This window comes from Agelaius phoeniceus, chromosome 35 (assembly GCF_051311805.1).
Source record: "Agelaius phoeniceus isolate bAgePho1 chromosome 35, bAgePho1.hap1, whole genome shotgun sequence".
In the NCBI taxonomy this organism is placed as follows: domain Eukaryota; kingdom Metazoa; phylum Chordata; class Aves; order Passeriformes; family Icteridae; genus Agelaius; species Agelaius phoeniceus.
Genome location: NC_135299.1, coordinates 2,950,601 through 3,021,331, shown reverse-complemented (window position 1 = coordinate 3,021,331; position 70,731 = coordinate 2,950,601). Strand labels below are relative to the sequence as shown.

The 70,731-nt window shown below is 51.8% G+C and overlaps 2 protein-coding genes across 4 annotated transcripts; both read right to left on the bottom strand.

The window, feature by feature from the left end:
- Positions 1 to 10,472: 10,472 nt before the first annotated feature.
- On the bottom strand, positions 10,473 to 15,345 carry BCDIN3D (BCDIN3 domain containing RNA methyltransferase). Its single transcript, XM_054649123.2, has 2 exons — positions 15,112 to 15,345; positions 10,473 to 12,416 (listed from the first exon to the last, which is right to left on the bottom strand). The coding sequence occupies exons 1-2, from the start codon at positions 15,295 to 15,297 to the stop codon at positions 11,820 to 11,822; spliced, it is 783 nt and encodes a 260-aa protein (XP_054505098.2). The 5' UTR covers positions 15,298 to 15,345; the 3' UTR covers positions 10,473 to 11,819.
- An 8,526-nt stretch (positions 15,346 to 23,871) lies between these two features.
- FAIM2 (Fas apoptotic inhibitory molecule 2) lies at positions 23,872 to 57,748 on the bottom strand. 3 transcript variants are annotated; one of them, XR_013185919.1, is made up of 13 exons: positions 57,404 to 57,748; positions 54,898 to 55,078; positions 50,418 to 50,521; positions 50,239 to 50,303; positions 49,570 to 49,623; positions 44,984 to 45,034; positions 43,503 to 43,542; positions 41,825 to 41,862; positions 40,354 to 40,441; positions 32,014 to 32,109; positions 29,296 to 29,349; positions 24,978 to 27,183; positions 23,872 to 24,901 (listed from the first exon to the last, which is right to left on the bottom strand). XR_013185919.1 is itself a non-coding variant. In XM_077192778.1 (12 exons), exons 1-12 carry the CDS (start codon positions 57,416 to 57,418, stop codon positions 27,034 to 27,036), a joined length of 936 nt encoding a protein of 311 aa, XP_077048893.1. In that variant the 5' UTR covers positions 57,419 to 57,748; the 3' UTR covers positions 23,872 to 27,033. The 3 variants fall into 3 exon arrangements, 1 of the variants encoding a protein (XP_077048893.1); XR_013185920.1 differs by having other exon boundaries at positions 23,872 to 24,883; XM_077192778.1 differs by having other exon boundaries at positions 23,872 to 27,183.
- Positions 57,749 to 70,731: the final 12,983 nt, after the last annotated feature.

The window sequence follows — 70,731 nt, the reverse complement described above, 5'->3', positions numbered from 1 at the left end:
TTTTTGATTCTAAGCCTTCTGATATTTATATTCTTGTAACGAACTTTCTCACACACTTTCTGTAAATAACTCATTGTTTTGCATTCTTTTATAGAAGAAATTTGATAGACTGTTGGTTTGTCTAGTGTCATTGGAAAGGTGGCTCTTTCACCCTCCAATCCACTGTCACTTTTGGAAAACTATAAACGTTGGAGTCAGAAAATAAACTTCCCTTTTTTCACCTTGAGAGCAGCGGTGTGTGCGCTCGTGTTGTTTCATGCCCTATAGTGACAACGGCTCCTCTGGGCTTCCCAAAGCCTTGCAGAGCCTTGGGATGCTCCTGCACAAGGTGTTCCCTCAGGGATCAGTGGATTCAGGCCTCGCAGAGCCTTGGGATGCTCCTGCACAAGGTGTTCCCTCAGGGATCAGTGGATTCAGGCCTTGCAGAGCCTTGGGATGCTCCTGCACAAGGTGTTCCCTCAGGGATCAATGGATTCAGGCCTTGCAGAGCCTTGGGATGCTCCTGCACAAGGTGTTCCCTCAGGGATCCGTGGATTCAGGCCTTGCAGAGCCTTGGGATGCTCCTGCACAAGGTGTTCCCTCAGGGATCAGTGGATTCAGGCCTTGCAAAGCCTTGGGATGCTCCTGCACAAGGTGTTCCCTCAGGGATCAGTGGATTCAGGCCTTGCAAAGCCTTGGGATGCTCCTGCACAAGGTGTTCCCTCAGGGATCAGTGGATTCAGGCCTTGCAGAGCCTTGGGATGCTCCTGCACAAGGTGTTCCCTCAGGGATCAGTGGATTCAGGCCCACCCTGCACCCGAAATCAGAGTCCAAAGGAACCAAGTTCTGCATCAACCAACTGTGGCCATCCTGGGGGTATTTCACAGGGAGCAGGGGGAGAAGCATGGAGTGCCAGCAGGAGTTGGATTGGGAGGGACCTGGAAGCTTCCAGGGCCCTCTGGAACCTCCAGGTGCTCTGTCCCATTCTCTGCTCCTGAGTCCACACTCCCAGCCTGATCTGAGGCTTTATGGGCATTTCCACTCTCACTAAAACATTCCTTCACCTTCCAACTCTCTAAATCCTTAAAAATCCTTACAACTCTTCCTTTGGAGCCCAAAGGGGAACCAGCCCAGCTCCACCATGGAGCCCAGATCCTCCAACTCCTTACAAAGCCTTTCCTGGCTGAGCCTGCCCTGTGTGAGTCAGCTCTGCACAACGCCCGAGTCAGCACTTCCCACAAAGCAGCTGGAGCTGGGCCTGGAAAAACGGAGCCACATCCCCAGGAGGGACCGGCCGGGACCTGCCGGGCTGGCACGGGGCACGGGGAATGTGCTGGTGACAGCAGCCGCCAGAAACGCCCAGCAGGACAGAACAGGGAGCAGCTCTGCCTCGCCCCCAGGCACAGCGCCCTGCCTGGGACATGGCAGAGCCTCCTGGGAAACCTGGAGCCAGCCCAGCCTTCCCCAAGCTCCCTTGGGATCCCCCAGGTCAGGTCTGCACTGGGGTTACCTGGCAGAACCCAGGACATCCCTCTGGCTGCCCTGGAGGGCTCCAGCCCCTGCCAGGGGGCTCAGAGACCCTGGCACAGAGCCCAGGACCCCTGTCTTGGGTGGGAAGGGACATGAAAACTCACCCAGTGCCACCCCTGCCATAGCAGGGGGACACCTTCCACTGTCCCAGGCTCTGCCAGGGATCCAGGGGCAGCCACAGCTGCTCTGGGAAATCCATCCCAGGGCCTCCCCACCCTCACAGGGAGGAATTCCCCCTCATCCTGGCACTCCAGGTCATTGTCCCCAGTCCCTCTCCAGCTCTCCTGGAACCCCTTCAGGCCCTGGAAGGGGCTCCAGGCTTTGATTTTGACCCATGAAAAAAATGACCAACCCTACATGAGGATTTACAAGCCACGAGAGTTTAAGTAGAATGATAGTTAGTTTGTCACAGGGTGAAAAGTAGAATTTTGGGGTTTTTAGAATGGGGTTCAGAAGCTGAGATGGAGGAATTTGGGTGTGCCTTGTCCTTCTTTCTCCTTCTTCCCAGCCTCCATCTTCTGGGTGATGCTGGCACTTTTGGATTGGTTTAGGGTAGAGACAGACTGTCTAACACAGGTGATAGGTATTGGAAAATAACTGTAAATAAAGTGCATGCAGTTTTTAGTATAAAAAGACAACACCGCCCTGAGGATGGACAGAGTGCCTCTGACTGAGCTGCTGGATGGACCTCAGCAGGTCAGAGAAAGAATGAAATAGATAAGAGAAAATAAACAACCCTGAAAAGCAGAGCAGAAGAATCCTGACTCCTTCTTTGGTTGCTGGGCTGGGAAAAAGAGACTGACACATCTTGGGATCATCCTGACCACAGAGACCCCTGAGAATCATCCAAGCCAGGTGAGATCCCAGCCCCAGCACCCACAGCAGGACCCTCAGAGAAGGAGCTCAGGAGGGCACAGCCAGAAGGAACCCCAAGAACTCCTGGTTCCATTCCCAAGCCTCATCCAGGCTGGCCAAGCTCAGGTGAGATTCCCACGTCCAGCCTCAATCTTCAGGAGAATGGAGCTCGTGAACACAAGGCCCAGGAGGCACTGCAGGAATACCTGATTCCCAAACCTCATCCATGTTCAAAGCTCAGGAGATACTCCAGGAATGTCTAATTTGATTCTCAATTCTCATCCAGTCACCCTCCTTTCCTCCCTCCCTCCTCTCCCAAGCAGCTCCCAGGCTCACAAATCCCATGGGATCCCTGTTCCCTCTCCCTAACCACCTTTTCCACTCAGACCTTCCCTGCACGCTCCTGTGCTCTCTCCTGGCTTTTCCATGGAAACCTGGACACCTTTCCCACCTGCCCTGAGCACTGAACAAGCTGTCCTGGGAGAAGCCAAACCAGGTGGGATGAGGCTGAGTGGAAATGGGGCCTTTCCAGGTCCCCATGGTTGCTGGATCCAAGGACAAGGCTGTCAAGAGCTGGGGGCCACAATGGGATTGGGGCAAGCCAAAGGCAGCTCTCAGGGGTTCATCCTGTGGGAATTCTGAGGAAAGGACCGAGCCCCACCTGTGTCAGCAATGGGGCAGGGGTGGAGGTAAAGCCCCACCTGAGGAATGGGCTGCAGGTCCTGCTTCAGGAAATCCTTTGGGATCTGCCCCCGTTATCCCCCAGGAGCTGGCACTGGTCAGGCTGGCAATGTCCAGCCAGACAAAACAGCAGTCACTGCCTCAGATCATTCCCAGGAGATCCCCAAGCCCTGCAGAGAAGCCACCACACACTCCAGAGGAGCCTTCACAACTTCCACATTCCCCTGTGTCCATGCACTGGCCACCCCTGGGGACACCTGCAGAGGATGTTCCTCCCTGAGGGGATGGATCTTCTCCAGGTGGACACGGAGCCAGAGCAGCTCCCAGGGCTTTGGAGGAGATATTCCTTATTTGCACACATTTATTAGAGATTTGGGGAAAATCCTTCATAGAAGGGTTGTCCAGCCCTAAAAGGCTGCCCCAGGGCAGGGGCAGAGTCCCCACCCCAGAAAGTGTCCCAGAAATGTGTGGATGTGGTACGGGCAGGGGTGACCTTGCTGGCACTAGGTTGGACTTGATCTCTGAGGGCTTTTCCTGAACAATTCCATCATTCCTGGATCAGGCTGTGTCATCTGCTCTGAGGGACACCGAGACTGGCTGAATTAGAGTTTTTCCCATAAAACCTTCACCCTCCTGCCTGTTTTCCTCACACAGGGAACGGGAATTCTGCCCAAAATGCCAGCAAGGATCCAGGGGCTTTTCCCAGCACCATCTCACACAGATCCATGGAATGGTTTGGGTGGGAAGGGACATTAAAGCCCATCAAGGGACACCTCCCACTGTCCCAGGCTGCTCCAAGCCCTGTCCAGCCTGGCCCTGGGCTCTGCCAGGGATCCAGGGGCAGCCACAGCTGCTCTGGGAAATCCATCCCAGGGCCTCACCACCCTCACAGGGAGGAATTCCCCCTTGTCCTGTCCCTCCATCCCTTGTCCCCAGTCCCTCTCCAGTTCTACTTGAGCCCCTTTGGGCCCTGGAAGGGGCTCCAAGCTCTCCCTGGAGTGAGGTGAGCACCCCCAGCTCTCCCAGCCTGGCTCCAGAGGGGCTCCAGCCTTTGAATCCCAGCTGGGAGTGCCTGGAGCAGGGGTGTCCAGCAGGGATGTTCCCAGAGTTAATGGAGATGCAGAGCCAGAGCTGAGCCATCGCAGGGCTGGCAGGTTTGGGAGCCTCCCTGTTCCCTCCCTGTTGCCTCTGTTTGATCCATGGAGGATCCCAGGAGCTGCTTTGATGCGTCAGCCTGGCAGCAGGGCCTGTTCCAGCACGACTGCTCCCGGATTCCTGCGGGAACAAAGCTGCACCTCAGCAGCTTCCAGAGGCTGGGACTGGCCCTGGGGCAGAGCAGAGATGCCAAGTGACACAGAGAGACCCCCTCAGCATCAGCTCCCCTGTCCTTCCCAGCAGTTCCAACCCAACAGTCCAGCAGAATGGGTTATTCTGGGATGCTGGTGCCACCTCACAGGGCTGGGTCTGATCCCTGACCCACACATGAAGGGGGTTTGATCAATGATCCCGTGTGTGTCCTGCCATGGAGACGTGGACCAGATCCCTCCTGAGCTCCCCTGTTCCACAGCAGGGTCCCCACACGAGTTTAGGCAGCTCTGGCCTCAGAGCTCTCTCACTCCCAATAAAACTGGCTTGAGGAGGATCCAAGGACGGAGCAGCTTTGTTAAACATCAGGATGAAATTCCAGGGGCCTGATAAGAAGCATTTTATGATCTTGATTGAACTGGGATTGTGAGGTCAGAAGAGATAAGATCTGAGAGCATTTTATACTCCCCGGAAGCTGATCCCCACCCTGCATCACGACTCCAGCCCCTTCCAGTGGTCCCAGCTCCAGAAGAACCAGGATGCTCCAAATTAACTCATTCCAAGGAACTTGAGCCTGACCTAAGGAATGGAGGCAAAGATTATGTCCATAATGATCCAAGGGACTTCTGTGCCAAGGGGAAAACAAACCTGCCTCAGTTTGTTCCATAAGTGAATAAAATGGGAAACCTGAGGTGTTGACACAAAATCCCAGAGAGGGATGAAGGAGCTCAGTGAGAAGCTTCCACATTGGGCCAGCTTCTCCACCAGGCCCAGTGGGGATAAAGCCCTGGGGACCCCAAGGAACCCTTCCCACCTGGAATTTAAACCTGAGGGTCCATGGCCAAGGCCCTTCCATTTCCAGCACTGACAGCCTGAGGAAGGGAACAGCCAAACTCTCCCTGTGTGTAATCCAACGGAGCAGGACCTGCCTGCAGCACATCAGGGAATCCTGGAATGGTTTGGGTGAGAAGGGACCTTAAAATCCATCCCATCCCACCCCTGCCATGGGCAGGGACACCTCCCACTACCCCTGGCTGCTTCCAGCCCCATGGGGCAGCCACAGCTGCTCTGGACAAATGCCCAGAGTGACCCCAGCCTCACCCTTGGATTTGTGGTTGGTTTTCCCACCAGGGCTCTGCTCCCCTCCCAGTTCACCCCCCAGTCCAACCTTTGCCCCACAAGTGGCGACACTGGGAGGGAAAAGCCAAACTCCCAGAGTGTGTTTGGGTTGGGACTGCTCTTTTCCCAGCTCCCCACAATCAGATTCCCAGATACCCACAGGTTGCCACCTCTCCCTTTTCTGCTGTAATTCCAAAGTGACAGGAGGAGCAAGAAGGAACCTGCCCTGAGCTGAGCCAAGGGAGTCCAAACCTCTGCCCTGGGACCTGCAGGGACAAGTTCCTGGGCCCAGGAAGCTGCTGCCAACTCCCAGCTCCTGAGGTGGGTCCCTGCACTCCTGGGCTGCTTGGATTAAACTGGAAATTGAATTCATCCATTTTTTGCCATGTCCCCAGTGAGAAATCATGGGATGGCCTGGGTGGGAAGGGGCATTAAACCCACCCAGTCCCAGGTGGGCTTTAATGTCCCACCATCCCAAGGTGCTCCAAGCCCTGTCCAGCTGGGCCTTGAACACCTCCCAGGATGGGGCAGCCATGATTTAACCTTGACAGAATTATCCTCCATTTTCCCAGCCAGGAATTGCCAGGGGTGGGAGTTGTCCATCCCTCAGCACCAAAGCCAAACACAGCTGAACAAACTCTGAGAAAGCCTTTTTGGATATGTTCCAGCTCTGGTTTGGAGAGTCCCTTTGAGGAAATGCAACTCCATTTGCTGAAGTCCAACCCAATTCTAGGAAGGGGGAGCTCACAGAAACTTCTAAATATGGTAAATTGGGGAAGTAGAGAATGAAAACCTGGATGAGCTCAGGAAAGGGGCTGCTGGGGGAGCTGGTCCCTTCCAGGGCCAGGGCTGGGGCAATGGGAAGGAATCCCAGCTGAGCTGAGGAGTCTGAAGAATTCCTTCTGCTCCAAGGGCTCAGGAAAAGCAGCCGTGGAAATGGAACAATGACACAGAATCATGGAATGGCTTGGCTTGGAAAAGCCCTCTGAGCCCATGGAGCCCAAGCACGCCCCAGCACAGCCAAGGCCACCCCTGGCCACGTCCCCAAGTGCCACATCCACACAGCTGTGAATTCCCTCCAGGGCTGGGGACTCCCTCTCCAGCTGTGTCAGGAAAAGGGAGCAGCTCCAGGATATTTGGTGCTCTCAGGTTGTTTCCTCTGGCCGCTCTCCTGTTCCTGCCTGGGCCCAGAGTTCCACACTCCATCTTTCCCTGGGAATGTGTCCTTTGTGCTCACTCAGCACGGGAATCTGGGAGACAGCAAAGTGTCCCTTAGAGGAAGTGACATTGAGTGCCACAAGAGTGACGGTAAAGAGAAACCCAAAACAAAAATAAAAAAGGGGATCTCATCAACTCCAACCCGATTCCACTTCCCCCAAGGGCTGGAAGCACCTGCAGAACCACCTGGAAAGTGGGAGCTCCAACATCTGAATTTTGATGCTTCAGCTCCCCTGCCTCGATTCTTCCATGCCAGGAAGGGGAGAGTGAGCTCCCCACAGCAGGGGGAGCCTTCATGAGTCCCAGCACTTGGCAGGGCACTGATTAATCCCTGCAGGGGTTATTGGGAACAGGGCACAGCTCTGAGCCCAGGCTCAGTTCTCCACCCCAAAAGCGCTGTGCAATCACACAGGCAAGATTCCCCATCAGGGCATCAAACCCATTCTGGGGATGGAAAAACAGAGGCAAACTGGGCTGGAGGCTGGGAACAATCCCAGAGCTCAGAGCTCAGGAACAATCCCAAAGCTTGGGAACAATCCCAAAGCTCAGGAACAATCCCAGAGCTTGGGAACAATCCCAGAGCTCAGGAACAATCCCAGAGCTCAGGAACAATCCCAGAGCTCAGAGCTCAGGAACAATCCCAAAGCTTGGGGACAATCCCAAAGGTCAGAGCTCAGGAACAATCCCAGAGCTCAGGAACAATCCCAAAGCTTGGGAACAATCCCAAAGCTCAGAGCTCAGGAACAATCCCAAAGCTCAGGAACAATCCCAGAGCTCAGGAACAATCCCAAAGGTCAGAGCTCAGGAACAATCCTAAAGCTTGGGGACAATCCCAAAGCTCAGAGCTCAGGAACAATCCCAAAGCTCAGGAACAATGCCAGAGCTCAGAGCTCAGGAACAATCCCAAAGCTCAGGAACAATCCCAAAGCTTGGGAACAATCCCAGAGCTCAGGAACAATCCCAAAGCTTGGGAACAATCCCAAAGCTCAGAGCCCAGGAACAATCCCAAAGCTTGGGGACAATCCCAAAGCTCAGGAACAATCCCAGAGCTCGGAGCTCAGGAGCTTCCCAAGGCCCAGCCAGCTGCTCCAGGGGAGCTCTGCACTCCCAGGGAAGCTCCTGCTCCCTCAGCAGCAGCAGCCAGCCCTGGCAGGCCCATCCTGGGGTCAGGGACACCCCTCTCTGCCCTGCTCCAGGTGTCCTGGATCCTGGAGGCCCAAGGAAACCGAGTCAGGGTGCCCAGAGCAGCTGGGGCTGCCCCTGGATCCATGGACGTGTCCAGGCCAGGCTGGAGGGGGCTGGGAGCAGCTGGGACAGGGGGAGGTGTTCCTGCCATGGCAGGGGTGGGATGGGGATATTTGCAGTCCCTTCCCAGCCAAAGCCTTCCCCGAGTCCAGGACCTCCATCTCCCCTCTCCTTGTCCAGGAGGAACCAGCACAGAGCTTTGCTGCTGGCCAAGGAGCAGGTGTGGGTTTGACCCCCAGCTGGAGCTCCCCTCTGTCCCACCCTCAGGAAAACTGGGAACACATGTTAGAGATATGGGAAATGCAGAGTGTTAAACACAGAATTCTCCAGATCCTTACTGCAGCTGGGATCCCTGGGATCTCCTCCAGGCTCTGCCATGGCTGCATCCCAGAGCTGTTCCCATCTCTCCAGGGCCAACACCTTCCTGGACAGCAGGAGCTGAAAGGAAAATCAAAGTGATCTTTCCTCCTCTTTGCTGAAGGACTGACTCCATGCTGAGCTCTGCAGGCTCCTGGGATCACAGAACCCTGGAATTGCTCAGTTGGAAAAGCCCTCAGAGATGACTGAGCCCAACCATCAACACAGCACCACCCTGCTCATCCCTGACCATGTCCCAGGTGCCACATCCACACTTTTCTTGGACATTCCCAGGGATGGGGACTCCCCACTGCCCTGAGCAGCCCCTTCCAGTGCTTTACAACCCTTTCCAGGAAGGAATTCTCTCAATATCCATCCCAAACTTCCCCTGCTGCAACTCGAGGCCGTTTTTCCCTTGTTCCCTGGTAGCAGATCCCAAATCCCCCCTGGCTCCACCAGGGCTCTGTCAGGGAATTGAGGAGAGGGAGAGGGTCCCCCCTAAGCCTCCTTTTCTCCAGGCTGAGCACAGGGACTCGTTTTGATTATTCTGAGCTGTATTTGTGGCAAACTCAAAGGATTTGGCTGTGCCAAAGCCAAGCAGAGGCAATTCTGGAGCTGGGCCACTCCTGAGCCTTATCAGCAATTCCAAAGTCCAGGAATGAGAGATAAGGAACCACTGTGCAGTTACAGACACACCACGCATGGACAGCATGGAAAAGCTGGAAAAAGAGGAAGTATAAACTCCAGAGAAATAAAATAGGAACTATCAACTCCATAAAAATGAAATAGGAATTATCAACTCCACAAAAATAAAATAGGAATTATCAACTCCAACCCACACTCAAAGAGCAGCCCAGGAGGATTCCCCAGGCACATCCTGGGGGGATTCCCAGTAAATAAGGAAATAAGGAACATGAACCAGGGTCTCTGGAAAGGAGAGGATCCTTCCAGCCAGGTGCAGGGACAACAATTTGGGAGGCACCTTCCTAACAACTCTTCCTAGAATTTTTCACAGGGAAGCACGAAAATCCCCAAAGGAAAAAGAAAGGCAGAAATTCTTCCCCCTTTATCTGGGAGCAGAGACAGAGCTGGCCTTAGTTCAGAAACGTTTCAAAGGTGAAAGAAAACAGCACCAAATATTGACACAAGGGAAGGAAAACATTCCAGGGGGGGAAGGGTGTGGGATGCATGATCCTCCAGTGCCCCCAGCTGGGAAAGAGCAGCTGAGCAGGAGCAAAGGGAGGAAAACAGGCTAGGAGTGACAGCCCAGAGTCAGCAGAGCTGCCCCAGAGCTCCTGGAATGCCAGGGAGCTGCTCAGCTCCCAAAGGGATTCACGTGCTGGAGGAGCTGCAGGATCCCTGGGAAGTTGCATTTATGGGAAGGGCCTCAAAGTTTTCCTGCAACCCTGCTCAGCATCCCAAAACCCCTGGGATCATGGAATGGTTTGGGTGGGAAGGGAACTTAAAATCCATCCCATCCCATCCCATGGGCAGGGACACCTTCCACTCTCCCAGGCTGCTCCAAGCCCTGTCCAGCCTGGCCTTGGACACTTCCAGATCCAGGGGCAGCCCCAGCTGCTCTGGGAAATCCATTCCAGCCCTCACCACCCTCACAGGGGGGAATTCCTGCCAATATCCCATCCATCCCTGCCCTCTGGAAGCCATTCCCTGTGTTCCTGTCCCTCCATCCCTTGTTCCCAGTCCTTCTCCAGCTCTCCTGGAGCCCCTTTAGGCACCAGAAGGGGCTCCAAGGTTTCCCTTCCCTTCCCTTCCCTTCCCTTCCCTTCCCTTCCCTTCCCTTCCCTTCCCTTCCCTTCCCTTCCCTTCCCTTCCCTTCCCTTCCCTTCCCTTCCCTTCCCTTCCCTTCCCTTCCCTTCCCTCACTCTCCCCACAGAAGGAAACAAGGAATTCCCAGGAAGGACAAGGACAAATCCACCCGGGTGTTCCCCTGCTCACCTGGGCAGCAGCAGTGACACTCGAGCACCACCTCCTGGAGGTGCCACCTCCTTCCCTCTGGAATGGAGCTCACCTGGAACAAGGCTGGGACACCCCTGGCCTTCCCTCGCTCCCACTGCAGCAAGGAAAGGTGGAAGTACAATAGAATTACCAGCTCAGGTCCCTGGCACCCCTCAGGTGCTGAAAGGGATGGCAATAAACACGGGATTAAAAACCCCAACACGGAATTTGGGATAAAATTCAGTGATTTTTATTCCAAGGATTTCATTCCCAAGATCACTCACCGTTAGGGATGAACCCCTGTCTGGGAGAGCTCAGCCTGGGCTGCTGGGGCCAGGGAGGGAATTGTCCTGCAGGTGCCTCAGCCCAGCCCTGGGGGAGTTTTGGGTGCACTTTGGGAAAAGGTTCCTCATCCAGAGGGGAACAGCTCCCCAGGGAATGGTGACAGCGCCAGCTGGGATTTTGGGATCAGTGGGATTATTGGGGTGTCCCGGGCCAAGAGTTGGAGCTGGTCCCTTCCAACTCAGGGTACTCACAAGGGATCCTTGTGGGTCCCTTTCAACTCTGATTATTCCATAATTCTGGAGGTCAGGGAGAGCTTGGACAACACTCTCAGGCACTGGCTGGGATTTTGGGATGTCCTGTGTGGGGCCAGGACTTGGACTTGATGATCCAGGTGGGTTCCTTCCAACTCTGGATGTTCCATGACTCTGTGATCCTCACAGGTCCCTTTTAGCTCTGGATATTCCATGATTCTGGAGGTCTAGGAATGTCTGGACAACTTGGGCATCAGGATTTTGGGATTAGTGGGATTTTTTGGGATGTCTTGTGCAGGCCCAGGAGCTAGACTGGAGGATCTTTGTGAGGCTGTTCCAATCAGGACATTCCACATTTCCTAGGGCATGTTCCCTGGTATTCCAGGAACAGCAGCACTGTCCTGGCAGGGTGGGTTTCAGGTGGGATCAATAATTCACCTTTGCTGGGCCAGGTGAGGCCACACCTGGATCCAGGGCAGGCCTCTGAGGGACTGGAATGCCAGGGAATATTCTTGATACACGTGGAAAGCACATGTAGGAACTTGGATTCCAAGAGCACTTCCTTCAACAACCTCCCACCCCACAAAATTGGTGCTCCCTGAGCACCTGGAGTGGATCCCCCGTGGGGCAGCAGCTCTGTGGCCACAGAGAGAGGCACAACCTTCCCAGGCATGGTTCTGGGGAAGGCTGTGAGAAGATCAGAGAAAAGAATGAAAAACAATTCTTATCTCCACTTGCTGCACCTGGTGTCGTGAACATCTGGAATGGTTTGGGTGGGAAGGGACCTTAAAATCCATCCCATCCTATCCAATCCCATCCCCAGGGACACTTCCACTCTCCCAGGCTGCTCCATGTGGAATGTGTTGTGGAGATTAGTTTATCAAAGGGCGCTTTCTTCATTAACTGTCCCAACAAATCAGTCCCAGCCATTCCATGCCCTGGACTCGCACGGGAAGCCAAGGCCTGCTCCCAGCAGGGGTTCAGGAATTGCCAGCTCTGCCTCGTGCCCGTGGGCCCAGGGCTGCGTGAGGCCGCTGCTCAGTCAGAGCCCTGGGGACGGGCAGTGGTGGATCTGAAGAGCAGCAGGCTCCTGTCCCAGGAGGTGCTCCCGAAGGAGCAGACGAGCTCCATGGCGCACTCCTGGGTCAGGATGCGGGTGATGCTCTCGGCCATGTCCCCGTTGATCCGCAGCGATCGGAAATGCTCGAAGTCGTCGCGGCCCAGCCTGCGCAGCCGGCGCGCGGCCGCCCGGTAGCACCGCCAGGGCTGGGGCTCCACCAGCAGGAAGGTGCAGAGCGAGGCCAGCAGGGCCAGGAACTCCAGCAGGCCCCTGTCGCCGTGGTTCAGGTGGATCCACATGGTCACGGACATGCAGAAGCCGATGTCGAAGGAGGAGCGGCCGAAGCGCTGCAGGAAGGAGCTCAGGAAGGGCTCCCTGGCCCCCGAGTCCATGATGTCCAGGCTGGCAAAGGAGATGGAGGCAGGGAAGGGGCTGCTCTGCTGGGCCCTCCGGATCAGCTCGGGGTCGATGTCACAGCACAGCAGCTTCAGCTCCTTGTCGGCTCCTGGTGGCTCTGGGCTGGAACTGCTGTCCTGGAGGCCCAGCAGGTGCTGGTACAGAGCCACGCTGAGCTCCTGCAGGAGGAAAACAGCGATTCAGGGAGCTCCCCAGAGCTGCCTCTCGTGAGTGTCCAAAGGAAAATCTGACCAAGGTCTGTCCTGGGAGAGCCCTGAGCACCTGGAGTGGATCCCCCATGGGGCAGCAGCTCTGTGGCCACAGAGAGAGGCACAACCTTCCCAGGCATGGGAGAGGCTGTGAGAAGCTCAGAGAACAGAATAAGAAACAATTCTTATCTTCACTCGCTGTACCTGGTGGTGTGAACATGTGCAATATGTTGTGGAGATTTGTTTCCCAAAGGGTGGTTTCTTAATTAACCAATGGTGATGGTGTTTTAATTAGAGGACCAGTTAGGTCCACCTGTAGTGAAGTAGGGTATAAAAAAGCAATAGGCTTCTTAATAAAGAAATAAATGAAACTATAAAGAAATGAAAATAGAAATAAATGAATATATAAAGAAATGGATCTCTAACCTTCTGTGAATGCATGGAGTCTGTGTAACTTATTACAGTTATTATCACAGGGGACCCCACCTGTGCTGACACCCCCACAGCACAGAGGGCCTGCTCCAGAAACCAGGGAATCCTGGAATGCTCTGGGCTGGAGGAACCCAGCTCACCCCCTCCAGCCCTGCCATGGAACACCTTCCACAACAGCAGGTGGCTCCAAGCCCCTGGAATGTCCAGGTCCCCCAGCCTGGAATCTCTTTCCACACTGCACACTGATGGAAAGTGAATTAATCCTTAATTAAAGGAGATCCCATGGAGCTCCTGGAGCTGCAGGCACAGGACAGGCTGGGAATGTCCTCTGGTGGTGACAGGTGCTTCTCACTGACCTGCTCCACCAGCTCACCCGGAATGGGACCTGGAATTGTCCCTTTGGTAATGCCTCAGGGGAATTCCAACCCCCAGGAGCAGCAGCACTGCCCCAGCAGGGTGGGATCAATAATTCACCTTGGCTGGGCCAGGTGAGGCCACACCTGGATCCAGGGCAGGACTGGAATGTGTGTGGAGCTGGGAATGGAGCTGGGAAAGGGCTGGAGCAGCAGCCAGAGCTGGAAACCCCTGAGGGAGCTGGGCTCTCATGTGGGACCTCCTCACTCTCCAACCCAGACAGGAGGTGCTGCAGGAGGGGTGGGATCTGTTCCCAGGAGCAGAATGAGAGGAAGCAGATCCAGGGGAGGTTTAGGTTCCATTTTAGGGAAAATTCCTCATGGAAAGGGCTGGGCAGGGGAGGAATCCCCATTCCCAGAGGGAATTACAGACCTAGGACAAGGTTTCTTCCCAGTCTGCCCCACTCCTCCCAGCATCCCATGGAGGTGACTGTCCCAGTGTTCCCAGTTCTCCCACACGCTGGGCACTGCCTGCCCCAGTGCTCCCCATCTGTCCCAGTGCTCCCAGCACTCCCCACCAATGCCCCCCATCCCTCCCAGTGCTCCCAGCACTCCCCACCAGTGCTCCCCATCCCTCCCAGTGCTCCCAGCACTCCCCACCAATGCCCCCCCACCTCTCCCAGTACTCCCCACCAGTGCCCCCCCACTGCTCCCAGCACTCCCCATCAGTGCTCCCCACCCCTCCCAGTGCTCCCAGTACTCCCCACCAGTGCCCCCCATCTCTCCCAGTGCTCCCAGCACTCCCCACCAGTGCTCCCCATCCCTCCCAGTGTTCCCAGTACTCCCCACCAGTGCCCCCCCACCTCTCCCAGTACTCCCCACCAGTGCTCCCCATCCCTCCCAGTGCTCCCAGCACTCCCCATCTGTGTTCCCAGCACTCCCCACCAGTGCCCCCCACCTCTCCCAGTACTCCCCACCAGTGCCCCCCATCTCTCCCAGTGCTCCCAGCATTCCCCACCAGTGCCCCTCACCTCTCCCAGTGCTCCCAGTACTTCCCCACCAGTGCCCCCCATCCCTCCCAGTGCTCCCAGTACTTCCCCACCAGTGCCCCCCATCCCTCCCAGTGCTCCCAGTACTCCCCACCAGTGCCCCCCCACCCCTCCCAGTGCTCCCAGCACTCCCAGCATTCCCCACCAGTGCTCCCCATCCCTCCCAATGCTCCCAGTGCTCCCAGCACTCCCCACCAGTGCTCCCAGCACCCCCCACCAGTGCCTCCCCCACCATTCCCATCTGCCTCCCTGGGCTCCTCCACCTCTCCCAGCCCCTGCCTTTCCCTGCGCTCCCAGTTTGTCCCATTGCCCTCCCTCGTTCCCCACCAGTGTTCCCAGTCTGCCCCACCCCAGAGCAGTGCCTCATCCCCAGCCTTCTCCACGGTTACACTGGGGGTGCCCAGGACCCCACAGGCTGCAGCTGAGAGAGATTTTAAAGCAGAAGAAAATGAAAGTTCCCAGTTAAAGGGGAGTTTAAGAGGAGGAGAAGTTCAGGTTAAGGGCTCTGGTGCAGGTTTAGGGTTGACACAGCAACTGGATTGTCCCCCAGTGCCCCCCAGTCTGTCCCAGTGCCAACTCGTGCCCCCCAGCAGTGCCGTCCCAGTGCCCCCAGTACCAGGGGACTGCCAGTCTGCCCCAGTGTCCCCAGTGCCCCCACCAGTGCCTCCCAGTATGCCCCAGTACCCTACACCAGTCTGTACCAGCGCCCCCCAGGACCTCACGCCAGGACTTCCCAGTCTGTCCAAGTGTCCCCAACACCCCAAACTGGGGTGTCGCCCGCACCCCGTCCCCCCGAGGTGCCCCAAACCCGCCTGCGTGTGGCCCCCTCACCCCGGAGTTGCAGCCCACATCGAGCCCCAGGAGCGGGCGGGTGGCCGCGGGGAAGAGGCTGCGCAGGAGCCCTTGGGGCAGGAGGTTGATGCGGCCCTCGGGCGGGTGGAACCGGGAATAATTCGGAAAGTTCCCGTAGGGAGCCGCGCCGGGCTCGGAGCCGCTGCGGCTGATGGGCGCCGCCATCTTGGCACTGCTCCCCGAGCCGGGCGGGAACCGCAACCGGAGAGAAACGTTCCGGGGCAGAAACGTTCCGGGGCAGAAACGTTCCGGGGCGGGACAAGGACGGGGACAGGGAAAAAGGGACAGGGGACAAGGGACAGGGACAGGGGACAGGGACAAAGGGACAAGAGACAGGGACAGGGGACAGGGACAAAGGGACAAGGGACAGGGGACAGGGACAGAGGACAAGGGACAGGGACAGGGGACAGGGACAGGGGACAGGGACAAGGGACAGGGACAGGGAAAAGGACAGGGACAAGGGACAGGGGACAGGGACAGGGAAAAGGACAGGGACAAGGGACAGGGACAGGGGACAGGGGACAGGGACAGGGAAAAGGACAGGGACAAGGGACAGGGACAGGGGACAGGGGACAGGGACAGGGAAAAGGACGGGGATAGGGACAGGTACAGGGGACAGGGACAGGGGACAGGGACAGCGCCACTAGGGCAGCCACAGCCCCTTGGAGGGGAAGAGACTTTACACATCTTTAGACATTTTGTGTAAAGAACCCTGTGAAAAGCGCCCATCACTTGTTTTTAAAATTTTAAAAGTTTAATAGTTATTAAATGGTTATAAAAATAGTAAGACAATTAGAGTAATAATAATTTGAACAATTTGGATTTGGACAATTTGAGACAATAAAAACAAAGAGTTACGGATGTCCTGGTACCTTTTCTGGGCAACATGAGCCCCCAAAAGGCCCCATGTTAACAGAGGATTAACCCTTAAAAGCAATAGCATGCTGCATATTCATACACCTCATCCATGATGCATAAATTCCATTCAAACCCAGGATTCTGGCTGGGCAGTGTCAGCTTCTTCCTCTGAATCCTGACGGCGTCATCCTGCCCGAACGAGGCAGGAAGTTCATTTCTCCTGATAATGGAGCAATAAATTCTCTTTCTCTGAAAGATTCAGGTGTCCTGTGGCTGCTATCTCGGTGCGAGTCCTTTCTTTAGGAAAAAAGTATCCCACATACATAGTTTCTATTTTAACATTTTGTTATAACCTAAAACTATATTTAACACCGTACTTAAGAGAATTAATACAGCATCACTTTCTAACACAACACATACAATATTCATTTCAATATTTGCAAAAAGCCAATCATAAAAAACACATTTTTCACAATCCTGTGAGAAATGACCAGATAATATTGGCTTTTGCATTTAGGTATTAGCCTATGCTTACTGTTAGTGATTATAACTATTTAGAAATAGAATCAATTATCACTCCTTTTAGTGCCTGTTGGTGTAATATAATCTATCAGTTTAAGTATGCTCTGTATTGCACCTGTGTGTAATGAATATAACGTCTGTGTATCATTATGGAAATAACAGTGTGATGAATGTGCTGTGTTATAGGCCTTAGCAAAACATAAGATGCTGTGAAAAATGTGTATTTTGATTGGCTTTTCACAAATATTGAAATGAATATTGTATGTGTTGTGTTAGAAAGTGATGCTGTATTAATTCTCTTAAGTACTGTGTTAAATATAGTTTTAGGTTATAACAAAATGTTAAAATAGAAACTCTGCTATGTAGGATACTTTTCTCCTAAAGAAAGGACTCGCATTGAGATAGCAGCCACAGGACACCTGAATCTTTCAGAGAAAGAGAATTTATTGCTCCATTATCAGGAGAAATGAACTTCTTCCTGCCTCATTCAGACAGGATGATGCCGTCAGGATTCAGAGGAAGAAGCTGACACTGCCCAGCCAGAATCCTGTGTTTGAATGGAATTTATGCATCATGGATGAGGTGTATGAATATGCAACAGGCTGTTGCTTTTAAGGGTTAATCCTCTGTTAATGTGGATCCTTTTTTGGGCTTATGTTGCCCAGAAAGAGGCACCCGGACTGTCTGTAACTCTTTGTTTTTATTGTCTCAAATTGTCCAAATCCAAATTGTCCAAATTATTATTACTCTAATTGTCTTACTATTTTTATAACCATTTAATAACTATTAAACTTTTACAATTTTAAAAACAAGTGATTGGCGCTTTTCACAATAACCGTGACACCAACCAGAGCACTGGAGGACAATTAGAGAATAGCACGCTAAAATTAAGGAGGGCATACGAAATCCTTATCAGAGAATGTAAAACAGCAGGATGGAGGCACAAGAAGAAATAAAATATATTGACCTGACACCCAGGATGTCATGCAGGTAAACCAGAGTGTGAAGTAGTCAAACAAAGGAGTTCCCAAAACATCAGAAAGTTCAAAAGAACCTTTTAATAATGCATGAAACACATGAATGTGCATTTACCTCAGCAATGTAACAGTATAAAGATAACACTGTCTGTGTACACCGGGGTGTTCTTTGGCTGTTGGGCAGGAGCACCCCAGCGCTGGAAATTTTGTCCTTGTTATTGTTATTGTTATTTACTTTTATTATTTTATTTTATTTTATTTTATTTTATTTTATTTTATTTTATTTTATTTTATTTTATTTTGTTTTAATGTTTAAACTTTTAAAAACCCTAAGCAGTGAATTCTGTTTCTCACAGCCCTGTCTGGCCCTGCCAGGCTGCAGAGGGATGGTGACAGCCACCCTGTGTCCCCTTTGAATGCTCACCCTGCATTGCCATGGCAATGGTCTCAGGCCTTGGCAGGGTTCAGGCGTTTAAATGACACATACATGTTAAATAATTAATATAAAAATCACATTTTATCACATAAAACATATTAATTTTGTTCAAATAAATAGTGTGTAAATGCTACTTATGTCAGCGTTATTGAAAGAATATTGGAATAATACTAACTGATGTTATAAAATACTGTATAAATATACGATATATAATAATATTATATAATATAATAATATATAGTACAATATAGTAATATAATAATAAATTAAATAATAATAAATTAACTATTTATAAATAAAAATAAAAATAAAGTAATAAAAATTAAAATAAAGTAATAAAAATAAATAGAAATAGAATTAATAAAATAATGAAATAAAAATATAAAATATAAAATAATATATAAATTAAAAAATAAATAAAAATAATTATAAATAAAAACAAAATTTTATAAATATAAAATAATAAAATAATAAAGTAATATAATAATATACTATATACACATCAATAACAAATAAAAGTTATTTAAATCACAATTAAACACGTGGTTACATTGGGGATGCCCAGGACCCCACAGGCTGCAGCTGAGAGAGGTTTTACAGCAGAAGAAAATGAAAGTTCCCAGTTAAAGGGGGGTTTAAGAGGAGGGGAGGTTCAGGTAAAGGGCCCTGGCAAAGGTTTTGGGTTAATGTGAAAAATGTGTATTTTATGATTGGCTTTTTGCAAATATTAAAATGAATATTAATGTGCTGTGTTAGAAAGTGATGCTCTATTAATTCTCTTAAGTAGTGTGTTAAATATAGTTTTAGGTTATAACAAAATGTTAAAATAGAAACGATGCTATGTGGGATACTTTTTTCCTAAAGAAAGGACTCGCACTGAGATAGCAGCCACAGGACACCTGAATCTTTCAGAGAAAGAGAATTTATTGCTCCATTATCAGGAGAAATGAACTTCTTCCCAACTGAAGGCACCGTCAGGATTCAGAGGAAGAAGCTGACACTGCCCAGCCAGAATCCCGTGTTTGAATGGAATTTATGCATCATGCATGAGGTGTATGAATATGCAACAGGCTGTTGCTTTTAAGGGTTAATCCTCTGTTAACCTGGGTCCTTTTTCGGGCTTATGTTGCCCAGAAAGAGGCACCCGGACTGTCTGTAACTCTTTGTTTTTATTGTCTCAAATTGTCCTAATCCAAATTGTCCAAATTATTATTACTCTAATTGTCTTACTATTTTTATAACCATTTAATAACTATTAAACTTTTAAAATTTTAAAAACAAGTGATTGGCGTTTTTCACAATAACTGTGACACCAACCAGAGCACTGGAGGACAATTAGAGAATAGCACACTAAAATTAAGGAGGGCATACGAAATCCTTATCAGAGAATGTAAAACAGCAGGATGGAGACACAAGACGAAATAAAATATATTGACCTGACACCCAGGATGTCATGCAGGTAAACCAGAGTGTGAAGTAGTCAAACAAAGGAGTTCCCAAAACATCAGAAAGTTCAAAAGAACCTTTTAATAATGCATGAAACACATGAATGTGCATTTACCTCAGCAATGTAACAGTATAAAGATAACACTGTCTGTGTACACCGGGGTGTTCTTTGGCTGTTGGGCAGGAGCACCCCAGCGCTGGAAATTTTGTCCTTGTTATTGTTATTGTTATTTACTTTTATTATTTTATTTTATTTTATTTTATTTTATTTTATTTTATTTTATTTTAATGTTTAAACTTTTAAAAACCCTAAGCAGTGAATTCTGTTTCTCACAGCCCTGTCTGGCCCTGCCAGGCTGCAGAGGGATGGTGACAGCCACCCTGTGTCCCCTTTGAATGCTCACCCTGCATTGCCATGGCAATGGTCTCAGGCCTTGGCAGGGTTCAGGCGTTTAAATCGTTTAAATGACACATACATGTTAAATAATTAATATAAAAATCACATTTTATCACATAAAACATATTAATTTTGTTCAAATAAATAGTGTGTAAATGCTACTTATGTCAGCGTTATTGAAAGAATATTGGAATAATACTAACCGATGTTATAAAATACTGTATAAACATACGATATATAATAATATTATATAATATAATAATATATAGTACAATATAGTAATATAATAATAAATTAAATAATAATAAATTAACTATTTATAAATAAAAATAAAAATAAAGTAATAAAAATTAAAATAAAGTAATAAAAATAAATAGAAATAGAATTAATAAAATAATGAAATAAAAATATAAAATATAAAATAATATATAAATTAAAAAATAAATAAAAATAATTATAAATAAAAACAAAATTTTATAAATATAAAATAATAAAATAATAAAGTAATATAATAATATACTATATACACATCAATAACAAATAAAAGTTATTTAAATCACAATTAAACACGTGGTTACATTGGGGATGCCCAGGACCCCACAGGCTGCAGCTGAGAGAGGTTTTACAGCAGAAGAAAATGCAAGTTCCCAGTTAAAGGGGGGTTTAAGAGGAGAGGAGGTTCAGGTAAAGGGCCCTGGCAAAGGTTTTGGGTTAATGTGAAAAATGTGTATTTTATGATTGGCTTTTTGCAAATATTAAAATGAATATTAATGTGCTGTGTTAGAAAGTGATGCTGTATTAATTCTCTTAAGTACTGTGTTAAATATAGTTTTAGGTTATAACAAAATGTTAAAATAGAAACTATGCTAGGCAAGATACTTTTTTCCTAAAGAAAGGACTCGCAATGAGATAGCAGCCACAGGACACCTGAATCTTTCAGAGAAAGAGAATTTATTGCTCCCTTATCAGGAGAAATGAACTTCTTCCCAACTGAAGGCACTGTCAGGATTCAGAGGAAGAAGCTGACACTGCCCAGCCAGAATCCTGTGTTTGAATGGAATTTATGCATCATGGATGAGGTGTATGAATATGCAACAGGCTGTTGCTTTTAAGGGTTAATCCTCTGTTAACGTGGGTCCTTCTTCGGGCTTATGTTGCCCAGAAAGAGGCACCTGGACTGTCTGTAACTCTTTGTTTTTATTGTCTCATATTGTCCTAACCCTAATTGTCCAAATTATTATTACTCTAATTATATTACTATTTTTATAACCATTTAATAACTATTAAACTTTTAAAATTTTAAAAACAAGTGATTGGCGTTTCTCACAGTTAAGCTGGCACAGCCAGCTGGGTTTCGTTTGCTGCTGGTTTCAAGCACAGCGTGGAGAGCAGGGGGCGCCTGGAGCTCACAAGTGCAGGTGAAAGGCTCCGGCTCCCTGCATCGGCCCTTCTGTGTTTTCACGGGAATGGTTTGGGTGGGAAGGGACCTTAAAATCCATCCCATCAATCCCATCCCATCCCATCCCATCCCATCCCATCCCATCCCGTCCCATCAATCCCATAAATCCCATCAATCCCATCAATCCCATCCCATCCCATCCCATCCCATCCCATCCCATCCCGTCCCATCAATCCCATCCCATCCCATCCCATCCCATCCCGTCCCATCAATCCCATAAATCCCATAAATCCCATAAATCCCATCCCATCCCATCAATCCCATAAATCCCATCCCATCCCATCCCATAAATCCCATCCCATAAATCCCATCCCATCCCATCCTATCCCATAAACCCCATCCCATCCCGTCCCATCCCATCCCATCCCATCCCATCCCATCCTATCCCATCCCATCCCATCCCATCCCTGCCATGGCAGGGACACCTCCCACTGTCCCAGGCTGCTCCAAGCCTTGTCCAACCTGGCCTTGGGCACTGCCAGGGATCCAGGGGCAGCCCCAGGTGCTCTGGGAAATCCATCCCAGGGCCTCCCCACCCTCCCAAGGAACAATTCCTAATTCCCAATATCCCATCCATCCCTGCCCTCTGGCACTGGGAGCCATTCCCTGTGTCCTGTCCCTCCATCCTGTGGAATTTGCAGGCAACCCCAACAAGGGAAGAGATGAGAATCTTGACTCCATGTTTCAGAAGGCTGATTTATTATTTTATGATATATATTGTATTAAAAATGCTATACTAAAACTACTCTAAAGGAAGAGAAAGGATTTCATCAGAAGGCAAGCAAAGAAAGGAATAATAAATTCTTGTGACTGCTCAAGAACAAAAAAAATATAGATTATAATTTCATTTGAAATTGAAATGGTACCATATACTTGGCTTTTGACATGGATAATGGGGCCATGGCTTTAAAAGGTTTTATTAAATTAACAGAAATTCTAAGTGCAGGCCTAACCTCCCTGCCTGGACTGCTCACAGCCTCCACACAGCTGCTACCATTGGCCACCAAGTAAAGACAGTTCACATGCTGCCTAAACAATTAATTCTCCTCATCACATTCCAAAGGAGCAAAACATGGAGAAGATGAAGCTTCCCAGGAGAAAAGATCCTAGTGAAAGGATTTTTCAGAAATTATGTCTGTGACACCATCCCTTGTCCCCAGTCCCTCTCCAGCTCTCCTGGAGCCCCTTCAGGCCCTGCCAGGGCTCCAGGGTCTCCTTTCCCTTCTCCTCTCCAGGTGAGCACCCCCAGCTCTCCCAGCTTGGCTCCAGAGGGGCTCTGTGGCCTCCTCTGGGCTCTCTCCAGCAGCTCCTCATCCTCCCTGGGCTGGGACCCCTGGCCACAGAAGAAAGGTAGAAAAAAGGTGCAAAACCAAATACAATTTCCCCCCTCCTCTAGGCAATGGAATTCAGGGATTTGAAGTCTCCTCTGACTCTCTCTGGCTGCATTTAGGACCCTCAAATTTCTGTGTTCAACAGGCATGGGAAGCAGCTCCATCCCTTCCTCCCTCCAGCATCCCTCACACCCTGCCCAAACTTCCCCTTATCCTGCATCCCTCCATCCTTCCTTTCATGGTTCCAGCCTGATGAACCCCAATTTTTGCCTGAGCATCCAAAAGCCCAGTGCTGAAATTGGATGGAATCAAATTTCAAAGCCTTTCATCATGTCTGTGGTCATTTCAGGGAACCCTGATGATGCCTCATCCACCTGCTCTTGGACACCTCATTATTTGTGTGGGAATGTTCCAGAATAATTCAGTCCCTTTTTTCATACAGAAAATGCAGGGAAATCCCTCCTGGCTGTCCAGCATCACTTCCCAGGAGCCACATTTCCCACATTTTGGGTTTGACTCTTTCCTAAAAGCACAGACTGCTTTTGGGAAGGATCCAATCCCTGCTGCACTGGGATTTCTGTCCTGGACAACCATCCCTTCAGACCTGAGGGAGTGAGATGGGAGTTTGTCCCTCCCAGTGCAGTTTGCAGTTTACCTCTCCCAGGTGGGAGTTTACCTCTCATTTTGGGTGGTAAATTGTCCCTGGAGGATTTTTTTTTCCTTCATTTACGCTTGGGAAAGCTACAGCTGGCAGAAAATTCCCTTGGAGCTGGAGCCCTCTCCCACTCACTGAATTTTGAATCCTGTGGCCACATAAACTGAGTGGGAAAGGGAGCAAATCCCTCGTTCCAGGAGCCCTTTGGCCCTCAGCTCTGAGCTGTTCCTCACCCATGACACCTGTTCCAGATCCTTGTGCTTCTATTGCTCTGTGGTGGTGAATTGTCCCTGGAGGATTTTTTTCCTCCATTTACTCTTGGGAAAGCTCCAGCTGCTCTCCAGCATGGTAGAAAATTCCCTTGGAGCTGCAGCCCTCCCACAACTTATCCCCATTCACTGAATTTGGAATCCTGTGGGAAAGGGAGCAAATCCCTCATTCCAGGAGTCCTCTGGCCCTCAGTTCCCAGCTGCTCCTCACCCATGACACCTGTTCCAGATCCTTGTGCTTTTATTGCTGTGTGTGGGATGTTTTCTTTACTCATAACCAGGGAAGAGGTGACTCTGGCTCCGTTAAACCTCTGGGCCATGCCAGGACCTTGTTTACATCTGAAGGGGTGAAGCAGCACCTGCACAACCAGAGCAGGAACAGGCACAGGAACAGTTTTGCAACCATTTATTAGCAATAGTCAGAGAAGATACAAAATCCTATTTACAGTGAAATCACAGGAATGACCTCTCCAAAGGTTTGGATTTGGAGCTGGATGAGGACTTGGGGTGGAGGACACAGGAGGAGGGGGAGCAGCCCTCCACATCCCACCCCAAATCCTGCATCCCTCACCCTCCTGAGGAGCTCCAGCTCCCCGAGCAGGACAGTGCTCAGCATCCACCAGGGCTGGCTGGGGTGGGATCAGCGTGGAAAAGGGACCAGGACATGTGCAAGGGACACAGGAGGGTAGAAATACCCCCTAGCCAGGTGCCTGGAGCGGGGTCATGCCAGGTGTTCCTAATAGGAGCAGAAAAGCCAGGATATATCAGCAGAAAAGCCAAGATATATCAGCAGAATAGCCAAGATATATCAGCAAGAAAGCCAGGATATATCAGCAGGAAAGCCAGGATATATCAGCAGAAAAGCCAAGATATATCAGCAGGAAAGCCAGGATATATCAGCAGGAAAGCCAGGATATATCAGCAGGAAAGCCAGGATATATCAACAGGAAAGCCAGGATATATCAGCAGGAAAGCCAGGATGCAGCAGCAGCAAAGTTACTCCACAGCAGAAGGAAAAAGAACAATTCCAGAGGGGGCTGCAGGTCCCTGTGTTCCTCCCCAGCTCCCAGCAGGGCATTTTGGAGGAGTTTTGGGACTATTTCAGAGCCAGAGCTCATCATGGAGCTCCACACTCCTCCCTCCAAGCCTGGAAAGCACAAATCCCTACAGGAAATCACTGTGAGCAAGGAAAGGCTGCTGAGGGCCGGGAAATTCCCTCCTGGAACTCCAATTCCATCCATTTTTAGGGTTCCTCCTGTGCCATTCCCAGTCCTGCCTGCTCAGCAATCCAAGGGTTTGGTTCCCCTCAGCAGGAACCAGCAGGGCATGAACTTCCTGCTGCCATCAGCTCGTGCTGTCCTTCAAACAAAAAAGAATTTGGTTTTGGTTGGGGTTTTTTATCTGGTTGGGGTTTTTTATCTGGTTGGGGTTTTTTGTCTGGTTGGGGGTTTTTTTGTCTGGTTGGGGTTTTTTGGTCTGTTTGGGGATTTTTTACTTGGTTGGAGATTTTTGTATCTGACTGGGTTTTTTGGTCTGGTTGGGGTTTTTTGTGTCTGACTGGGTTTTTTGGTCTGGTTGGGGTTTTTTGTGTCTGACTGGGTTTTTTGGTCTGGTTGGGGTTTTTGGTCTGGCTGGGGTTTTCTTGTCTGGTTGGGGGTTTTTTGATCTAGTTGAGATTTTGATCTGGGGTTTTTTGTATCTGACTGGGGTTTTTTGGTCTGGTTGGGGCTTCTTTGATCTGGTTGAGATTTTTTGGTCTGCTTGGAGATTTTTGGTCTGACTGGGGTTTTTTAATCTGGATGAGAATTTTTTGGTCTGGTTGGAGTTTTTTGTGTCTGGGATTTTTTAATCTGGATAAGAATTTTTTGGTCTGGTTGGGGTTTTTTGTGTCTGACTGGGGTTTTTTGGTCTAGTTGGGGGTTTTTGTGTCTGACTGGGGATTTTTGTTCTGATTGAGGTTTTTTTGGAGGTTGTTTTAGAAGGAAGGAAGACAAGGGGAAGGCATCACTTTGCTCATCACTGCAGCCACAGAGGGGCTGGAGCATTTCCATTCCCTGCCCAGTAACTTTCCCTGCACACGTGTGGCAGGAGGACGGGACATGTGTGGGGTAAAACCCAGGGCAGAAGGAGCAGGAACGTTCCAGCGTTCTGGCAGAGCCTCTGTGCAGCAGGAATTGCTGGAGGCAGCTCCCTGACGCAGCACTCGCAGCATTCCCAGCGAGATGGGAGATACCAGCTCCTATCTGCAGCAGGGATCACCCTTGGAATGAGAGCAAAAGGGCCCTTATCTCCCTGGGGAGCTTTACAGCCCCAGATCAGCCAGCTGAGCCCCAAACAGGGAATGTGAGCGGGGCACGGTGGAAAGTTACCTGAGCACATCCAGAGCCCGTGCTGACGTTCCCCTTTGGGAGAGGAGAAATGGAAAACAGCCATGGAGAGGAGCCTTGCTGCTCCAATGGCCTCAGCCCCTGGAAAGAACCCCTTAGGAACCCAAATTTGGAGCAACCAGGACAGTTCTGCAAGGGTGTCAGAGCCTCAGGGTGGGTCACAGGATCCCAGCCCATTTCCCACATGGAATGGCATTTCCCAGCATGGAAACTCAGCCTCCTCCAGCTCTTCTCTGCCATTTCCTGAAATATTCCTTCCCTGGGATCCCAAATCCCCCTGTGAGGAGCCACAGTGCAAAAAGAACCAGCACATTGCCCAGGGTGGGAGCCATGGATCAGGGAAGGGAAGGGAAGGGAAGGGAAGGGAAGGGAAGGGAAGGGAAGGGAAGGGAAGGGAAGGGAAGGGAAGGGAAGGGAAGGGAAGGGAAGGGAAGGGAAGGGAAGGGAAGGGAAGGGAAGGGAAGGGAAGGGAAGGGAAGGGAAGGGAAGGGAAGGGAAGGGAAGGGAAGGGAAGGACACTCAGCCGGATACAAGTGATCCAGGGGAATTTCTCCTGCAGAGGCACCAGGGATGACCTCAGAGAGCTGCACGTCCTGAACAAACAGGTTCCCTGTGCCTGGAGCACTGAAATCCAGCTACGTGATCCCACACTCCATCTTTCCAACAGCAGGAGTCACCAGGAGTAGCACAGAGGCCACCAAGCTCCCATGGATTGTGGGGAACAGGGCAATGCCAGGATTCCCCAAGGCTTTTCCCTCGGCTCAGCTGCTTTTCCTGCCAGGATCTCACCAAACTCCCTGCTCTGTTGCCCTCTCTGCTGTTTGGTCACAGCACTTTCACCCCATGATGGGCAGCACTCAGAGGGCACCTCCAGCAGCCCCTGGGGCCAGGAAGGTCCCAGCTCCTGCCCCAGCCTCTGGACTGGGCTGGGCTGGGCGGGACTGGGGGGAGCAGAAGGGACATGACACTGAAGCCCTGCTTTGCTCTCTGGGTCACAAAGGCCTGGCAGCAAATGTACAAAGCTGCAGGAGGGGCCTGGGGCCCCTCAGATGGACCAGAAAGGGAGGGATTGGGTCAGGCTGGCGGGTTTGAACCCTTTCACCTCTGCTTCTCAATTTAACCCCTCACATTTGCCAGCACGGGGAGCATCCTGCCCCGCTGCCCTCACTCCTGGCTGGAGCCAAAGAACTGCAGGAAGAAGGAGAAGATGTAGATGATGTCCAGGTAGATGTTGAGGGCTCCAAAGATGTATTCCTCGGGGCTCAGCGAGTACCGGCGGTTCCCCATCAGCATCTGCGTGTCCAGGGCCAGGAACTGGAAGGGAAGGGAGGAAAGCCCGGGACAGTGACAGGGAGGTTTGGCTCAGGGAGGCAAGAAGGGCCCTGATGACAGGAGAAATCCCCTGGATTGGGGTGCAGCCCCTTTTTATGTGCTGTAGCCACAATTTAAGAGCTCAGAACATGGCACTGAAGGAGCTGCAACTTTCCCCTTCCCTCATTTCCCCCCTGGCAATCAAACCCCGAGTGCAGCTCCCACTCCAGGCCCTCTTCCCTCAGGCTTCCTCCATCCCAAGGCCAACTCTGGAACCACCCTCCCTCCTCATCCCAGAGCCCATAACTTGTTATTCCCACGCTTCCCTGGGGTGGGAAACACCTGCCAGGGAAGGAGGTGGTCACAGGGTGGCCTGGCCCCAACAGGATATGGAGCAGCACCGCCAGAAATCCCAGGTGTGACTGAAATCCACCATTTTCTCCTCCCTCCCTTTCCTCCTCCTGCCATCCTGCTGCCCCTCAGGGGCCTAGAGCTCTCCAGGGCTGCACCATCCTCCAGAGATGCTCTTTTATCCTCCCAGAACAAATCCCAGCCCAGCTGCCCTGGCAGGGCCAGGCCCAGGCTCTGACTGATGTTTATGGGGTAATTATGAGATGTTGAAGCCTCCTTGTATTTTACAGAGGGATCTTGAGCCATGAATCAGCGCCGAGCTCCCCGCGCTCCCTTGGAGTGACTTTTATGGGTGATAAAGGCAATTGCTCAACTGCTCCCATTCCCAACGTGCCCAATGGGCACCGCCTCGGAGCCAGGGCAGCCCCGGGCTGAGCCCCGGCCCCGGGAGCACCGGGAGCACCGGGAGCACCTGGCACCTCCCCAGGCACTGCCCCGGGAGCACCAGGAATTCCGCAGGCACTGCCCCGGGAGCACCGGGAATTCCGCAGGCACTGCCCTGGCCCCCTGAGCATCGGTCACCCCCGGGCTGAGCCCTGGCCCCGGGAGCACCGGGAGCACTGGGAGCACCTGGCACCTCCCCAGGCACTGCCCCGGGAGCACCGGGAATTCCGCAGGCACTGCCCCGGCCCCCGGAGCATCGGTCACCCCCGGGCCCCGGGCTGAGCCCCGGCCCCAGGAGCACCGGGAGCACCGGGCACCTCCACAGGCACCTGATCCCCGGCTGGATCCCAGCACAGGGACCGGGACCCGCTCGGGAAGGGGCTCTGGGGATGGACCACCGGGAGCAAGCCAAGCCTTTCCTTGGAGGAGCTGCCCAGCTCCGGGGCTTTTCCCGCCTGTGTAAACCCTCCTAATGCCTCCTAATCCCCAATCTCAGCCTTCCCTGGTTTTCTGCACCTCTGTGAGCCAAACTCATCCTGAACCTTGGCTCGCTGTCACTGGACCAGCCCCGACTCGACCGTGCAGCCTCATCCCTGCATCCCCTCGCTCCCGGGGCTCTGCCGGGCTCAGCTCTGCCTGCTCCACCTCTGGCCTGTCCCTGATCCCTGCAGAGCAACCCAGCCAGGACTGCTCACCCCGCACAGCTTGGCACTCACACCATGCCCTGCGCCGGCACCGGCACCGGCACGGGCACCGCCATGGGCTCCGGCACTGGCATGGGCACGGGCACGGGCACCGGCACGGACACCGGCACGGACACCGCCATGGGCTCCGGCACTGGCATGGGCACGGGCACGGGCACCAGCACCGGCACGGGCACCGGCACGGGCACCGGCACGGGCACCAGCACCGGCACGGGCACCGCCATGGGCTCCGGCACTGGCACGGGCACAGGCACCAGCATGGGCACCGGCACCGGTGCAGGCACAAGAACGGGCACGGGCACCAGCACCGGCACCGGCACCGGCACGGACACGTCTGCGGCCCCTCCCGCCGGGATCGCTGCTCCGGGGCCGCCCCGAGCTCTGCAATCCCTGCCCCGGCTCCATCCCTGCCCTGGCTCCAGCTCCTTTCCCTGGCCCCCTGCGAGGCTTCAGCCCCTGCCCCGGCTCCCCGCCAGGCCCCAGCTCCTTTCCCCGCTGTTTCCCCAGCTCCTTTCCCCGCTGTTTTCCCCTCCAGGCTCCAGCTCCTTTCCCCGCCGTTTTCCCCAGCTCCTTTCCCCGCTGTTTTCCCCGCCGGGTCCCAGGAGCAGGCACTCACCATGGTGAAGATCCCAGCCCCGAGCAGAGCGTAGATCGCATGGAGCCACGGGACCTGCAGGACACACGGACAGGGACAGGGGGACAGGGACACAGGGACACATGGACAGGGACACAGGGATACAGGGACACAGGGATACAGGGACACAGGGACACAGGGACAGTTACACATGGACACATGGACATACAGACACAGACATGGACACGGACATATGGACACGGACATGGACACATGGACACGGACACATGGACACGGACACATGGACACGCACACACAGACACACGGACATGGACACGTGGACACGGACAGGGACACACGGACACAGACAGGGATACATGGACATGGACACACGGACAGGGACACAGGGACACAGACATTAGGACACGGACAGGGACACACAGACACAGACAGGGATACATGGACATGGACACACGGACAGAGACACACGGACACAGACATTAGGACACGGACAGGGACACACAGACACAGACAGGGATACATGGACATGGACACACGGACAGAGACACACGGACACAGACAGGGATACATGGACATGGACACACAGACAGGGACACACGGACACAGCTGTCAGAGCTGCACAGACTGGGCTACCCAGGACTTCCCTGCCCAGGTCCCTGGCTCCCAGCTGGAGGGGAAAGGTGGGAGATGCCCCAAAAGCCCAGGCTGGGTTTGCAGCCCTTCCAGCTTGTGCAGCTCCCTGGGAATGTTTGTGTGGCACAGCACAGGGCACGGGGCCTTGGACCCTCCCTCCCCGAGCCCTTGGGTCCATTTAACTCCTGAACTTCTCCATCAGCTGCTCCTCATTGCAAACAGCCTTTGGCCCCAGCACCTGTCCTGTGGAAATCATGGGATCCTGGAATGGTTTGGGTGGGAAGGGACCTCCAAGCCCATCCCATCCCATCCCATCCCATCCCATCCCATCCCATCCCATCCCACTACCCCAGGCTGCTCCAAGCCCTGTCCAGCCTGGCCTTGGGCACTTCCAGGGATGGGAAACCCCCCTGTCCAGTCCCAGCACTCTTGTGATAGAACACTTTGGAGCACCCCCAGAAGGGATTTATTTTCCCAAACACAGCTGATCCCACTGGAAGAAGCACCAAGAGCTTTAACTGGCCTGAGGGAACAGCTGGGTCTGTGTCAGGGGAGGCTGGGTTGGATATTGGGAAAAGGTTCTTCCTCCACTGGAACAGCTCCCCAGGGCTGCCAGAGCTCCAGGAGCATTTGCACAGTGCCCAGGCACCAGGGGGGACTGTTGGGATGTCCTGGGCAGGGCCAGGAGTTGGGGATGACCCTGGTGTGTCCCTTCCCCCTTAGGACACTCCGTGATTCAAATTAAACAAGCACAATTTAAATATATTCATCAGAGGGAGTCACAGGGGGAATTTCACTGGAACTGGGAACACAGCCCCTGCTGTGCCCAGAGGAACCAGGAGGCCTCAAGATTTGAGCTCTGCAGGTGCTGGGTGTTAGTTCTGAGTCCATTTCCTGCCCTGGGCTTGGGACAGAGTTTAATGTGCTCATTTCCCTGCTTTGCTGAGGGGAAACTGAGGCAGCTGTGCTCAGGTGAGACCCCATTGGCACCCAGGGGGGTCCCAGCACAGGGGGAGCATGGATATGTTGGGATGAGTCCAAAGGGGGCCATGGAGCTGCCCCAGGGCTGGAGCCAGGCTGGGAGAGCTGGGGGTGCTCACCTGGACAGGAGAAGGGTCCAGGGAGAGCTCAGAGCCCCTGCCAGGGCCCAAAGGGGCTCCAGGAGAGCTGGAGAGGGACAAGGGATGGAGGGACAGGACACAGGGAATGGCTTCCAGAGGGCAGGGATGGATGGGAGATTGGGCAGGAATTGTTCCTTGGGAGGGTGGGGAGGCCCTGGGATGGATTTCCCAGAGCAGCTGGGGCTGCCCCTGGATCCCTGGCAGTGCCCAAGGCCAGGTTGGAGCAGCCTGGGACAGTGAGAGGTGTCCCTGCCCATGGCAGGGGTGGGATGGGATGGGATGTGTCACAGACACCTTTTATGGAAAATCCTTTCCTTAGGATTTTTCCTCCTGAGAAGCTGAGAGGCCTCAGGAACAAAATGCAAACATTGGTTATCTGCTGCTGTGGAATGCAACAGGTGCATCTGGGATTGGCCCATGTGGTTGTTTCTAATTAATGGCCAATCACAGTCAGCTGGCTCAGACAGAGAGTCCCAGACGAAGCCTTTGTTATCATTCTTTGCTGTTCTATTCTTAGCCAGCCTTCTGATGAAATCCTTTCTTCTATTCTTTTAGTATAGTGTTAATATAATATATATCATAAAATAATAAATCAAGCCTTCTGAAACATGGAGTCAAATCCTCATCTCTTCCCTCAACCTGAGACCCCTGTGAACACGGTCACGGATAGGATGGGATGGGATGGGATGGGATGGGATGGGATGGGATGGGATGGGATGGGATGGGATGGGATGGGATGGGATGGGATGGGATGGGATGGGCTTGGAGGTCCCTCCTGACCAAAATCATTCCACGATTCCACCACCAGGAACAGCAGGAAACATCCCCAGCCCTGGCCCAGCTCCATCCTTGTATCCCACAGTCCATCCCAGGGAATGACCCTGCTCTCCCATCCCTCCTTGCAGTTCCCACCCATTGTCAGGGAGCTGCCCCCCCCCCTCCCAGCCCGCCCAGTTTGGCCCAGTTTGGCCCAGTTATCACTCACGTATTGGTAGGGCAGGATGACAGCCAGGACCAGCCCCCCCAGGAACAGCACCATGAGCAGCACGAAGAGAACGCCCTGGTACGAGGTGAAGTCGAACTGCAGAGGGCAGGGAGGGGTTTCTGTTCCAGGGGCTGCACTGGGGGGAGCCCCAGATGCCCCCCTGAGCTGAATCCCAGTCCCTGAGAAAGGATTTCCCTTTCCCTGGAAAATGGCCTCCAACTGCGACCCTCGCCCTTGCCAATAATACAGTGCCAAGGTAGAAACCGGCAAACTTTGCTGGATTTCTCCAAAACTAAAGATGACAGCAACTAGGACCCTGCAAGTCCTTAGAGCCCTAAAGGCCACCTCTGAGCTGATACCCAGACCCTGGGGAAATTACTTCCTTTTTCCCATGGAAAATGGCCTCAGTTTGCAGCCCTCACACTTGTCAATAATACAGTGCCAAGCGAGAAATTTGTTAACTTTGCTGGATTTCTCCAAAACTAAAGCTGCCAGCAACAAGGACCCTGCAAATCCTTAGAGCCCCAAACACCACCTTTAATCTGATACCCAGACATTGGGGAAATGACTTCTTTTTCTCATAGAAAATGGCCTCTGTTTGTGCCACTCGTACTTGCCAATCGTGGAGAGCTTTTTGGATAATTGGCTAGCTGAGAAAGGCCACTTCAATGTGATACCGATGGATAAGGATAGGGGAAACAAGCTGGGGATTAAGCAACCAGTGTCCAATCACTGACAAAGGTTATAGTAACTTTTGCTGAAACAGGAAGATGGGAGAGAAAATTGCTTGCTAGAAAATGAAGATAGCCTAGGTAGAGAAGCTATAAGAATGTAAACATAGAAACAAAATAATCATTAGAGCATAGAAGTAGGTGTGGTTGATCTAAGTGTGCTTTTACCAATAATGAGCTCAGCTTTTGCAATATGTATAAGCTTCATTAACACCAATATAAATATGTGTGAGCTTTCAATAAACTTTGAGATTTGTTGTTCACGCATATTGTGTGAGGCATTTCTTCTGCCGTTCACGACAGCCAATAATACGGTGCCAAGCTAGGAATTGGCAATTTTTGCTGGATTTCTCCAAAACTGAGGCTGACAGAACCCAGGACCCTGCAAGGCCTCAGAGCCCCAGACCTTGGTACTTCAGGGACGTGGTTCAGTGCTGGGTTTGACGCTGCTGCAGCCCCCAGGTCCCACTGGGACCCACCCAGGGCTGGTTCTGCCTCTCCCTCCCAGCCCGCACCCCCTGCCCTGAGCCTGCGCCCCCAAATCCCCTCAGGGCCACAGGGAAGGGCTCGGGGCCTGCCCAAGGAATCCCAAACCCACCACACACCAGAGTCCTCCTGTGTCCCACAGCACAACCCTCTGAAACTCCCAGTTTACCACCCTGCAGCCCCTGCCAGCCCCTCTGACATCCCTGGCACATCCCAGCCCTCCAAAAATCCCAGATTATTCCCACACATCAGCGTCTTCCAGTACCACGTGCACCTGTGGCACACCCCAAAATCCCACACAAAAAAAATCCCATTTTATTCCCATTTATCAGCATCTTCTAGCCCTCACCCCAATCTATAACAAAATCTCATTTTATTCCCATATATCAGCTTCTTCTAGCCCCCAATCCACAAAAAATCAGCATCTTCTTGCCCCCACCCCAATAAAAAAAAATCTCATTTTATTTCTATAAATCAGCATCTTCAAGCCCCAAACCCACAAAAAATCTCATTTTATTCCCAAATATCACCATCCTCTAGCCCCCATCCCAATCCATTAAAAAAATCTCATTTTATTCCCATATATCAGCATATTCTAGCCCTCACCCCAACCTACAAAAAAATACCATTTTATTCAAGTGTATCAGCATCTTCTAGCCCCCACTCTAATCCACAAAAAACCCTAATTTAATTCCCATATATCACCATATTCTAGCCCTTACCTCAATCCACAAAAAAACTCATTTAATTTATTATATACATACCAGCATCTTCTAGCCCCCACCCTCATCCACAAAAAAATCTCATTTTATTCCTATATATCACCATCTTCTAGCCCCCACTCCAATCCACAAAAAAATCCCATTTTATTCCCATATATCACCATCTTCTAGCCCCCATCTCAATCCATTAAAAAATATCATTTTATTCCCATTTATCAGCATCTTCTAGCCCCCATCTCAATCCATTAAAAAATCTCATTTTATTCCCATTTATCAGCATCTTCTAGCCCCCAATCCACAAAAAAAATCACATTTTATTCCCATTTATCACCATCTTCAAGCCCCCACCCCAATCTACAAAAAATCTCATTTTATTCCCATATATCAGCAACTTCTAGCCCCCATTCCAATCCAGAAAAAAATCTCATTCCCTTAAATCAGCATCTTCTAGACCCCACCCCAATCCAGAAAAAAATCTCCTTTAATTCCCATTATCAGCATCTTCTAGCCCCCAATCCACAAAAAAATCTCATTTTATTCCCATATATCACCATCCTCTAGCGCCCATCCCAATCCATTAAAAAATCTCATTTTATTCCCATTTATCAGCATCTTCTAGCCCTCACCCCAATCTATAACAAAATCTCATTTTATTCCCATATATCAGCTTCTTCTAGCCCCCAATCCACAAAAAATCAGCATCTTCTAGCCCCCACCCCAATAAAAAAAATCTCATTTTCTATAAATCAGCATCTTCAAGCCCCTAATCCCTAAAAAATCTCATTTTATTCCCATATATCAGCATCTTCTAGCCCTCACCCCAACCTACAAAAAAATACCATTTTATTCAAGTGTATCAGCATCTTCTAGCCCCCACTCTAATCCACAAAAAAACCTAATTTAATTCCCATATATGACCATATTCTAGCCCTTACCCCAATCCACAAAAAAATCTCATTTAATTTATTATATACATACCAGCATCTTCTAGCCCCCACTCTAATCCACAAAAAAAATCTCAATTTATTCCCATAAATCACCATCTTTTAGGCCCTAATCCACAAAAAAATCCCATTTTATTCCTATATATCACCATCTTCAAGCCCCCACCCCAATCTACAAAAATCCCATTTTATTCCCATATAACAGCAACTTCTAGCCCCCACCCCAATCCATTAAAAAAGATCTCATTTTATTCCCATAAATCAGCATCTTTTAGCCCCCACCCCAATCCAGAAAAAAATCTCCTTTAATTCCCATATATCAGCATCTTCTAGCCCCCAATCCACAAAAAAAATCTCATTTTATTCCTATAAATCAGCATCTTCAAGCCCCCATCCCAATCCATTAAAAAATCTCATTTTATTCCCATATATCAGCATCTTCTAGCCCTCACCCCAATCTATAACAAAATCTCATTTTATTCCCATATATCAGCTTCTTCTAGCCCCCACCCTAATCCACAAAAAAATCCTAATTTAATTCCCATATATCACCATATTCTAGCCCCCACTCCAATCCACAAAAAAATCCCATTTTATTCCCATATATCACCATCTTCTAGCCCCCATCTCAATCCATTAAAAAATATCATTTTATTCCCATTTATCAGCATCTTCTAGCCCCCATCTCAATCCATTAAAAAAATATCATTTTATTCCCATTTATCACCATCTTCAAGCCCCCACCCCAATCTACAAAAAATCTCATTTTATTCCCATATATCAGCAACTTCTAGCCCCCATTCCAATCCAGAAAAAAATCTCATTCCCTTAAATCAGCATCTTCTAGCCCCCACCCCAATCCAGAAAAAAATCTCCTTTAATTCCCATTATCAGCATCTTCTAGCCCCCAATCCACAAAAAAATCTCATTTTAATCCCATATATCACCATCCTCTAGCCTCCATCCCAATCCATTAAAAAATCCCATTTTATTCCCATTTATCAGCATCTTCTAGCCCTCACCCCAATCTATAACAAAATCTCATTTTATTCCCATATATCAGCTTCTTCTAGCCCCCAATCCACAAAAAATCAGCATCTTCTAGCCCCCACCCCAATAAAAAAAATCTCATTTTATTTCTATAAATCAGCATCTTCAAGCCCCAAATCCACAAAAAATCTCATTTTATTCCCAAATATCACCATCCTCTAGCCCCCATCCCAATCCATTAAAAAATCTCATTTTATTCCCATATATCAGCATATTCTAGCCCTCACCCCAACCTACAAAAAAATCTCATTTTATTCAAGTGTATCAGCATCTTCTAGCCCCCACTCTAATCCACAAAAAAACCTAATTTAATTCCCATATATCACCATATTCTAGCCCTTACCTCAATCCACAAAAAAATCTCATTTAATTTATTATATACATACCAGCATCTTCTAGCCCCCACCCTAATCCACAAAAAAATCCCATTTTATTCCCATATATCACCATCTTCTAGCCCCCATCTCAATCCATTAAAAAAATCATTTTATTCCCATTTATCAGCAACTTCTAGCCCCCACCCCAATCCATTAAAAAAGATCTCATTTTATTCCCATATATCAGCATCTTCTAGCCCCCAATCCACAAAAAAATCACATTTTATTCCCATTTATCACCATCTTCTAGCCCTCACCCCAATCTATAACAAAATCTCATTTTATTCCCATATATCAGCTTCTTCTAGCCCCCAATCCACAAAAAATCAGCATCTTCTAGCCCCCACCCCAATAAAAAAAAATCTCATTTTATTTCTATAAATCAGCATCTTCAAGCCCCAAATCCACAAAAAATCTCATTTTATTCCCATATATCACCATATTCTAGCCCTTACCCCAATCCACAAAAAAATCTCATTTAATTTATTATATACATACCAGCATCTTCTAGCCCCCACCCTAATCCACAAAAAAATCCCATTTTATTCCCATATATCACCATCTTCTAGCCCCCATCTCAATCCATTAAAAAAATCACATTTTATTCCCATTTATCACCATCTTCCAGCCCCCACCCCAATCTACAAAAAATCTCATTTTATTCCCATATATCAGCAACTTCTAGCCCCCATTCCAATCTACAAAAAAATCTCATTCCCTTAAATCAGCATCTTCTAGCCCCCACCCCAATCCAGAAAAGAATCTCCTTTAATTCCCATTATCAGCATCTTCTAGCCCCCAATCCACAAAAAAATCTCATTTTATTCCCATATATCACCATCCTCTAGCCCCCATCCCAATCCATTAAAAAATCTCATTTTATTCCCATTTATCAGCATCTTCTAGCCCTCACCCCAATCTATAACAAAATCTCATTTTATTCCCATATATCACCTTCTTCTAGCCCCCAATCCACAAAAAATCAGCATCTTCTAGCCCCCACCCCAATAAAAAAAAACTCATTTTATTTCTATAAATCAGCATCTTCAAGCCCCTAATCCACAAAAAATCTCATTTTATTCCCAAATATCACCATCCTCTAGCCCCCATCCCAGTTAAAAAAAAATCTCATTTTATTTCTATAAATCAGCATCTTCAAGCCCCCAATCCACAAAAATCTCATTTTATTCCCATATATCAGCATATTCTAGCCCTCACCCCAACCTACAAAAAAATACCATTTTATTCAAGTGTATCAGCATCTTCAAGCCCCCACTCTAATCCACAAAAAAAACTAATTTAATTCCCATATATCACCATCTTCTAGCCCTTACCCCAATCCACAAAAAAATCTCATTTAATTTATTATATACATACCAGCATCTTCTAGCCCCCACCCTAATCCACAAAAAAAATCTCAATTTATTCCCATAAATCACCATCTTTTAGGCCCTAATCCACAAAAAAATCCCATTTTATTCCTATATATCACCATCTTCTAGCCCCCACTCCAATCCACAAAAAATCCCATTTTATTCCCATATAACAGCAACTTCTAGCCCCCATTCCAATCCACAAAAAAAATCTCCTTTAATTCCCATATATCAGCATCTTTAGTCCCCAATCCACAAAAAAATCTCATTTTATTCCCATTTATCACCATCCTCTAGCCCCCATCCCAATCTACAAAAAATCTCATTTTATTCCCATATATCAGCAACTTCTAGCCCCCACCCCAATCCAGAAAAAAATCTCCTTTAATTCCCATTATCAGCATCTTCTAGCCCCCAATCCACAAAAAAAATCTCATTTTATTCCCATATATCACCATCCTCTAGCCCCCATCCCAATCCACTAAAAAATCCCATTTTATTCCCATTTATCAGCATCTTCTAGCCCTCACCCCAATCTATAACAAAATCTCATTTTATTCCCATATATCAGCTTCTTCTAGCCCCCAATCCACAAAAAATCAGCATCTTCTAGCCCCCACCCCAATAAAAAAAATCTCATTTTATTCCCATATATCAGCATATTCTAGCCCTCACCCCAACCTACAAAAATATCTCATTTTATTCAAGTGTATCAGCATCTTCTAGCCCCCACTCTAATCCACAAAAAAACCTAATTTAATTCCCATATATCACCATCTTCTAGCCCTTACCCCAATCCACAAAAAAATCTCATTTAATTTATTATATACATACCAGCATCTTCTAGCCCCCACCCTCATCCACAAAAAAAAATCTCAATTTATATCCATAAATCACCATCTTTTAGGCCCTAATCCACAAAAAAATCTCATTTTATTCCTATATATCACCATCTTCAAGCCCCCACCCCAATCTACAAAAAATCCCATTTTATTCCCATATAACAGCAACTTCTAGCCCCCATTCCAATCCAGAAAAAAAATCTCCTTTAATTCCCATATATCAGCATCTTTAGTCCCCAATCCACAAAAAAATCTCATTTTATTCCCATTTATCACCATCCTCTAGCCCCCATCCCAATCCAATAAAAAATCTCATTTTATTCCCATATATCAGCAACTTCTAGCCCCCATTCCAATCCAGACAAAATCTCATTCCCTTAAATCAGCATCTTCTAGCCCCCACCCAAATCCAGAAAAAAATCTCCTTTAATTCCCATTATCAGCATCTTCTAGCCCCCAATCCACAAAAAAATCTCATTTTATTCCCATATATCACCATCCTCTAGCCCCCATCCCAATCCATTAAAAAATCTCATTTTATTCCCATTTATCAGCATCTTCTAGCCCTCACCCCAATCTATAACAAAATCTCAATTTATTCCCATAAATCACCATCTTTTAGGCCCTAATCCACAAAAAAATCCCATTTTATTCCTATATATCACCATCTTCAAGCCCCCACCCCAATCTACAAAAAATCCCATTTTATTCCCATATAACAGCAACTTCTAGCCCCCATTCCAATCCAGAAAAAAAAATCTCCTTTAATTCCCATATATCAGCATCTTTAGTCCCCAATCCACAAAAAAATCTCATTTTATTCCCATTTATCACCATCTTCAAGCCCCCACCCCAATCTACAAAAAAATCTCACTTTATTCCCATATATATCAGCAACTTCTAGCCCCCACCCCAATCCAGAAAAAATCTCCTTTAATTCCCATATATCAGCACCTTCTAGCCCCAAATCCACAAAAAATCTCATTTTATTCCCATAGATCACCATCCTCTAGCCCCCATCCCAATCCATTAAAAAATCTCATTTTATTCCCATTTATCAGCATCTTCTAGCCCTCACCCCAATCTACAAAAAATCTTTTTTTTTTCCCACATATCAGCATCTTCTAGCCCCCACTCCACAAAAAAATCTCATTTTATTCCCATTTATCACCATCCTCTGGCCCCCACCCCAATCCAATAAAAAATCTCATTTTATTCCCATATATCAGCAACTTCTAGCCCCCATTCCAATCCAGACAAAATCTCATTCCCTTAAATCAGCATCTTCTAGCCCCCACCCCAATCCAGAAAAGAATCTCCTTTAATTCCCATTATCAGCATCTTCTAGCCCCCAATCCACAAAAAAATCTCATTTTATTCCCATATATCACCATCCTCTAGCCCCCATCCCAATCCATTAAAAAATCTCATTTTATTCCCATTTATCAGCATCTTCTAGCCCTCACCCCAATCTATAACAAAATCTCATTTTATTCCCATATATCAGCTTCTTCTAGCCCCCAATCCACAAAAAATCAGCATCTTCTAGCCCCCACCCCAATAAAAAAAATCTCATTTTATTTCTATAAATCAGCATCTTCAAGCCCCCAATCCACAAAAAATCTCATTTTATTCCCATTTATCACCATTTTCTAGCCCCACTTCCATCCCAGCCACGTCCCTCCCTTGCACGTGTCCTGATCCCCTCCGACCTCCTCGTGCCATCCCCACATCCCTGGGGCTGCTGCTGTTTCCAGACACCCCCAGTTCCCCCCTGTCCTGCCCCAGTGTCCCCTTCCCGAGGGATGTCCCCACCTTGCTCTGGAAGCTGAAGATGGTGACAGACAGACAGACCAGGGCCGTGATCCCCAGGCACAGCAGCACCGACTTGGTGTTGTAGTAGCTGCAAAATGACCAGGAAAATCAAATTAGGGTCATTCCCAGGGATGGGAAAGGGGATTCGGACAGGCAGGAGCTGGGCAAGGAATCCTAGGGGCACAAACAGCGCTGGAATTACCAACACTCCACACTAATGTTGGATAAGGAAGGATAGAAAAAAGCTTGGATGGGTTTTCTGTTGCAGACATCTTTTATGGAAAACCCTTTCCTCAGGATTTTTCCTCCTGAGAAGCTGAGAGGCCTCAGGAACACAATGCAAACAATGGTTATCTGCTGCTGTGGAATGCAACAGGTGGGTCTGGGATTGGTCTCGTGTGGTTGTTTCTAATTAATGGCCAATCACAGCCCAGCTGGCTCAGACACAGAGCCCGAGCCACAAGCCTTTGTTATCATTCTTTGCAATTCTATTCTTAGCCAGCCTTCTGATAAAACCTTTTCTTCTATTCTTTTAGTACAGTTTTAGTGTAATATATATCATAAAGTAATAAATCAAACATGGAGTCAGATCCTCGTCTCTTCCCCAATCCAAGAACCCCTGTGAACACCGTCACAGTTTTCCTGCTGTTTTAAAGGATGGAGGGAAGGCAGGAGGGTCCATCTGGGCCTCCCAGAGCAGCTCCAAGTCCATCAATCCCAGTGTCCACGGACAGACAGGGAATGGGGAAGGTCCTGACTGGGAGGTAACAAAACCAGGGTGACCAAAATCCCCACAGCATGAGGGGAAAGCAGAGGAGCAGCCCCGGGCTCCTGCCCAGCCTGGCGTTAGGAAAAGGAGGGGTTGGAGCAGGGACAGGGGGCTGGCTGCAGGCTCAGGAATGGTTTCCAGGCTGGATCAGGATTTTGGCTGCAGTGCCAAAAAGCCAGTCCTGCTCTCCCTGGGGATTTGTGTGGAGCCTCTGGAGTTTTCCCCCTGGAGCTGCTGAGGCCAGGGATTTCTTTGTCCCCATCCATCACCCAGCCTGGCTCATGGCCCTCTCTCCAGGCTCCCACACGAGCCAGGAGCAGATTTCAGATTTCCTGGTGCACGTGAGCAGAAGGGAACAGGCTGGGATACAAATTCCTGAAACTGCTGGAACAAATCCCTTGGCTCACTGCAGCCCCACCTGCCTGAGACCTGCCCAGTGAGAAGTGTGGGATCACTGAGTGGTCACCTCCAGCCCCTCCAGGTGCTGCCCCTCCAGGGCTCTCCTGCAGGATTTGGGATGTGGGAATCCCCCAGCGCTGCCTCCCTTGGCACAGGGACAGGCCTTGGGAACCTTTCCTTGGGCAGTTTCCCCAGGGAAGCTCCAGCTTTGTGTGGCTGCTGGGAGCCCCAGGCAGCTCAGGTACCTCAGGAACAGGGAATGCTTTCAGGAAGAGACAGGACACAGGGCAGTGCCCAACCCACCTGGAGAGCATGGCAGTGAGATAGGCCATGGACAGGGTCTGGGGGAAAACACAGCCTGGTTAGTGCCCCCCTGCCCCGAGCAGGCACCACAGGAAATCCCTCAGTCCCAGGGAAAGGGGCAGGGGAGGCCCAGACTCTCAGGAGAAGGAGCTGGGGCAGCGTTTGGAACCCTCCAGGGCCTGATGGGCACAGGGAGGGCAGAGGGAGGGCAAACAGCACGGGAGGAGTCGCTGCTCCTGCATCCCTCCCTCGCAGGAGCCAGCTCCCATCCCAGCTCCTGTTGAACACCCCAGCTCCCATCCCAGCTCCAATTCCAGCTCCCATCCCACATCCCAGCTCCTGTTCCACACTCCAGTTCCCACCCCAGCTCCAATTCCAGCTCCCATCCCACATCCCAGCTCCTGTTCCACACTCCAGTTTCCACCCCAGCTCCAATTCCAGCTCCCATCCCAGCTCCCGTTCCACACTCCAGCTCCCATCCCAGCTCCTGTTCCACGCTCCAGTTCCACCCCAGCTCCCGTTCCACACTCCAGTTCCCACCCCAGCTCCAATTCCAGCTCCCATCCTACATCCCAGCTCCCATCCCAGCTCCTGTTCCACACTCCAGTCCCACCCCAGCTCCAATTCCAGCTCCCGTTCCACACTCCAGTTCCCATCCCAGCTCCAATTCCAGCTCCCATCCCAGCTCCCATCCCACATCCCAGTTCCCATCCCAGTTCCCATCCCAGTTCCCATCCCAGTTCCCATCCCAGTTCCCATCCCGGTTCCCATCCCACATCCCAGTTCCCATCCCAGTTCCCATCCCGGTTCCCATCCCAGTTCTTATCCCAGTTCCCATCCCAGCTCCCATCCCAGCTCCCATCCCACATCCCAGTTCTCATCCCAGCTCCCATCCCAGTTCCCATCCCACATCCCAGTTCTCATCCCAGTTCCCATCCCAGTCCCCATCCCAGTTCTTATCCCAGTTCCCATCCCAGCTCCCAGTTCTCATCCCAGTTCCCATCCCAGTCCCCATCCCAGTTCTTATCCCAGTTCCCATCCCAGCTCCCATCCCAGCTCCCATCCCAGTTCCCATCCCAGTTCTTATCCCGGTTCCCATCCCAGTTCCCATCCCAGTCCCCATCCCAGTTCTTATCCCAGTTCCCATCCCAGCTCCCATCCCAGTCCCCATCCCAGTTCCCATCCCAGTTCCCATCCCAGCTCCCATCCCGGTTCCCATCCCGGTTCCCATCCCACATCCCAGTTCCCATCCCACATCCCAGTTCCCATCCCAGTTCCCATCCCGGTTCCCATCCCGGTTCCCATCCCACATCCCAGTTCCCATCCCACATCCCAGTTCCCATCCCAGTTCCCATCCCACATCCCAGTTCTCATCCCGGTTCCCATCCCACATCCCAGTTCCCATCCCACATCCCAGTTCCCATCCCGGTTCCCATCCCAGTTCTCCCCCCAGCTCCAATCCCAGTTCCCACCACACTTCACAGATTATTTTTTGCAATTTTTTAACAAACAGAGGCTCCCTTTCTTTCCACCTTTTCCCATCCCAGTGCAACCACAGCTCCTCAGCCCAAGCCCAGGACAAGAAGGGGATGAAATTCCCACTTTTCCCCAGGAATCCAGCCTTGTCCTGGGAGCCACTCTGGCCCCAGGGCAGATGTTGGCCAGATGTGCCACTCACAAAGATGCTGAGCAGGATCAGGTTCCATGGGAAGTATCTCCTGCAAAGCAAACAGGGTCAGTCAGCCAGGGCTGTGCCAGGGAATCCCTGACCATGAGGGTTATTAGGGACTGTGAGGGTAATTAATGGCCATTAATGACCCAGCTGGGTAATTAATGGCCATGCTGGTAATTAGTGCCCTGTGCACCAGTGCTGGGGCAGTGCAGGGCACAGTCACCCTGCTGGGAGCCCCAGGACAGAGATCCCCAGGACATTCCTGCTCCCCTGGCAGCTGGCAAGAGCATCCTCTGGAATGTTTAATTCCCAGAACCCAGCAAGAGCATCCTCTGGAATGTTTCATTCCCAGAACCCAGCAAGAGCATCCTCTGGAATGTTTAATTCCCCAAACCCAGCAAGAGCATCCTCTGAATGTTTAATTCCCAGAACCCAGCAAGAGCATCCTCTGGAATGGTTCATTCCCAGAACCCAGCAAGAGCATCCTCTGGAATGTTTAATTCCCAGAATCCAGCAAGAGCATCCTCTGGAATGTTTAATTCCCAGAACCCAGCAAGAGCATCCTCTGGAATGTTTCATTCCCAGAACCCAGCAAGAGCATCCTCTGGAATGTTTAATTCCCAGAACCCAGCAAGAGCATCCTCTGGAATGTTTCATTCCCAGAACCCAGCAAGAGCATCCTCTGGAATGTTTCATTCCCAGAACCCAGCAAGAGCATCCTCTGGAATGTTTCATTCCCAGAACCCAGAGCTGCAAATGGGGCAGTGCTGCCACATTTCTCTTCACAGAGAAAAGCAAGGCACAATTCTTCCCAAGGATTTCTGAGATTCACATTCCCTGAACCTCAGAGAAAGGGAAAACCCAACTCTTCTCACCTGCTGTGCCTGTGTAGAATGCAACATGGGGATTGTTTACCCAAAGTGAGGATGTTTGGTTTCCTTGGCCTACCAGGGCCAGGTGTGTGTGTGTGACTGTGACAGTCACAAGATTCTGTGCAGGGTGTGCAGAGTGAGTGCTTGGCAGATTCAGTTTAGATGAAATAGATATGGGACAGTATAATAAAGTGATTAATGAGCCTCCTGCTACCCATGGAGTCAGGTGCATCATTCCTCCTTTGTTGGGGCCCTCACAGCATTGCCATAGGGCAGTTCCTGCTGGAAGTCCCAGCTGCAATTGGACTCCTGAGCTGCAGCAACCCCAGGCCTGGAACAGCTGTTTCCAGCATCTGGAACAGCTGGGGCTGCCCCTGGATCCCTGGCAGTGCCCAAGGCCAGGTTGGATGGGACTGGGAGCAGCCTGGGACAGTGGGAGGTGTCCCTGCCATGGCACTGGGTGGGATTTAAGGCCCTTTCCAACCCAAACCATTCCATGATCCCATGGAAACACAGCAGCTGCATCCCTGCCCCACAGCAGGGCTGGAAACCTGAGGAAAACATTCCTGCTGCCTTCCCCAGGCTGTCCCAGACCCCAGAGCATCCCCTCCTCACCTGGGCCCGGAGCAGCAGGCCAGGATCAGGTAGGTGACGAAGAAAACGGCGCTGCAAGGAGAGAGAGAGAGAGAGAGGGAGAGTTCAGGGGGGAAAAACAGCCTGGGAGGGTGGAGCAGGGGGGAATTCCCTGGGGTGAAATTCCCTGGAAAAGAAGCCTGGGATGGAATTGCCTGGAAAACCAGCCTGGGATGGAATTCCCTGGAAAAGCAGACAGGCATGGTGGAATTCCCTGGGATGGAATTGCCTGGAAAAGCAGCCTGGGATGGGGATGTTGGAAATGCAAACACCCAGCAGGCTGGATCAGGGTGGTTCCCACCCCTGGTCCCTCTCACTGAGCTCCTTCCTGCCCTCAGGAGCCTCCTCTGCCTGCGCCCATCCCCAGGGTGGGACAAAACACCCCTGGAGAAGCTGAGGGCAGGATCTGGAGCAGAGCACCCAAATGTGTGAATGACAAACAGGGCAGAACTGGGTTTGTGTTGGCTCTGAGGAAATGTTCCCTCATGGAAAGGGAGGTCGGGCATTGGGAGGGGCTGCCCAGGCAGTGCTGGAATCCCATCCTTGGAAGTGTCCAAAAGCTTTTGGAAGTGGCACTGGGGGACATTCAGATCTGAGCACTGATTGGTTTCACCACAACCTCCCAAAAAACTCACTTATCAACCCAGGACACTTGGTCAGTGGTGAGGGGAGGCTTGGTGGTTGGACTCCATGGGCTCCAGGGGCTTTTCCCACCTTCATTATTCCAGGATTCCTTGGTTCTGGGAGTTTCTCACATGGAGGTGCCAGGCTTTGCCCCTCGTTTCCAAACCCTTTCCAGCCTGGGGGTGTCAAGGCTGGAGGTTCTTAAACCAAGGGCTGGCAAAGTGGCCAGGCTCAGGCAGGGCTGGAAGGGCTGTGCTGGAGAAGGGAGCTGCTCCCGTGGTACATCCCTCCAGGAATGGGAATTTTTGGGCTTTCCACTCCTGGAAGTGTGCAAGGCCAGGCTGGACAGGGATTGGAGAGACCTGGGACAGTGGAAAGTGTCCCTGCTCATGGCAGGGGTGGCACTGGGTGGACTTGAGGGCTCCTCCAACCCAACCCATTCCTGGATTCCACTCCTGGAGAGCTTGAGGAAGAGCCCAGGGCAGGGAAGGGCTCAGGGCAGGAGGATCCATTCAGAACAGGGCTCAGGGCAGAAGGATCCATTCAGAACAGGGCTCAGGGAAGGGCTCAGGCAGGAGGATCCATTCAGAACAGGGCTCAGGGCAGGAGGATCCATTCAGAACAGGGCTCAGGGCAGGAGGATCCATTCAGAACAGGGCTCAGGGCAGGAGGATCCATTCAGAACAGGGCTCAGGGCAGGAGGATCCATTCAGAAAAGGGCTCAGGGACAAGCCCAGGCCAGGAGGATCCATTCAGAACAGGGCTCAGGGACAAGCTCAGGGCAGGAGGATCCATTCAGAACAGGGCCCAGGGCAGGAGGATCCATTCAGAACAGGGCTCAGGAACAAGCCCAGGCCAGGAGGATCCATTCAGAACAGGGCTCAGGGAAGGGCTCAGGCAGGAGGATCCATTCAGAACAGGGCCCAGGGCAGGAGGATCCATTCAGAACAAGGCTCAGGGACAAGCCCAGGCCAGGAGGATCCATTCAGAGCAGGGCTCAGGGCCAAGCCCAGGCCAGGAGGATCCATTCAGAACAGAGCTCAGGGACAAGCTCAGGGCAGGAGGATCCATTCAGAACAGGGCTCAGGGCAGAAGGATCCATTCAGAACAAGGCTCAGGGAAGGGCTCAGGGCAGGAGGATCCATTCAGAACAGGGCTCAGGGCAGAAGGATCCATTCAGAACAGGGCTCAGGGCAGAAGGATCCATTCAGAACAAGGCTCAGGGAGGGCTCAGGGCAGGAGGATCCATTCAGAACAGGGCTCAGGGCCAAGCCCAGGGCAGGAGGATCCATTCAGAACAGGGCCCAGGGCAGGAGGATCCATTCAGAGCAGGGCTCAGGGCCAAGCCCAGGCCAGGAGGATCCATTCAGAACAGAGCTCAGGGACAAGCCCAGGCCGGGAGGATCCATTCAGAACAGGGCCCAGGCCAGGAGGATCCATTCAGAACAGGGCTCAGGGAAGGGCTCAGGCCAGGAGGATCCATTCAGAACAGGGCTCAGGGCCCAGCCCCAGAGCCAGGAGGATCCTCCTGGCTCACAGGAGCCCAAGGTGCAGTGGCTGCCCAGCCCCACCCAGGTCCTGGCAGGTTTTAGGTTTTACCTCCCAGCATTTGAGCCTGTGCAAGCCCAGCAGCCCCAGAGCTGCAGGAGGCTCTCCTGCCCACAGCTGGGTGTTTTTCCAGGCTCTGGGAGCTGCTCCCCCCAGGGCAGCAGTGCCGGGCGTGCCGATGGCTCCCGATAGCCACTGACCCTCGGCCAGGGCAGGGAGGTGATGGCAGAGCCCAGGGCCACGAGGGCACAGAGATAAACCCAGGCCCAGCTCTCCCACTGGGAAACCAGGAAAGCCCAGTGGGAGCAGCCTGGACACGGCTGAGCAGCTGGGAAGAGACTGTGGGGAGCACAGAGCCAGCAGGGCCCTCCATCCCCTGTCTGCTCTGGGTTTATTCCACTGAAGGGCCATCCCAGCGGTGGGAAACATCCTGGGGCTCCCAGGTTTTATTACAGAGGTCTCTGGTTGGGAAGGAGACCCAGGCACAGAGCAGGAAAAACATTTGGAGACGCTGGAATGAAGGGAAGGGCTTGGCTCACTGAGCAGTGAAAAAACAGACAAAATTAAAGGCATGGAATGGCCTGGGTGGGAAGGGAGCTTAAAATCCATCCCATCCCATCCCATCCCATCCCATCCCATCCCATCCCATCCCATCCCTGCCATGGCAGGGACACCTCCCACTGTCCCAGGTTCCTCAAAGCCCTGTCCAACCTGGCCTTGGGCACTGCCAGGGATCCAGGGGCTGCCTCAGCTGCTCTGGGAAATCCATGCCAGGGCCTCCCCACCCTCCCAAGGAACAATTCCTGCCCAATGTCCCATCCATCCCTGCCCTCTGGAAGCCATTCCCTGTGTCCTGTCCCTCCATCCCTTGTCCCCAGCCCCTCTCCAGCTCTCCTGGAGCCCCTTTGGGCCCTGGCAGGGGCTCTGAGCTCTCCCTGCAGTGAGGTGAGCACCCCCAGCTCTCCCAGCCTGGCTCCAGAGGGGCTCCAGCCCTGGAGCAGCTCCGGGGCCCCCTCTGGGCTCTCTCCTCATCCTCCCTGTGGGAGCCCAGGGCTGGGGCAGCTCTGCAGGTGGGGTCTGACCTGGGCACAGGGGGACAATGACCAGGGGGGAAACTCCTCCAGGACAGAACCCCCCCAGCTGTCCCAGGGTGTTCCAGCTGGGAAACAGGAGGGAATAAACTCCATCCGGGCAGGGAGCTGGAGAGGTGACCCCAGAGGCCAAGGTGGGCACCTGAGCAGGGCTGAGCCTCCTCCCCCTGTCCCCTGGGAGGTGACAGTGCCTCTCCAAGCCCAGCTGCCCCCTGGAGCACCTCTGGTTCCCTCCTGGTGCCCCGGAGCTCCCATGGCTGCTGTTTGTGGGGTTCTCCCAGGTTACATAAGCCGGTGTCTCATCTGCTGATTTGGGTGTGAACTGATTAAAGCTGAGTTCACCTCACACTGAATGAGCAGCACTGACCCCGCCAGCAGCCTGGAAACCACGGAGCCAGGAGATGCCAGCACCTGGGAGCTCCATTCTGGGCTGGCTGGAGGAACCAAGGAACAGAATCCCAACTTTGGGGCTCTGGGATGGAGCCCCAGGAGTGACAGCCCCACCCAGACATGGCCAGGAACATCCCAACACCTCCAAATCCACCCCACTGGATATTATGTAATGGAAACCACGACAACCACCTGGCTTCCAAGGGGAAACCCCAAAGTTCAGCCTCCATGGTGCCCTGAACATCCTTCCAGGTGTCAGACATGGGGCTCTGCAGTGTTTTCCTGATTGCTCTGCAAGGAGGCCTCTGGAGCTTCCCAGGGGACCTTCCCAAAATCAACCCTCTAAGGTACCCTGGACATCCCTCCAGGTCTCATTAGGAGTTTCTGTTTCCCTGGAAACTCCCCAGTTCTCTCTGGCTTTCTGCAGGAAATACTCAGGGATTTATTTCGACCCTGGTTTCTCGAGCCATTTTTGGGGAGGTGTTTGGGGTCTCTTGCTCATTCAGGTGAGATTTTCCACCTGCTCACCTCAGGCTCACCCATGGATTGGTGCCCAGAGCAGCTGGGGCTGCCCCTGGGTCCCTGGCAGTGCCCAAGGCCAGGCTGGACAGTGGGGCTGGGAGCAGCTGGGATGGTGGGAGGGGTCCCTGCCCAGCCTGGGATGGTGGGAGGGGTCCCTGCCATGGCAGAGGTGGCACTGGATGGGCTTTGAGGTCCCTCCCAACCCAACCCAACCCAACCCAACCCAACCCAACCCATTCCATGACCTTCCCCAGTTGCCCCTGGACACTTTAGAGTGATGCTTCACATGCAGGACAGTGTTTGGGAAGTGTTGCAGGCTCTTCCCACATGCCCACATCCCCACCCAGGCTGTCTGGAGCACACAAGGCCGCAGGAAAAGCCAGGGATACTCACTAGGAAGCCCAGTACCAGGCAGAGTGGGTCTGGATGTAGCCCTTGACTGGTTCACTGCAAGACAAAGAAAGATCCTGAGCAGGACGAACCCAGTCCCTCCGAGCTCCCTGCTCAATGAACCCAGGAACAGCCCGAGCAGGGGATTCGAAACCCAGCCCTGGGCGAATCCTCTCGGCAGCCTGAGCCTGTGGAGAGGAATTCCAGCTGCCAGGTGGGAAGGGAGGCGCTGCTCCCCCAGCTCCACACCGCAGCTGGCTGGGAATGGCTCCCACAGGGGATTAGGGAGCCCAAATCCTCAGGCTGGCACTGATCCATTATTTATTCTGGAGGCAACATGAGCCACACACACCCAGAGCGCTCGGTCATCCGAGCTGGAGAGGGGGATGAGCAGGGCAGGGAAGGCAGCTCCTGGAGCTGGGATCTGGTAACTCCCACAGGGAAAACCCAGCAGCCACTGCCAAGGGCAGCGGCCATGGGGATCATCCAGCATGGGGGATCCAAACCTGAGCGTGGGTGGGAATGGGGGCAAAAAGGACTGAGGGACCTCTGAGTGTTCCCTCAGCTGTGCTTTTCTCTTGGAACACTCAGAAAGAATCCAGGTGTGACACAAGCCCCAGGAACCTGCCCAGAACCCACTCCCAGGTGGCCCAGGACACACCCAGCACCCACCAGAAGGTGAAGAAAGCCACGATGACAACGGTGACCAGGAGCTGGACCATCAGGATGGCGTAAACCTGCAGGGAGAGGTGGTGATCCATGGATCCCAGAATCCAGCAGAGCCAGGCCCTCCAGGGGCCGGGGGTCCAGCTCTGCCAGCCCCGAGGGTGAGGGCCGTGTCCCGGCCTCACCTTCCTGATGAACACCCTGCGCACGTTGCGGTCGTCCCAGCTGAAGGTGGTGAGCAGCTCCGTGTCCCCCGGGTACCCCGCGCTGCCGTAGCTGGGGCTGGTGCCTGCAGAGAGGCCAAAGGAGCAGCTGCCACCCAACCCCCCCCAGCTGTGGGACCTGAGCCCAGGGAGCCATCACAGCTCAGTCTGGTGCCCCAAATCCCCAGAGGTTCCTTGTGGCCAAATCCCAAATCCCCCCCAGCCTTGGGACCTGAGCCCAGGGAGCCATCACAGCTCAGTCTGGTGCCCCAAATCCCCAGAGGTTCCTTGTGGCCAAATCCCAAATCCACCCCAGCTGTGGGACCTGAGCCCAGGGAGCCATCACAGCTCAGTCTGGTGCCCCAAATCCCCAGAGGTTCCTTGTGATCAAATCCCAAATCCCCCCCAGCCTTGGGACCTGAGCCCAGGGAGCCATCACAGCTCAGTCTGGTGCCCCAAATCCCCAGAGGTTCCTTGTGATCAAATCCCAAATCCCCCCCAGTCTTGGGACCTGAGCCCAGGGAGCCATCACAGCTCAGTCTGGTGCCCCAAATCCCCAGAGGTTCCTTGTGCCATTCACATTCTCTGAAAAAATCCCTTTGCCCATGATTGTTCTCCTGGGAAGCTGAGGAGCTTCAGAGAAAAGGAAAACAATTTTATCTCATTTGCTTCTCCTGTGTTTTGCTCATGTGCAATGTCTTTGGAGATTGTTTACCCACAGGTGATTGTTTCAGTGGTTTAATGTGAATTGTTTTGGCTCTTTGGCCAATCAGGGCCAAGCTGTGTCAGGGCTCTGGAAAGAGTCACGAGTTTTCATTATAATCTTTTTAGCATTTATTAAGTATCCTTTCTGTATTCTTTAGCATAGTTATATTATATAGTGTATTAAATAGATCTATATAAGTATAGTATTCTTTAATATAATATATTAAAAAATATTAATATAAGAATAATAATATTAAAGAACATTAAATACATTATTCTTTAGTATATATTATATTAAAGTATAGTATTCTTTAATATAATGTATTAAAGAATATTAATATTAAAGAATGTTAAAGATATTATTCTTTAGTATATTACATATTATATTAAAGTATAGTATTCTTTAATATACTATAGTATAATAAAGTAATAAATTAGCCTTCTGAGAACATGGAGTCAGATTCATCATTCCTGCCTTCGTTGGGACATTTCCCAGCAAACACAAAAGTTCCTCTGCTCTCTTCCCACTCCTGCTGCTCCTTGGGACCATCCCTGGGAGCAGAGGGGGAACATTCCCACAAACCATCCCAACACCAGGCTGAGTCCTTGTCTGAGCAAACACCAAACCTTCCACAGCAATGGGAGGGCTGGGATCATCCCTTGCTCTCCTTTCACTGGATGCTAAAGCACCCCCAGAGCAGCTGTGCTCAGCATTCCCAGGGGAGCAGCTGTGACTCAGCATTCCCAGGGAGCAGGAGGAGTCTCTCGCTGCTCTCCTGAGCTGTGTTTGCATCCTGGCTTTGTCAACAACGTCCCTGCTCTGAGAGCAGCTCCTGGCGGCTCCCTGAGCTCCATCCCTCAGCCCCATTTCCATGCAGGGACTCAGGAAACAGTTAAGCACCGAGCCTGAAAAGGGAGGAAACAGCTCCAATGCTACCAGTGAAAAAAACCTTCCCCCAAACCCTCAAATCCCCACACAAGTCACCTCTGCTGGGCCAAAACTGGAACAGAAGCTCCCATTGCTGGTTTTCCTTTCCCCATCCCTGGCAGTGTCCCAGGCCAGGCTGGACAGGGCTTGGAGCAGCCTGGGACAGTGGGAGGTGTCCCTGCCATGGCAGGGGTGGCCCTGGATGGGCTTAAAGGTCCCATCCCACCCAAACCATTCCATGACTCCATGACCATTCTGTGCCCTCTGTGCTCCTCTCCTGTGTCACTGAAGTCTCCCCTGCTGGGTTTCACAGAAGGATTTTTGTGTGATTTTCCTGCTTTACATTCCTGTCCCTGCCTGGTCCACAGACACCTCCCCTCCTCCTAAAGCTTCTGAGCTCAGGGATACCAAAATCCTTCAGGAGATGGAGCAAAGACCCTCTCAATCTCAGAGCAGACTCTGAGAGAGCCAAATTCAAGGTCCTGATCCTGATTTTCTTCTGGTTTTTGGTTTAGGTTGCTCATTCAAAATGCAGGACTCTCACTTAGGTGCTCCCATCAAGAAATAAGTCCCTGGTGCTGTTCTGTTGTCAGTAAATCCCTTGGTCCTTCCTTCCTGCCCCAGTGGAGCTGAACCTGCTGCGTGTTCTCCTGGATCCCACATCAACCCCAGAGTACCTGGGCAGGGAGAATTCCTGGGAATTCGAGGCCTCCTGCACCAAAGCAATCCCAGCCCCTAAACACCAAATTGGCCCCTAAACACCCAACTGGCCTCTAAACACCCAAAGCCCCTAAACACCAAATTGGCCTCTAAACACCCAACTGGCCTCTAAACACCAAATTGTTCTCTAAAACCAAATTGGCCCCTAAACACCAAATTGGCCCCTAAACACCCAACTGGCCTCTAAACACCCAAAGCCCCTAAACACCAAATTGGCCTCTAAACACCCAACTGGCCTCTAAACACCAAATTGTTCTCTAAAACCAAATTGGCCCCTAAACACCAAATTGGCCCCTAAACCCCCAGCTGGCCCCTAAACCCCCAGCTGGCACCTCAGTGCCCTGAGGAACTGAAGGGTTTTACTCCCCTCCCTCCCTCCCTGCCAGCATCCAGAAGGTTCCATCCTCCTCCCTCCTGGTGTCCCCCCATCTGTCCCCCCGTCCAAGGCCACAGCAGGACGGTGTGTCCTGAGTTCATGGTCACAGAAACAGCCCCAAACCCACATCCCTTCTCTCCAGGTGCTCCCAGTCAGGTGTGAGACATCCCATAGAGTGGGTTTGGCTTCCCACCTGGAGACCCCAAATACCCCATCCCACCCCTAAACCCCAATACCCCATCCCACCCCTAAACCCCAAACACCCCATCCCACCCCTAAACCTCAAATACCCCATCCCACCCCCTAAACCCCAATACCCCATCCCGCCCCTAAACCCCAAATACCCCATCCCACTCCATAAACCCCAAATACCCCATCCCACCCCTAAACCCCAAATACCCCATCCCACCCCTAAACCTCAAAATACCTCATCCCACCCCCTAAACCCCAAATACCCCATCCCACCCCCTAAACCCCAATACCCCATCCCACCCCTAAACCCCAAATACCTCATCCCACCCCTAAACCCCAAATACCCCATCCCACCCCATTTAGGCCTCACCCCCTCTAATTCATTGCAACAGCAGAAAAATCCAGATGATGCCCAGAGGCACCTGGGGGATTTATCCTGTTCCTCAGGGCAAAGGCTGAGGAACCATCAGAATGTGCAGCACAGGCACAGCAGGGGAGGTTTTCACTCCTTCCCCTTCCCCAAGCATCCCATCCCTGCAGCTGGACAGAACAGGCAGCAAAGGATGGAGCAGGCCAAGAGCTCAGGAGTCCCTAAATCCCATAATCCCAGTGTTTTCTCTGGCTGGAACTGTGCTGAGTGAGCACTTGGCCACCCCCAGGGTCACTTCCCAGGCTCCATCCCCAGTTCCAAGCCTGCAGCCATTCCCTGGGCACAGCCAGGGCTCTGTCCTTTGCTACAGCCCAGCAGCAGCTCCAGGGAGCTTCTGGGTGTTGGAAAAATTGCTGGTTTGCCCAGGAATGGCCACGAGGATGCTGGAACAATCCAGCCTTTGGCCCCAGCCGTGTCCCAGCCTCCCTGGCTCTGCCAGCAGCTGCCAACAGCCACACTGGGGGCTGTGACACCACTTGTGACACCAATTGTGCCACCTCAGCTGCTCTGAGAGCTGGGGCTGAGCAGGAGCTGCAGGAGGGGGTGGGGGGATCCCTGCAGCTGATCCAGGACTTTCCTCCAGCCCCAGGAGCTGGGATCTCCCAGGGCAGCGAGCTGGCAATGGGGATTTCTCCCACTGGGAAGGAGTTTACTCCCTCGTGAGGTCTCTGGGATGGCTGCAATGGCTTTTATCCACAGATATATGGACTTTTATCTGCAGATGGAGAGTTTCATGTGTAGATGGAGATTTTACACACAGATGGAGACTGCTGTGCAGACAGAAGCTCACAGCTCATGGCTGCAGCTCTGCCCTGGGCCAAACTGAGCAGCACATCCCTGGTTCCCATCTCATCCCTGCTGCTCCTCTTATCCTGGTTCCCTTCTCATCCCTGCTCCTCCTCTCATCCCTGCTGCTCCTCCTCTCATCCCTGCTGCTCCTCTTATCCTGGTCCCCTCTCTTGTCCCTGCTCCTCTTCTTCTCCCTGCTCCCTCTCTTCTCCCTGCTCCTGCTCTCATCCCTGCTCCCCCTCTTATCCCCCTCTCCTCTCCATGCTGGGGGATCTCTGCCCCTGTCCCAGGGCTCACCCAGCCCATCCATGGAAGGACTTACTGGGATCCACGTACGCCCAGCTGGGGTGGAGCGGGGCCGCGGGCGGGGCAGGAAAAGCCCCGGCTTTGATCCCTTCCCCCGCCGTGGCCTCCTCGTAGGACGGGGGAGCCGGGGGGGCTGTGGCATTGTCCTTCTTGTCCCCCTGCCCCTCAGAGCTGGGGGGTTTGCTGTTCACAGAGAGCTGCACAGACAGGGGCAAAGAGAGAGAGAGAGATGAGTAAAAGCATCGCAGAAACCGCCCTGGATGAGAAACTGGCACGGATGGGCTCTGGGAAAGGGGTCAGGAACTGGGAGAGATGGGAACTGGGAGCCCCAGGAACTGGGAGAGATGGGAACTGGGAGCCATGGGCACTGGGAGCCATGGGAACTGGGAGCCAAAGGAACTGGGAGCCATGGGAACTGGGAGACAAAGGAACTGGGAGCCATGGGAACTGGGAGACAAAGGAACTGGGAGCCCCAGGAACTGGGAGAGATGGGAACTGGGAGAGATGGGCACTGGGAGCCATGGGAACTGGGAGAGATGGGAACTGGGAGCCCCAGGAACTGGGAGAGATGGGAACTGGGAGAGATGGGCACTGGGAGCCATGGGAACTGGGAGCCATGGGAACTGGGAGAGATGGGAACTGGGAGCCAAAGGAACTGGGAGCCATGGGAACTGGGAGAGATGGTAACTGGGAGCCATTGGAACTGGGAGAGATGGGAACTGGGAGCCCCGGGAACTGGGAGCCACGGGAACTGGGGGCCCCGGGAACTGGGAGCCAGAGGAACTGGGAGCCATGGGAACTGGGAGCCAGAGGAACTGGGAGCCACGGGAACTGGGAGCCATGGGAACTGGGAGCCATGGGAACTGGGGGCCCCGGGAACTGGGAGCCAGAGGAACTGGGAGCCATGGGAACTGGGAGCCAGAGGAACTGGGAGCCATGGGAACTGGGAGCCATGGGAACTGGGAGCCATGGGAACTGGGAGAGATGGGAACTGGGAGCCAAAGGAACTGGGAGCCATGGGAACTGGGAGCCAGAGGAACTGGAAGAGATGGGAACTGGGAGCCACGGGAACTGGGAGCCCTGGGAACTGGGAGCCCTGGGAACTGGGAGCCCCCCAGCCATTCCTGGGGGCTGGGCACGGGCCCATCCCTGCACCCCGGGAAGGGCACCCATGGCTGAGGGGCGATGGGAAAGCCCCGGAGGTGCTCGTTGGGATGAGAAGTTCCAGGCAGGGAGGTCTGAGGGGAGACCCAGAGCCCCCGCAGTGCCTTGGGCTCAACGTGACACCAAAAACATCCAAGGAATTCTCTGCTTCTCATCAAACTTCCTACATTGCTCCTTCAAAAGAGCTTTCAGATCCTGGGCAGAAAATCCTGAACTCTTCATTCCCATTTACCTCATTTGGGCTCAGCTGCTCCCAGGAATGCTCTGGTTTGGCCCTCCAGAATTTTCTCCCCTGTGCCCGTGTGGAGGCTCAGCTCTGCTGCTTCCCAGCATTCCAAGGACCCGGGGCTGCAGCAAGGAGCCAACCTGGGGCCACCTGAGCACTCTCCTCTCCTTGGGAACATGATCCCTTTAACCTCCCAGCTGGGCTGGGGTAGATGAACTGCCAGGATAACTCTGCTGCCCTCGGAGGAGCCAGCTCAGCCCAGGAGCAGCAGCTCCACAGCTCGGGGGGGCTGCAGAGGCAATGAACCCCAAAACAGGGGGGCTTGAACAGAGCAGAGTGAGGAGAGCTCCAGCTGAAGGGGCCACGGGCCCTGAAAACACAGCAGGGCCAGGCTGGGATGAGTCCCACGGGCAGATCCAGCTGTGCCACCTCCCCTGGCAGCCCCAGGGACTGTCCTTCCCTGTCCTTCCCTGTCCTTCCCTGTCCTTCCCTGTCCTTCCCTGTCCCTTGGGTTTAGGGGCCGAGATCCTGCGAGCCCCCTCCCCACCCCCCCGAATATCCAAGGAGATCCAGAGGGATGGAGCTGCATCCAGAGCGTTGCCATGGCGATGGTGCATGAGCTGGCAGAGGATCCACAACCCCCCCCCCTCCTCGGTCTGAGAGCACTGGAGAGCCCCAAAATCCCCCAAACCCCCAAAATCCTGAGCCCCCGGGCCGGGCAGGAGGTGCTGCCAGATGGGGACAGGGGTGGGACAGCACAAACAGCTCACGGAGCCCCCCCACACCCGGGATTTGGGGGGCACAGGGGGTAGAACGGCCACAGGTCCGGTCCAACGGGGTTTCAGCTGTGCATCCATCACCCCTAAACCAGCCCGATCCCCAAACCAACCCCAAACCAGCCTCCAATCCCCAAACCATCCCTAAACCGGCCCCCAACCCCCAAACCAGTCCCCAGCCCCTTCCGCCCCCATGGCAGGCACCGTGCACGGGTGCCCCGCTCCCCTTGCACCCATCACTGTTCCTAAATCCCTCGGTGCTCCTAAACCCCTTCCCTGCGCCGCTCTCTCCGCTCCGAAGGCGCCGTTACGCAACAGGGACGGGCTCGCCCTGCCCGGCCCGGCCTCGCTCGTACCTTCCCCTGGGTCATGGCTGCTGCCGGCCCCGGGCACGGATCGGGATGGATCTGGGGGCCCTTCCAGCCCTTCTCCCGCGGGTGTGGGGCTGCACGCGGCCGCCGCAGCCCCCGCAGCGCTGCCCTCGCTGCCAGCAGCGTCCCCGAGCAGCGGGCAATGCAGGCAGGGAGGGAGGGAGGCAGGGAGGCAGGGATGTACCACTGCCAGCCCGCCGAGCAGGGGAGCCGCGAGGGGACACAGGGACGGGCATGGGAGAGGGACGGGAGAGGGATGGGAGAGGGATGGGATGGGAGAGGGATGGGAGAGGGATGGGAAAGGGATGGGAGAGGGATGGGATGGGATGGGAGAGGGACAGGAGAGGGATGGGAGAGGGTCGGGATGGGAGAGGGATGGGAGAGGGATGGGATGGGATGGGATGGGAGAGGGACAGGAGAGGGATGGGAGAGGGATGGGAGAGGGTCGGGATGGGAGAGGGATGGGAGTGGGATGGGAGAGGGATGGGAGAGGGATGGGAGAGGGATGGGATGGGAGAGGGATGGGATGGGATGGGAGAGGGATGGGAGTGGGATGGGAGAGGGATGGGAGAGGGATGGGAGAGGGTCGGGATGGGATGGGAGAGGGATGGGATGGGAGAGGGATGGGAGAGGGATGGGAGAGGGATGGGATGGGAGAGGGATGGGAGAGGGATGGGAGAGGGTCAGGATGGAGAGAGGGATGCAGAGAGGGTCAGGATGGGTCCGGGATGGGAGGGATGCAGAGAGGGTCGGGATGGAGAAAGGATCAGGATGGGAGGGATGGAGAGAGGACCGGGATGGGGGGGATGCAGGGATGGGCTTAGGGATGGAGAGGATACAGAGTTGGAGTGATGAGGAGGATGCAGGGATGGGATGGGGAAGATGCAGGGTTAGGGAGGATGCAGGAATGCAGAGCCTGGGAGAATGGGATGGGAGCATGCAGGGATGGGATGGGATGGGATGGGATGGGATGGGATGGGATGGGATGGGATGGGATGGGATGGGATGGGATGGGATGGGGAGGATGCAGGGTTGGATGGGGAGAATGGACAGACACAGCACCCAGGAGGGTGAAGGGTTGGGGTCAGGAATGGGGAGGGTGCAGGGATGAGGAGGATGTGGGGATTGGGATAATCCAGGGTTAGGGAGGATGTGGGGATTCAGGGTCCCACTCCAGGGCTGGGATCAGCTGCCCCAGAGCTTCTGAACCTCAGCACTGGGATTTGCAGAGGGAGGGAGGCTCTGAGGAGCCTTTCTCTGCTGCAGCCTCCAACCCAGCAGCTCCCAAATATCCTGGGGGTGCTCTGGGGGCTGCAGGCTCCAGTGGGACAAGAGGGGACGGCCTGAGCCAGGCTGGGGCAGAGGGCAGGAGGGAGGAATCCTGCACGGGCACAGGGCAGGAGGGAGGAATCCCACCCTGGCACAGGGCAGGAGGGAGGAATCCCACCCTGGCACAGGGCAGGAGGGAGGAATCCCACCCTGGACAGGGCAGGAGGGAGGAATCCTGCACGGGCACAGGGCAGGAGGGAGGAATCCCGCACAGGCACAGGGCAGGAGGGAGGAATCCCACACTGGACAGGGCAGGAGGGAGGAATCCTGCACGGGCACAGGGCAGGAGGGAGGAATCCTGCACGGGCACAGGGCAGGAGGGAGGAATCCCACCCTGGCACAGGGCAGGAGGGAGGAATCCCACCCTGGCACAGGGCAGGAGGGAGGAATCCCACCCTGGACAGGGCAGGAGGGAGGAATCCTGCACGGGCACAGGGCAGGAGGGAGGAATCACGCACTGGCACAGGGCAGGAGGGAGGAATCCCGCACAGGCACAGGGCAGGAGGGAGGAATCCCACCCTGGACAGGGCAGGAGGGAGGAATCCCACCCTGGCACAGGGCAGGAGGGAGGAATCCCACCCTGGCACAGGGCAAGAGGGAGGAATCCCACCCTGGACAGCTCCTGGGTCCCACCCTCGTCCCCTCACTGCAGCCCAGGGGGGCACAGGGAGGGTCTGGAGCAGATCATTGATCAGTGCTATTGATCCAAGCCCATGGGCAGGGGGACAATGGGGACCTCCCAGCCCAGGGAAAGGGGCGCTGAGGGAATCGGGGTTTTCACTGCTTTGACAGAGCCTGGGGGGGAAATACAACCTCAGGGCACAGGGAGATGGGGACATCTGCTCTTGTGCCACAGGACATGGGGGAAATTGTCCCTTTTGAAGGGTGAAGTGGTTCCCACAGGCCCAGGACAGAGGAAACACAGCCCAGGCTCCACCTGGAGCCCAGGAGAGGCTGGAGAGGAATGGGAGCTCTCAGCAGAGCAGCTGCTCTCTCTGTTCCTCCAGAATGAGACAATTTGGGGCTGGGAGCCTCCATCCCCCCTCCTGGCCCTCCCCAACCCCTTCGAGTCACTCCTGAGTTTGCCAGGTCGATAACAGAAGCACAAACAATAAATCAGCTGTTCTGAGCACTCTGCCGGGAAAAAAAAAATAAAAAACCCAAAACCACCACAAAAAAACCTGACAAACTCCAGGCCCAGTGCCGAGAAGGTGAGGAATCTTTGCAGGCAAACGGGGTGGGAAAACCATCCCCGCTCCTGGATTCTGCGGAGAAGCCGGGAAAGGAAGGGTTAAAAGGAAAGCACGAGCTGGAAGGGCAGGAATGCAGCCAAGCAAAGCAGCCTTGGCATCCACACGGACCCAGCCCGAGCCATTCAGTCGGAAAGGGGCGATTCCGCAGGACCTGTCAGGATTATTCCCAATCAATTAAGGGCCACTTAACCTGCGGCTCCTCAAGGGCTGCATTCTCCCGGGGCTGGGCAGGGCCCAAGGGAGGGAGAGAAACTGAGCCCAGGCTGGTGCCCGGATTCCGCCTCCCCTGCGAGGGTGAGGATGGACAAAGAGCCGAGAACGAGGATGCACAAACAACCACGGGTAAATTACGGAGGATGGGGAACGAACTCCAACACACTCAGGGGGTGACACCCTCCAGGGGCTTGGAACAGGAGCTCAGGTGCTTTGGGAGCCCAATTGCTCAGGGAGCCCCAGTATCACAGACATCTTTTAGGAAAAATCCTTTGCTTAGGATTTTTCCTCCTGAGAAGCTGAGAGGCCTCAGGAACAAAATGTAACCAATGGTTATCTGCTGCTGTGGGATGCAACAAGTAGATCTTTAATTAGCCTCATGTTCATTGTTTCTAATTAATGACCAATCACAGTCTGAGCTAGCTCAGACAGAAAGTCCAAGCCACAAGCCTTTGTTATCATTCTTTCCTATTCTGTTCTTAACCAGCCTTCTGATTAAATCCTTTCTTCTATTCTTTTAGTATAGTTTTGATATAATATATATCATAAAATAATAAATCCAGCCTTCTGAAACATGGAGTGAGATCCTCATCTCTTCCCTCACCCTCAGACCCCTGTGAACACGGTCACACCCCAGGGCTCTGCTGCCCAGCCAGGGCAGGAGCCTTGGAGCCTGAACTCCACATCCCACAGCTCCATCCCAGGCTAGAAAGGCTCCAAGAGGTGAAACTTTTGCTCTGGGAGGGGAAAAACTCCCAGCAAAGGCACAGCCCCAGCAGCTCCTCCTGGATAAAACAGCAGGGAAGAGACTCCAGCCCCTGCCCTGCTCTGTTCAGGGAGCACCCTCAGTGGGAAGGGGTTGTTGGAACTCAGCGCATCCCTCTGGGTGTCCAGAGTCCACTGGGGGGCTCAGAGACCCTGGCTCACAGCCCAGAGCACCTGGGGATTTGATTGTGACCCTGGAGCAAGTTGCCAACTCTGTATGAGGACCTGAAAGTCACAGAGGTTTGAATGGTGTAATAATAAAATGATCACAGGGTGAAAATGGAGATTTTAGGATTCTTGGTGTGGGGGTTGTGGGGACAAGATGGAGGAACTTGGGCGTGTCCAGCCTTTCTTCTCCTTCTTGGTCTCCATTTTCTGCTGTGATGCTGGCACTTTGGGATTGGTTTAGAGTAGAAGTGCACTAACATAGGGGATAGGTATTGGGAATTAAGTGTAAATATTGTACACACAGCTTTTGGTATAAAAAACTAACACCACCCCAAGGGCTGGAAACAATTCCCAGCTCTGTGTGAGGAGTTACAAGCCACAAGAGTTTGAGTAGAATGAGAGTGAATTTGTCACAGGGTGAAAATGTAGAATTTTGGGGTTTTTAGAATGGGGGTTCAGGAGGCAAGATGGAGGAATGTGGGCATGTCCTGTCCTTCTTCTCCTTCTTGGTCTCCATTTTCTGCTGTGATGGTGGCACTTTGGGATTGGTTTAGAGTAGAAGTGCACTGTCTAACATGGCTGATAGGTATTGGGAATTAAGTGTCAATATGTTCTATGTAGTTTGTGGTATAAAAGGACAACACCACCTCAGGGGCGGTCAGAGTTCCTGTGGCTGCCCTGCTGCGCAGATCTCGGCTGGGCAGAAAGAAAATTTTATAGATAAGAATTAATAAACAACCTCAAGACCAAAAAGTGAAGAGTCCAGACTCGTTCTTCAGCCGAAGCAGAGACATCCTGCACATCTCAGGGCAGCAATCAACAACCAAAACCCGAGAAGGTGTCACTAGATGACACGAAATAACATGACACAGACACACTGTTGTTTTCAAGGGAGAAAAGGGAAGTTTATTTTTTGACTTCAATATTTACAGACTTCCAAAAGTGACAGTGGATTGGAGGGGGAAAGTGCCACCTCTCCAATGACACTGGATAAACTAGCAATCTATTAAAATTCTCTCTTTCCATAAAAAAATGCAAAACAATAAATTATTTACAGAAAGTGTGTGAGAAAGTTTGTTACAAAAATGTAAACATCAGAAGGCTTAAAAAAAAATCTTTAAAAATCAGGGCGACAGGAAGGGACCCCAGGATCATCCATTCCACTCCTGGCCCTGCACAGACACCCCCAAATCCCACCCTGTGCCTGAGAGGGTGTCCAGAGGCTCCAGGGGCTCTGGCAGCCTTGGGGCCACGAGCAATCCCTGAGGAGCCTGTTCAGCACCTCTGGGGAGGAGCCCTGCCCTGATCCCAGCCTGAGCCCCCTGGCCCAGCTCCAGGAGTGCCCAAGGTCCATCCCCACCCAGGGGACCTCGGCCTCCCCTCCTGGCCCAGCCTGGCTCCAAATCCAGCAGCAGCACCAGGCACCACCCCCGTGGGGCTCTGAGGAGCCACCAGGTCCCTCCTGAGCCAGGAGAAGCATCTGGGAGTGCCCCCAGGGCTCTGCTTGCTCCTGGAGAAGAGGAGGATGGCTCTGCCCAGCCTGCAGTGATGGAGAGCAGATCCCTCAGGGACCCCCAAACCCTGCTCCAAGCCTGGATTTGTTCTGTTTGAGCTGAGCAATGGAGAGAAGATCCCTCAGGGACCCCCAAACCCTGCTCCAAGCCTGGATTTGTTCTGTTTGAGCCGAATGATGGAGAGCAGATCCCTCAGGGACCCTTCCTCCTCCCAAACCCTGCCCCAAGCCTGGATCCTGGTTCTCCTGTTTGAGCTGAGTGATGGAGAGCAGATCCCTCAGCTTGCAGGGACCCCAAACCCTGCCCCAAGCCTGGATCCTGGTTCTCCTGTTTGAGCTGATGGAGAGCAGATCCCTCAGCTTGCAGGGACCCCAAACCCTGCCCCAAGCCTGGATCCTGGTTCTCCTGTTTGAGCTGGCAGCTCCCAAAGGTGCCAGAGTCCTCCCAAGGTGTTGATTGTCCCCAGGGCCCATCCCACAGGGAGAAGATCCCAGGTGCAGGTGTCTGGCACACCCATCCAGCTCCAGCTCTGGCCATTCCCCTCCTCACTCTTCCCTTCAACACTCAGACTGAGAAATAATGGCAATAAAAAACCTCTGTCCAGGCCACACCCAGCCAAATCCACCAGGGATTTTGCAGGATTAAAACAACTTTGCTGAACACTCAATCACATCAAAAACAAAGGAAAGGGAACCTGATGGGATAATTAAGGGATTTGCTGCACCAACATCCACAGTGGCACACCCAGAAGCCCTCAGTAAATACTCTCTCCCCCATCCCAAGAGGGGAAAAAAAATCCCTGGCAGTGAAAGCTGTGCTGTGGACTTGAAAAAAAATAAAACATTAAAAATGCAGGAATTTACCCCAGGCCACTGAATTATCCATGGATTATTAATGCTAAATCCCTGGTCCCTGGGTGGGGGATTAACCTGCAGGCTGGGAACATCAGGGAAGGCACAGAAAGGGGTTTGCTGAATAAAAGAAATGAAAACCTCCTTGTTCTTGACGGGCAGAGCCCTGCCAACACCCCAGGGAGCTTCCCAGGGCTGTCAGCCTTGGAGCTTCACCTCCATAGGAGATGGAAACCTGGACAGGACAAGGGAGAAAGGTTTTTAACTAAAGCAGGAAAGATTTAGAGTGGATGTGAGGAAGGGATTCCTCCCTGTGAGGGTGGGGAGGCCCTGGAATGGATTTCCCAGGGGATGCCCCATCCCTGGCAGCGCCCAAGGCCAGTTTGGAGGAGTTTGGAGCAGCCTGGGATGGAGGAAGGTGTCCCTGCCCTGGGACTGGATGGGCTTTAAGGGCCCTTCCCACCCAAGCATTCTGTGATTCCCAGCCCCCTCCAGCTGAAATGTCCCCTCCCTCCTCCCCAGGGTGTTCCTGAAGGATGGGACAGCACCCCCTGAACACGTGGGGGAAGGAGCTGGATGGGCCTGGACCCTTTGGGCTGGGAATGTTCTCCTGGGTTTCTGCACTGGGGCCTGGAGAGCTCCTGCTGGTGCCACAGCTGACCCCAAACCCCCTGTGTGCCTCAGTTTTCCATTGCTTGGAGGGAAATCCCACAAACTGGGCTGTCCCCCTGCTCCTGGGCTCCCAGGGAACATTAATTAATAACCCTGAGCAGCCACTTTAATTAATGAGAGCTTGGCCTGCCCTGGTGGGCAGCACCCACGAGGAGCAGCAGCTGAGGAAGCTCCTGCTTCATCCCTGCCTTGGGACCAAGGCAATCGCGCTGTTTGGAGAAATTTGGGCCTGGAAATAAGAAATTTTCTCCTGTTTGGAGAAATTTGGGGCTGGTTTATTTCTTTGAACACCTCCAGGGCTGTGGTGTGAGATTTCCACGGGTCACAGGGCACGGTGTTGAGAGGAATGAGGGATTTGTGTTTCCAAACCAGCTCTGGGTCTGCTGGGGGATAAAACCAGCACTGGGACATAAAAGAAACAATGGGAAGGATTCCACTGATTGATGAATGCAAAAAGACATTTGCTTTTACAAATAAACTTTAGGTTTGCTGATAAATAAAATTGGACGTTGAAAGATGAAAGAAACAATGGGGAAGAAAAACCCTTAAATTCCATAAGAATTAAAAATTAAAGGGAGTGTTATACATTAGAGGGAAATCTGGTATCAGGCATTTTGGGGAGTCTGAACCTCTCAAGTACCTCAGAAATGGGAAAAATTCCATAAGAATTAAAAATGAAAAGGGAGAGAGAGATTTGCTTTTACAAATAAACTTTAGGTTTGCTGATAAATAAAATTGGACGTTGAAAGATGAAACAATGGGGAAGAAAAACCCCTAAATTCAATAAGAATTACAAATGAAAAGGGAGGATTATACATTAGAGGGGAATCTCTGGTATCAGGTGTTTTGGGAAGTCTGAACCTCTCAAGTACCTCAGAAATGGGAAAAAACCCCTAAATTCCATAAGAATTAAAAATGAAAAGGGAGGATTATACATTAGAGGGGAATCTCTGGTATCAGGCGTTTTGGGAAGTCTGAACCTCTCAATTACCTCTCAATTAAAATGGGGAAAGAGAGAAGGGAAATGCAGCTGGGAAATTGGGATAAAAAGGCGGCTGTGTCCTCCAAAGAATAGAGAGATCCCAGGGGAATGCCCCACGGCCTCTCCCTTTACTGGAATAAAGCAAAAGGACTCCTCTGGCTCCCCTTTGGACGCAAACTCTGGTGTTTGTGGGTGAATTTTCCTGGCAGTGAGGACACAAAGGAGCAAACGGAAGCGAAACGGGCGCTGCCACGTCAGAGCAGCAGCTCCGGGTGCTCCCGGGCCCCAGCAAACACTGCAGGCCAGCCTGGCTCTGCCCAGGATTAACCCGAGCAGCTCTCGGGCCTTGGCAGAGCTCCCTGTCCTGCCCCCGGGTGCAGCCAGGCTGCTGCAGGGCAGGAATTGCTCAAGAGCTCCCAGGCCTGGCTGCACGGGGAGCAGAACAGGTTTGGGGACACCGGCAGAGCCACCAGAGCAGTTCCTGCTGCTCCCAGCTGCTGTGCAGGGACTTCAGAGAATGCTGGGAAGGATGAAAGTTGGACAAGAAAGTCTCACAGATATGTGTGCTTGGCAGAGAGATATTTGAATGTAGAATCTGGAGAAGGAATAGAGATGCAAGCAAGTTTTGATATAGATATATATAGTTGATATATTATATATCAATATATTCAATATATTGATATTGAAAGATATTTGAATGTAGAATCTGAAGCAGGAATAGAGATGGAAGCAAGTTTTGATATAGATAGATATATTTGATATATAATATATATCAATATATTCAATACATTGATATATATTTGATATACAATATATATCAATATATTCAATATATTGATATTGAAAGATATTTGAATGTAGAATCTGAAGAAGGAGTAGAGGTGCAAGCAAGTTTTGATATAGATATATATATTTGATATATAATATATATCAATATATTCAATACATTGATATTGAAAGATATTTGAACTTAGAATCTGAAGAAGGAATAGAGATGCAAGCAAGTTTTGATATAGATATATATATTTAATATACAATATTTATCAATATATTCAATACATTGATATATATTTGATATAGAATATATATCAATATATTCAATATATTGATACTGAAAGATATTTGAATGTAGAATCTGAAGAAGGAATAGAGATGCAAGCAAGTTTTGGCATAGATATATATATTTGATATACAATATATATCAATATATTCAATATATTGATATTGAAAGATATTTGAATGTAGAATCTGAAGAAGGAATAGAGATGCAAGCAAGTTTTGATTGCTGAGCCAGTCTTACTGGAAAACCAAGGAGGCAAAGGGTGTGTTAGTTAGAGGGGGTTTTATGGCTTAGAGCAAAGGATAAACCCATCTCAAACAAGAAGATGTTTTAACCAAGCAGAAAGAGAGCACAGGCAAACAAGGCAGCAAATGGTGCAAATAGAAAAAAGGTCTCCGAATTTTCCACTGCAAGAAAACTGAAAAACAACTTCTGGCTTAAACTGTAATGTGCTAACTTTTAGTGATTGGAGAAGAGTGACATGTATATGGTAATTACAGTAGTTATGATAGGCTATAGATAATAGTTCAGATATAGATTGGTTCTAATTTATTAAGATGCTCACCAAAGAAAAGTCTGTAATGCATTGTAACCAAAAGAAAAGTCTATAATGCATTTGTAACCTAAACTAAGGGTGTCCAGGCCTGCCTGCAGCTGGGGCTGGCAGCTGTGGGCACAGCTCTGTCACCCACAGCCCTGGGCTGCTGTAACACCTTGGATACAATAAACTGCATTTTATACACAATAAACTGCATTTTGTGTACAATAAACTGCATTTTGTACACAATAAACTGCATTTTGTGTACAATAAACTGCATTTTGTGTACAATAAACTGCATTTTGTACACAATAAACTGCATTTTGTGTACAATAAACTGCATTTTGTACACAATAAACTGCATTTTCTACACAATAAGCTGCATTTTGTGTACAATAAACTGCATTTTGTACACAATAAACTGCATTTTGTATATAATAAACTGCATTTTGTGTACAATAAACTGCATTTTGTATATAATAAACTGCATTTTGTGTACAATAAACTGCATTTTGTACACAATAAACTGCATTTTGTATGCAATAAACTGCATTTTGTACACAATAAACTGCATTTTGTGTACAATAAACTGCATTTTGTATGCAATAAACGGCATTTTGTACACAATAAGCTGCATTTTGTACACAATAAACTGCATTTTATACACAATAAACAGCATTTTGTGTACAATAAACTGCATTTTGTACACAATAAGCTGCATTTTGTATACAATAAACTGCATTTTGTGTACAATAAACTGCATTTTATGTACAATAAACTGCATTTTGTACACAATAAACTGTATTTTGTATACAATAAACTGCATTTTGTGTACAATAAACTGCATTTTGTACACAATCAGCTGCATTCTGAAGAGCTGCCTGGAGTCCCACATCTCTCATTCAGGCTCTTGCAATAGAACACAGCCCAGGGTGGCCACAGGAGTGTCTGACGCTGCTCCTGGCCCAGGAGTCACTGTGCTGGTGACATCTGCCCAGCAGAGCACATGGAGGAAGGACTTGGTGATCCTTGGGGGTCTGTTCCAACTCAGGGTATTCCAGGTTCTGTGGTTCCAGAGCCCAAATTCCCAGAAATTGGCTCAAAACCCAGGTTTGCTGGTGTTCTCCTGGAAGGATGCCCCGTGCTTGCCCTGGAAGCCCAAGTTTAGAGGGAAGGGCATTTCCCACCTGGCCTAAGGATGTCCCAGGAATGGAACTGCAGAACCAGGGAGCCCTGGAATGGTTTGGGTTGGCAGGGACCAGGGCAGGGACACCTCCCACTGTCCCAGTGTCCAACCTGGCCTTGGGCACCTCCAGGGATCCAGGGGCAGCCCCAGCTGCTCTGGGAAATGCATCCCAGGGCCTCCCCACCCTCACAGGGAGGAATTCCCTCCCAATATCTGAACTGCACCTCTCCAGGTTCTTGCAGCAGTTTGTAAACCAGGCCAGGGGCTGATGCCTCCCTGACCTTCATCCCTGGGACACAAAGACCTCGCTTTCCTCCAGACATCCCAAAATCCCCTTCCTTCTTCTCTTTCCTCCCCAAACCTCACCTCTCCCATGACATCCCTGCACTCACATCTCTGCCTGGAAAGCCCCTTCAGCCCCTAACTGGGGGCAGATTTCTTTGTCTCCCCTGTTCCACCATGAGGGAGCGGCTCCATCCCTCCCAGGATGGTCCTGGGGCTGCCCCCAGCTCTCCCTGTCCCAGTTGGGACCTTTACCCCCAAAACCTCCGGGCAGAATTCTTTTAGCCTTAGTTTGTGCTCTTCGGGTGGATTGTGCCAGGTTTTGGGGTACAGCAAAGCTCCTCCACCCCCAGCGAGGCCCAGCCCCGTTTGGATTCCAGGGCAGCAGATTCACGAACTCCACTGGAGCAGCAAAATGAAATTCTGAGCTCTGTGGGCAGTCAGTCCCCACCCAGGAGAGGATTTCAGAGCTTTCCTCACGCTGGACTGGCTGGCACGGCCTCGAGGAGCTGCCAGGGCTCCCCGAGCCTCAGCACAGCTCAGAGTGCCAAAGCAAATCACAGTGACAGCGGGGCCAAATCCCATCAGCACGGGCATGGGCACGGGAGGAAATCAGAGCCACAGCCCAGATTTAAAAATAAAACTCCTCCAAAAGTCTCTGTACCGTGGCAGGAGGGCAAATCCCAACCCAGGCCTCACCACGCCCAAACACCACTGAAATCCAGCCTCCAAAAACAAAAATATCCCTCCACCCTCCCCTTTCTCCTCCATGGGGAGAAGGAGACAGAGGCTTTGCAGAACCCACTTTGGGCTTCTCTCGTTTCAGCCTCGGCATTGAGGAGGGGTCTGGGAAGGACCAGGAAGCAGAAGGAGGGACCTGGAGGATGGAAGGTGAAGGAGGTGATGAAAAGAGATGGAAGGAGGGAAGAGAAATGGCCCTTCCTCTGAAAATTGAAAAGCAAGAGGTTGGATCTCCTGCCTGCACCTCCTGTGTAAAAACAGAAGTTTTGGGAGCAGGTTTGGAGCCTGTTCCAGTCCTTTTCCAGCTGTTGATCACACGGAGACCTCTGCAGAGTCTGGGCTGGTGGGAAGGGCTGCAGCCAACCCTGCTGGCTGTGGAGGCCTTTCCATAGGGGTGCCCAGCTTGTGGAGCTGTTCTGCCCTTTTGCCTGCTTCTCCCACACTCCCAGACTCAATCTCCACGGGAAAAACTTCCTGAAGCAATGCAGGGATCATGAGAAGTGTGAGGGTTTCATTTGCTGAGTCTGGAGGTTGCCAGAGCAGCTCCCAGAGGCAGCTTGGTGGGATGGAGCTCTGGGAATTCATCACAAGCTCCCAACCTTGCTCCTGATGCTGTCCCAGAGCCCAGGAGTGGCTTCCAATCCCTTCCAGCCCCAGGAGGGGCAGCTCCAGGCAGGAGGCAGCTGCTGGAGCACAGGAGCGTCCCTGTTCCCCTGGCTCTGGGCACAGAGACTTCCCTGGATCCCATCCTGGGTGGGATCGACCTTCAGCAATCAACTGGTCCTGCAAAGCCCCACTGGACTCAGGAAGCCAGCACTGGGAATGCTGGGCTGTCAGAGCCCAGCTCCACACCTGGATCCCAGCTCCATACCCAGATTCCAGCTCCATACCCAGATCCCAGCTCAGTGCCCAGATCCCCCCTCCACTGTAGATCCCAGCCCCATACCCAGATCCCAGATCCCAGCTCAGTGCCCAGCTCCCAGCTCAGTGCCCAGATCCCCCCTCCACTGTAGATTCCAGCTCCACACCTGGATCCCAGCTCCATACCCAGATCCCAGCCCCATACCCAGATCCCAGCTCAGTGCCCAGCTCCCAGCTCAGTGCCCAGATCCCCCCTCCACTGTAGATTCCAGCTCCAAAATGGATCCCAGCCCAGGATCCCTGGATCCCAGCCCCATACCCAGATTCCAGCTCCATACCCAGATCCCAGCTCCATGCCCAGATCCCAGCTCAGTGCCCAGATCCCCCCTCCACTGTAGATTCCAGCTCCACACCTGGATCCCAGCTCCATACCCAGATCCCAGCTCAGTGCCCAGATCCCCCCTCCACTGTAGATTCCAGCTCCATACCCAGATCCCAGCTCAGTGCCCAGATCCCCCCTCCACTGTAGATTCCAGTCCCATACCCAGATCCCAGCCCCATACCCAGATCCCAGCTCAGTGCCCAGATCCCCCCTCCACTGTAGATTCCAGCTCCATACCCAGATCCCAGCTCAGTGCCCAGATCCCAGTTCCACGCTCCCCCAAAGCAGAGGCAGGAGCAGCTCTTGCTCAGGAATTGATTTGAAGATGTTCCATGTAAAGGCTGGGAGGTATTTGGTGCACTCCAACATTTCCTCTGGCTTCCTCTGATTGCTGCATCTCAGCCTGGAAATGATTCTTGGGTTTTTTTCCCCTGTGGACCCCAAAGTTCCTTGCCCTGCCTCTGCTGTGTCTGGCTCACGAGGGCCATGGACTGACCTTGGGCTCAGATGAGAGAA

Bases quoted from the DNA above. Each gene is read 5' to 3' on its own strand.
- FAIM2 (XM_077192778.1), bottom strand. The intron at 40,442-41,824 runs GTGGGTTGGGCA...GTCATTTTGCAG, and splicing joins CTCACTGCCATGCTCTCCAG to CTACTACAACACCAAGTCGG. The intron at 29,350-32,013 runs GTGAGTGATAAC...TGTGTCCTGCAG, and splicing joins TCATCCTGCCCTACCAATAC to GTCCCGTGGCTCCATGCGAT.
- BCDIN3D (XM_054649123.2), bottom strand. From the start codon at position 15,297: ATGGCGGCGCCCATCAGCCGCAGCGGCTCCGAGCCCGGCGCGGCTCCC. The intron at 12,417-15,111 runs GTGAGGGGGCCA...TTCCTCCTGCAG, and splicing joins ATGTGGGCTGCAACTCCGGG to GAGCTCAGCGTGGCTCTGTA.